Source organism: Mustela nivalis (assembly GCF_964662115.1).
Source record: "Mustela nivalis genome assembly, chromosome: 3".
NCBI lineage: Eukaryota > Metazoa > Chordata > Mammalia > Carnivora > Mustelidae > Mustela > Mustela nivalis.
Window position 1 is genome coordinate 84892121 of NC_139022.1, and position 72089 is coordinate 84964209.

At 39.0% G+C, this 72089-nt stretch overlaps 2 protein-coding genes across 3 annotated transcripts; one reads left to right on the top strand and one right to left on the bottom strand.

The window, feature by feature from the left end:
* Positions 1 to 1090: 1090 nt before the first annotated feature.
* SLC30A5 (solute carrier family 30 member 5) lies at positions 1091 to 37027 on the bottom strand. 2 transcript variants are annotated; one of them, XM_082722932.1, is made up of 16 exons: positions 36614 to 37027; positions 28064 to 28186; positions 26820 to 26886; positions 25278 to 25363; positions 21564 to 21651; positions 17515 to 17602; positions 16227 to 16303; positions 15813 to 15983; positions 14845 to 15133; positions 14462 to 14670; positions 13276 to 13433; positions 12251 to 12380; positions 8628 to 8829; positions 7761 to 7987; positions 3371 to 3499; positions 1091 to 2745 (listed from the first exon to the last, which is right to left on the bottom strand). In XM_082722932.1, exons 1-16 carry the CDS (start codon positions 36715 to 36717, stop codon positions 2575 to 2577), a joined length of 2319 nt encoding a protein of 772 aa, XP_082579058.1. In that variant the 5' UTR covers positions 36718 to 37027; the 3' UTR covers positions 1091 to 2574. The 2 variants fall into 2 exon arrangements, with proteins under 2 accessions (XP_082579058.1, XP_082579059.1); XM_082722933.1 differs by lacking the exons at positions 12251 to 12380; positions 13276 to 13433 and having other exon boundaries at positions 36614 to 36742.
* Positions 36551 to 38170, top strand: LOC309860679 (uncharacterized protein). Its single transcript, XM_082722995.1, has 2 exons — positions 36551 to 37260; positions 38012 to 38170. The coding sequence occupies exon 1, from the start codon at positions 36815 to 36817 to the stop codon at positions 37202 to 37204; it is 390 nt and encodes a 129-aa protein (XP_082579121.1). The 5' UTR covers positions 36551 to 36814; the 3' UTR covers positions 37205 to 37260; positions 38012 to 38170.
* Positions 38171 to 72089: the final 33919 nt, after the last annotated feature.

Consider the following 72089-nt stretch of genomic DNA (forward strand, 5'->3'; position numbering starts at 1 on the left):
CATTATTGTAGTATAAGTTTTAGGGGAGAATCATCATCTAAATTTAACCAGAACCAGGGTTCTAACCAGAATGCTTAGAGATATAATTATAATTATAATTATAATTATAATTATAATTATAATTATAATTAGTTTCATTATTCTGTTAAAATTAGGAAATTTAAAATCTGACTGTATAAAAGGAATAATAAATCTTTATAACAGATGTATTAAGTTAATTCTTTTTTTAAGATTTTTTTTTATATATATTTGAGAGAGTGGAAGCAAGAGGGATGACAGAGGTAAAAGGAGAAGCGGCTTCGCCACTGAGAGGAGAGTCCAATGTGGGCCTCTGTCCCAGGACTCTGGGATCATGACCTGAGCCAAACGCAGCCGCTTAGCCGACTGAGCCACCTAGGCATCCCTAAAGTTAATTCTAAGTGGAAATCATGAGCTCCCAAATTGATAATATACGAAAAACAATGGCTGGAGAGTAAAGGAAGAGGAGACAAATTAATAGGTGTGGTAAACCACCACCACCACCCTTGGGGCAAATGAACTGTTAAACAGGCTGCTGCTTCCAGTATTATTTTGAACTTATTTATACAATTTAAATACAGTTTATCTCTTGGGATACTGATTTTAATAGGAAAAAATAGACAAATTGAATGCAGGTTTAGAATAATAACAACTCCTCAATTTTACTGAGCCCTTTTCAACTTTAAGAAATTTTTTTTTCCAATTCATCTCACATACATCATTCCTTTTGCTCCTCATAATCCTATGAATGTGAGCAAATTTTATTCTGGTTTTATGTACCAGGGGAAAAAAAAGATACCCAGAGAAGGATTTGCCTGAAGTCACAATGTTTGTAAGAGTTAGAACCCGCACCCTGCTGCTCTTAATACTGGTTTCCCTACTTCCAATCTGCATCCCCTTCAGCCCATGCCCTATGTCTCGCCTTATCTCTCATCACAGTAACTTAACTTTTCTGCTGTTATATGCCTCCTAGGACATGGCAATTTTAATAACGATGCAATATGTATTGTACCTATCTACTTAAAAATTTTTTAACATACCAAAATTGCATTAAAACATCAATATGCAATTATTTTCCCACCACTCAAAAAGTTTAATTATGTATTGAAGATTCTGGACCAGAAAATGTGTAAGGATAAGACAAAGAATATCAAAATAACTTGTAACAAATTTCTAGAACCTCTCACATATTAAAATTGTTAAGATAAAAATATGATTTACAATACATGTTTGCCATTATGGTATAGTTAAAAAAATAACACCCATACTAAAATTAATTCATCCTACTTATCAAAATTCCTATTATATGAATGAAAATATTCAAATGCTTATAAATAGGTATTCAAAGTTTCTTTTGAACATTCTTTGGTGTTCATAAAACTGCATATATTATTATAGATCTCTTTATCATACATTTTTTCAGACTATACATTCAGTTTAAATTGGAAATGAAAAAATATAAATTAGATATTGTTATAGAAAGTAGTTACAGGGTAGATATTTTGATTTCATGATGCAAAAGTACTTACGGACAAGATTTACTTACTAAATTTAAAATAACTACCTATTCTTTGATACTTCTTATAGATCCACATGTCCCAGAAATTAAAAAAAGAAGCTGTGTTTAAGGCAGAAAATTCAAATGTGAGTTGACATTATTTATGATTCTCTCAGCTGGTTGTTTCACAAAATATGGAGCTAAATGAAAAATGAGAACCCTCGCATTGCTTGGATCCCAGCTTGACAAGCAACTTGGAATGGCAGATGCATAACAAGAAATGGAATATTCTACTTCAGAGGAAGAAGACAAGTGATCGAATAACATGCACACAACTTAGTATAAGTTCTTTAACCTAATAAAGTAATTATTCATTTGCAAATATTACCAAAAGTAAAAAAATTTATTTTACAGAGTGGTTGGTTTTTGTAATACATCAATAATGTTATATACTTCCCTATTCTCAATGTTTGTCTCATTTCAGTGGTTGGTTTCTCCCAAATAATTTAGTTTACATTTAAAGTGGCAATACAGCTTTTACTTAATGGATTTAAGTTATAATTAGAAACCAGTTTTATATACAGAAAATCCATAAATATAGAACTTTTATTCCTATTTTATCCTAGGGCTATGCAAAAAATTGACTAAAAATTTTTCATTTGGGTCTTTGTAATAAACATGTAAATACATTATTTACAATGGAGATGCTTTCTGACAGAAAGTAAACACACAAGTAATTTTGGTCTTCATTAGAATCCATCATTATATGTTCATTTTTGAAGATGATGTGATACATCATGTTCACTCAAATTTTAAGATTCCTGTTATACACATAATTCAAGTAATTATTTTACTTGTACAATTAATGCTTCGTTCTGTATTTAAATTTCCTTTAAGAAAGATTCCTTGATCCAATAGCAGGGAGCTTTAGAATTTTTTTCGAATACAGCAAATGTTTCTGTACAATTATGTGCAATTTTCTTCCTTCTGGCAATATTATAAATACCGAGTAAATTAATCTTCATTGTTCATATCCCACAGGTAATTCTTGAGTTATCTCACATGATGTAAGTACCATCTTTGTAGTATTTCATGGACTCCATTTGTTTTGTCATAGCTAGAACATCATGAAATCCAGTACTTAGGCCAGACATATGTTGAAAATATGCCTCTTTTTCCACTTGAATTGTTAAATTGTTTACTCCAGCATCTTTAAGTATTCCTGTAACCTGTTATCAAAACCCATACATTTTAAAGCATTTAGATTAATACATTTAGTGCATATCTTATAACTGAGATTACATTTTTTTCATAGCCACAGATAGTAAAAGATAATCCTCAAAGTAATATTTATTATTTATTTGGTCAAATGTTAGCTATATTTCTTTAGACGGCCAAATTACTGACCTGACATTCAAACTTGAAAAGGGAAATAGCTTTTGTTTCTAATATGGTAGGTTTAGAATAGGAATATAGGGAACTGCTTTGATCCTTACTTCCAATCACAGCGTTAAATGCTGCCAACTTGACTGTAATTACTGTTAATCTAAATCTGTATTTATAATAATTTATTTCTGGATAATCGATTGGGAGCCAATGTGGATCATAAGTAAATTTTTTTACATTCACTTAAGCCTGTCATTTAAGCACTAAAACTTAATTTTATTTTAACCATTTTGGGCTGGAAAACAAATCTAGACATAAAAAGTAAGTTATATTATCCTTGAACAGCTAAAAGATTGGTGTTTTTGAACAGTTAATTGATTACTCAACTGTGTAATTTATAATGTGTCCCAGTTTTTGCATGAATTAACTCAAATGAGATTACTTTAATTACAGACAAAAGATTATCACCTGCTGTACTATTCTTTGTTCCAGCACATCTGATGTCACCTGTATATGAATTGTTCCTGCCACAACACTGGCTGAATGACGCCAAAAATGAGGGTCTCGGTATGATATTAATCCTTCAATTTTCTGTATCTGTCAAATAAAAGAAGAGATGATGTAAATGGACTTAAAAAGCTGATTTACTTAACAGAAAGCAAACTTTTTGGTCCAAGAAACTACTATTAAGCTGATTTTAGTAAAAAGATAATAAGGAGAGCAAAGAAGTAAGAAAAGAAAGGGATAACTTGTTTGAAGTAAAGGTGCCTAAAATATTTTGAAATGGGAATGATGTCAGGGAAGACAGGTCTGAACAGGAAATGAATGGGGGTTACAGGTGTCTTTACACTCAACAGTTGCATACCCATTTTCACCTCTTTTTTTTTTTTTTAAATATTTTATTTATTTTATTTGACAGACAGAGATCACAAGTAGGCAGAGAGGCAGGCAGAGAGAGAGAGAGGAGGAAGCAGGCTCCCTGCTAAGCAGAGAGCCCGATGCGGGACTCGATCCCAGGACCCTGAGATCATGACCTGAGCCGAAGGCAGAGGCTTAACCCACTGAGCCACCCAGGCGCCCCCATTTTCACCTCTTTAAGAGGTACTGTGCCTTTTCTAAACACTGGATATTTTGAGTGGACTACCTGGTTTCCTCACATTTATACACACATTCATATATTAATGGTTACATAAACATGTTTAAAAGATATCCTCTATGTTTAAAAATGAAGTGATTAAGTAACAGATATTGCATACATTGTAACACTACATGCATTAAAAATGTATGACGGTATTTATCAACATGACATAACTAAATGGGGAAAATTTTGCAAAGCAGTACAAAACAGTTTTGCCATTTTTATTTTCAAAATAGCTTTAAAAATTTTTTTAAAGATTTTCTTTATTATTTATTTGAGAGAGAGAAGCAGGCTCTGTCCTCTGAGCAGGGAAGAAAATGTGCTTTTCCATATTAAGATATTTTGAAGATGGGGTGCCTGGTTGGCTCAGTCGGCAGAACACGTGAGTTCAAGCTCCACACTAGTGGCAGAGAGTCCTTAAATAAAAACAAGGCAAAATAAAACAAAAATATTTTGAAGTTGGGGCACCTGGTGGCTCAGTGGGTTAAGCCTCTGCCTTTGGCTCAGGTCATGATTTCAGGGTCCCGGGATTGAGCCCCGCATAGGGCTCTCTGCTCGGTGGGGAGCCTGCTTCCTCCTCTCTCTCTGCCTGCCTCTCTGCCTACTTGTGATCTCTGTCTGTCAAATAAATTAAAAAAAAAAAAAAAAAATTTTTTTTTTTTGAAGTTTTCCAAAATGGGCCTAAAGTATTTTTTTTTTTTTTTAAAGATTTTATTTATTTATTTGACAGAGAGAGATCACAAGTAGGCAGAGAGGCAGGCAGAGAGAGAGAGGAGGAAGCAGGCTCCCTGCTGAGCAGAGAGCCCGATGTGGGACTCGATCCCAGGACCCTGAGATCATGACCTGAGCCGAAGGCAGTGGCTTAACCCACTGAGCCACCCAGGCGCCCAAGCCTAAAGTATTTTTGAAATAAATTTTTTTTTTTTTTTCGGGCGCCTGGGTGGCTCAGTGGGTTAAGCCGCTGCCTTCAGCTCAGGTCGTGATCTCAGGGTCCTGGGATCAAGTCCCACATTGGGCTCTCTGCTCAGCAGGGAGCCTGCTTCCCTTCGTCTCTCTCTGCCTGCCTCTCTACCTACTTGTGATCTCTCTCTGTCAAATAAATAAATAAATAAATATCTTAAAACAAACAAAACAAAGCAAAACTTTTTTTTTCCTTTTAGTAGGATGTAGGTGAGAAAACTTCACAAATTTATGAAAACAGTGGGTTAAGATGTTATTTCTTAAACATTCAAGATATTAACTTCTCATCAGCAGATCTTAATTTAACATGATATGGCAAGGGTGCCTGTGTGGCTCAGTTGGTTAAGCATCTGCCTTTGGCTCAGGTCATGATCCTGTGGTTCTAGGATTGAGTGCTATGTGGGCTCCTTGCTCAGCGGGAGCCTGCTTGTCCTTCTCCCTCTGCCTGCTGCTACCCCTGCTTCTATTCTCTCTTTCAAATAAATAAGTAAAAATATACCCCCCCCAAGGTTTTTATTATTTGACAGAGAGAGAAAGAAAGCAGGAGAGGGAGAGGGAGAAGTGGACTCCCTGTTAAGCAAGGAGACCAATGCAGGACCTGATCCCAGGACCATGAGACCACAACCTGAGCTGAAGGCAGACGCTCAACCAACTAAGCCACCCAGGCACCCTAAGTAAATAAAAATCTTTAAAAAAAAATTAGGGGCACCTGGGTGGCTCAGTGGGTTAAAGCCTCTGCCTTCGGCTCAGGTCATGATCCCAGAGTCCTGGGATCGAGCCCCGCATCGGGCTCTCTGCTCTGCAGGGAGCCTGCTTCCCCCTCTCTCTCTGCCTGCCTCTGCCTACTTGTGATCTGTCAAATAAATAAACAAAACCTTAAAAAAAAATTAAAAGAAGAAAAGAAAAAGAACATGCAAGTCTTTATTTTGGGGTTGTGAGTTTGAGGCCCATGTTGAGTGTAGAGATTACCTTAAAAAAAAAGAAAAAGTATCAAATTCTCTTTCTCAGGGTCATGAATTCAAGCCCCATGTTGGTTGTAAAGCTTACTTGGAAAAAAAAAAATGAGGGGCGCCTGCCTGGCTCAGTCAGTAGAACCTGTGATCTCAGGATTGTGGGTTTGAGCCCCACGATGGGCGCAGAGATCACTTAAAAACATTTTATTTATTTTAGAGAGTAAGAGAGTGAGAGAGCGCACACACTAGTGGGGGGAGGGGCAGAGGGAGAGGGGAGAGAGAATCTCAAGCAGATTCCCCAAGGAGTGCAGAGACTGATGCAGTGCTCAATCCCAGGACCCTGAGATCATGACCTGAGCCGAAGGCAGCGGTTTAACCCACTGAGCCACCCAGGCGCCCTAAAATGCCATTGCTACAAACTGAATTCCATAAATTCCTGGGTCTGTTTCTGGACAACCAATTTTTAAAAAATTGATTTATGTGTTTATTGCTGTGCAAGAATAAAACTGTTATTGGTGTTAGTTAATTCTGTAACTTTATACTCACAGAATGGGATCCTATTAGTTAATTCTGTAGTTTTTACATCTTTGTTGTTTTTATTCTCAAGCATTAACACTTCCAAATAAGTCTCTAAGTAATACTGGATTACCTATTCTCCCCCAAAACAAAAACAAACAAAAGAAAAGAATCCCAGGAAAGGCAACTGCACTGAGATTTAAATGCAAGAAATAGGACAACTTCATAATAGTTTCCCATCCAAGAAAAATCTCTCCATTTATTCACTCCCTATTTTCTTTTCTTTATTTCTTTTTTTAAAAAAGATTTTGTTTATTTATTTAACAGAGTGAGAGAGAGAGATCACAAGTAGGCAGAGAAGCAGGCAGAGAGGGGGAAGCAGGCTCCCCACTTAGCAGAGAGCCCAATGCGGGGCTCGATCCCAGGACCCTGGGATCATGACCTGAGCTGAAGGCAGAGGCTTAACCCACTGAGCCACCCAGGCACCCCTCTTTTCTCTTCTTTCAAAGATTTCATTTATTTATTTGACAGAGATCACAAGTAGGCAGAGAGGCAAGCAGAGAGAGAGGAGGAAGCAGGCTCCCTGCTTAGCAGAGAGTCGGATGCGGACCTCGATCCCAGGACCTCAGGATTAGAACCTGAGCCAAAGACAGAGGCTTAACCCACTGAGCGACCCAGGCACCCCTCACTCCCTATTTTATATGTATGTTAGTTATGTATGTATGTATGTATGCATATATGTATGTATTTACTTTTGAAAGAGAGAAAGAGAGTGTGTGTGTGCACACACAAATGGGGGGCGGAAGGGACTAAGAATATTAAGTAGCCTCCATGTGGAGCCTGATGCAGGGCTCAATCTCACGAGTCTGAGACGATGACCTGAGCCAAAATCAAGAGTCAGATGCTTAACCAACTAAACCTTTTTATGTCTTTTAAATAAAACTGTATTTTAATTCATATTTTGCACATTTCTAGTTGAGTCAACTTACTCAATTTCAAATGCTATTTTATTTATTATTATTACTACTTTTTCAAATGCTATTTTATTTTTTTTAAAGATTTTATTTATTTATTTGACAGAGAGAGATCACAGGTAGGAAGAGAGGCAGGTAGAGAGAGAGAGGAGGAAGCAGGCTCCCTGCTGAGCAGAGAGCCCGATGCGGGACTCGATCCCAGGACCCTGAGATCATGACCTGAGCCGAAGGCAGTGGCTTAACCCACTGAGCCACCCAGGTGCCCTCAAATGCTATTTTAAAAGGAAAAAATATAGTGAATAAATTACACACAGTACCTTTTCTAAAGCAAGATGTAGCTCTTTTTCATATTCTGGTGGCAGTCTCAAAAGTAGAACCTGACAGGCATCTTTAATCAGTGGAACAACACTGAGAAATATTAATATAGCAATAAAGAGAGAACACAGGGGATCAGCGATGAACCATCCAAACTGCTCTATAAGAACTGTGGATACAATTACACCAATACTGCCAAGTGTGTCTGCCAAAACATGTAGAAATACACCTACAAATAAAATATGAAAACATTAAAAATTAAAACACATCTCGATCTTTTATCCTTTTTATAAATATTACTGGGTACCTACTATGCACCTGATTTTGTTGGGGATAGTACTTAAAAAAAAAAAACTCAAAAAACACGGTCACTGCTCTCAAAGAATTCACGGCACAGTTGTAAAAAGAGAAAGATATAGGGAACTACAGCTCAGACTGGTGAATTTTATGATGGTGTGGTTTTCCTAGAAATCACATAGAAGCCAAGTTCTGACAATACCCAAATTAAATAGTCACAATAAATAATTCAACACAGTAAATAATACTTCCCCTATACATTTTATAGTAAAATAAAAATTTCCTGGTTCTTTTGTAGTGAAAGTTCATAATGACATAGTATTTCCCTTCCAAATAATTTTTATGCAAAAGTCACTATGAAAAGGACTCTATAATACAATTATCTGATTAAAATTGACATTTATGAAGAAATGTGAGCATTTTCTAAAGCAGATGGCTTCAGACATTTTTTTAAGCCACAGAGTGTTTCTCTAAAATAAAACTGTAACCAGAAACCCAATATTTACTAAAAATAAGACAGTGTCAATTCAGAACACAGTTGAAAAATAGGACAGTATTTGGCAAGGACTCACCCCTCATGTTAGCATTCATGCCTCTGCCTGCAGATCCGTGGCTGTGACCATGCCCATGGTCACTGTGTCCATGCATATGGTGGGAATGGCTGTGATCAGATAAATGACAGCTTCCCTGAGAAGCTCCATGGTTATGGTTATGGGCATGGCTAAAGGCACAGATACCAATGAGGTTTACTATCAGCCCTCCAACTGAGACTGGCTAGTAAAAGGAGAAAAGAAAGCCTTTAAATTTGTAATTTAAAAAATATATTTGTTATTTAAAAGCTACTGTACATCTAAATATGTTTTTCTATTTACAGTTTTCCAAAGTATTTTTGGTAAAATTTAAGTTCAATAAGGATATCCAAAAAAATTATTTTTTAATCTTTTTTTAAAAAATTAACATATATTATTAGCCCCAGGGGTACAGGTCTGTCAATACCAGGTTTACACACTTCACAGCACTCACCATAGCACATACCTTCCCCCAATGTCCATAACCCCACCACCCTCTCCTTACCCTACTCCCTGAGGCAACCCTCAGTTTGTTTTGTGAGATTAAGAGTCTCTAATGGTTTGTCTCCCTCAAGGATATCCAAAATTTTTAAAAAGGAGATTTTAGAATATTTTAGAAGAAACATTTTAACTTTCAAATAGCAAAGTTTTGACAAGTAGAGGAATTTGGACTTGTTTTAATCAATAAAGAACATGTATCTGGTTCATGATTTATGAATAAGTTATGCTAGAGTTTTGTTTCATTTAAATAGATCTTGAAAGTACTGCTTACTAGAGCAAGTATGCACTCTAGCTAAAATCTTGTTTATATTACCAGATGAATTTCAGTCTGTAAGGCAATGATTATAATTTACTAACTAGTAGATTCCAAATATATATAATCTTATTGTGTTTCTTAAAACATAGTAAAATTTCCCAAAGTAAAAAAAAGGTATAATGGAAAAACAAACATGTAATAGTAATCTTTCACTTTTTTTTTTTTTTAAAAGAAGTGAATGGAATTATCTTGATTTAATAATGCCATATAACACCCTAAAGGATAAACTAAGTTACCCTTTACTATCCTCTTATAAAATGATTTTGGATGTTCAGGGTGTTACTTAATTTACCATATATTATAATTTCTCCTTTAGAGAAATCCACTTGATTTATAAAAAGAATATATAAAAATAATGGGGACAGATAATTCAAATTAATTTCCAAAGATTATAAGGCAAGAGATTCACTTTAGTAAACATGAATGGAAATTATACACTTCTTAATGAGGCTCAGACCATTTATCTGTCTGATTTTAAAATTTTAGTTAGCTTTATGAACTTGAAAATGGTTCCTAAATTTTGAATAAAATCAAATATTATATACAGAGACTCCATCATCTCAAATATTTCTCCTCTAATGATAAATGTTTCATTTGTATAGATTTCATCAGAAAAAAATAATGTAGAAAGTGTAAGCATGTAACCCCCCAAAATCAGTCAATGAGAGAATGGTGTACTTTATATGCACACACTAAAATACATACATAAACACCTTTTAAAACCAGCAATAATATCACATTATAATGCTGCTTTGGAATTTTTTTAACTTAGTACAGTTTATAAGTATTTCTCATGCCAGTGTATATAAATATGCCTCATTCCTTTTTTTTTTTAAAATAAAGATTTTATTTATTTGTTTGACAGACAGAGATCACAAGTAGGCAGAGAGGCAGGCAGAGAGAGAAGGAAGCAGGCTCCCTGCTGAGCAGAGAGCCCGATGCAGGGCTCAATCCCAGGACCCTGGAATCATAACCCGAGCCGAAGGCAGAGGCTTAACCCACTGAGCCACCCAGGCGCCCCTGCCTCATTCTTTTTATTGGCTATACAGTATCCTATGAATGACAGCTTTATTTCTTTATTTAACTAGTCTTTTCCTTGGTGGACATTTTTTTTGTCACCATTATGAGCAAAGGCACAAGGAATCATGCACCTTTACACATCTGTGCAAATATGTTTTGCAAAAATTTCTATAACAAACATTAAAGGTAAAAGATATAAGCATTTAAAATTCAAAATATATTTCTAAACTGTAATTAAAGCATCTTATTAATATATGCTTCCAGCAACCAGATTCATAACTGCTTATAGTCATCCAACAATTAATTGCTAATTTCCTACTGCAAGCCAGGTGCTAGTTTAAGTGTTAATGAGAGAAAATTCAGGTCCTAAAGATACTTCACTTATATCTTTAGTTGTGGAAGAAAGACAAAGGGTTATAAGTCAATGTTGCTTTAAAAAAAAAAAAAGATATAACAGGAATACTGAGAAAGGGAAATATACAAAAAAGTCTTTGAAGAGGGATATATTTTTTAAAGATTTTATTGATTTGACAGAGACACAGCGAGAGAGGGAACACAAGCAGGGGGAGTGGAAGAGGGAAAAGCAGGATTCCTGTGGAGCAGGGAGCCTGTTGCAGGGCTCGATCCTAGGACTCTGGGATCATGACCTGAGCCAAAGGTAGACGCTTAATGACTGAGCCATCCAGGCGCCCTGAAAAGAGGGATTAATGGAAAATATCTCACTGGAAGAGACATATCAACAAAGTCCTGACAAAGGCTGGAAGGCAGATGTGAGGGAAGGGCATGCCAACTACAAGAAATAGCATATGCAAAGGTTTGAAGGTCCAGGGAGAACATTATAAACTACTACAATCAACAAAGTAAAGCCTTTAATAGTATTTTCCTGATTCTATCTCTAATATTTTGCAAATTTCCTCAGGTATCTATAAAGCACCTCTTTTTAAAAATGAATTTACTTTTATTTATTTTTAGATTTTTAATTTCCTTTTGACAGAGAGAGATATAGCCAGAGAAAACACAAACAAGTAGAATGGCAGAGGGAGAAGGAGGCTTCCTGCAAAGGAGGGAGCCCCACGCAGGGCTCAATCCCTGACCCAACCCAAAGGCAGATGCTCAACAACTGAGCCAGCCAGGTACCCCTATAAAGCACATCTTCATAGAAAAAAATTTAATAAGAAATCTTAGGTTTTAGATTGTCCTATAATATTCTAACTAAAATACCAGCAAAAAGGATTAATTTCTAAGAGTCAGCGGCATAAATACAAAGACAAGATAAGAAATTATGTTAACTTAGAGGTGCCTGGGTGGCTCAGTGGGTTAAGCCTCTGCCTTCAGCTCGGATCATGATCTCAGGGTCCTGGGATCCAGCCCCATGTCGGGCTCTTTGTTCAGAGGGGAGCCTCCTTCCCCTCTCTCTGCCTGCCTTTCTGCCTACTTGTGATCTCTCTCTCTGTCAAATAAATAAATAAAATCTTGGGCGCCTGGGTGGCTCAGTGGGTTAAAGTCTCTGCCTTCGGCTCAGGTCATGATTCCAGGGTCCTGGGATTGAGCCCCACATCGGGCTCTCTGCCTGCTTCTCTGCCTACCTGTGATCTGTCAAATAAATAAATAAAATCTTAAAAAAAAAGAAAAAAGAAAAAAAGAAAATCCTAAAAAAAAAGAAATTATGTTAATTTAAATTAAAAAATAAAATAAAAGCTTCCTAGATCAGTAACTACAAATAAACTTCAGCATAGAAAAGACTGTATGGGGTATGAATAGAAATTCAAACAGGAGAATAAAGACTTACTGTTAACATATGTGTGTCTAATTCCGGAGGATCAATTAATCTAGCCACTGACTCCATAAACACAAAAAAGGCTATTACCATTAGAAAAAGTCCATTAATAAATCCAGAGAGAATTTCTATTCGGCCATACCTAAAAATGTAGAATATATTTTTAGAAAAGAAAAATGACAAATATTTTTAAAGTATAAATATTATTTTAAAAAAGAGTATATAAGTCCAAATTTTCAACTATATACATAAATAATATGATCACAAAATTACCAAGATTTTAAATATCATACTAATGCTGGAAGAGTCTCTCTGTACTTTAGTTTGTTGCAATTATAAATATATATTTTTTTATAAATACAAATATTTATCAAAGTCCTTCAAAGTTTCCTCTTACATAAAGCCTTTCTTAGCAAGAAGTTCCTTCTCTCCTTTTAATGGGCTCTCCCTTGATGGGTTCTGTACCTGTCATAATATACAGACTGCTTTGTACCAAAATTATTTGTATTTTTGGCTCACCTATCTTTCACAATGTTAACAGTTGAAAGAGCTGAATTTATCAATCTATTCAGGGTAGGTCTTACCAAAATTCTTTGTACAAATCAAGGATTCTAGTATTTGTTGAACTGAATTGTTGATGAAAGGGAATTTCATGCATAGCCTCTTCAAATTTTGAATACTCTTTCTAATGGCAAAGATACAAATGACCATGCACATTCCACTGTCTCAAATAAACTGTTAGGCAAAGAGCTCAAAATCTAACTGATTTTCTGTTCTCTCCATACAAGAGGAATTAGTCAGAGAATATAATCTGGAGCTTACTGCCATTTACTTGTTGATGATATGCTTGGTTTATTTCCTTGTATCTACTCCAATTTAAAGAAAACTAAAGCTCTGAAAAATTACTTTTATTAAAGTAATTAAAAATTAATTATATTTAATTACTTGTATGAGTAATAAAATTTTATTCCCTAAGATGGAATTTGCCCTTAGATTTTTCCATTGTATTATATCACCTTGATGGTCAGTGTACCTACCCATAGGAAAAAATCCGAGTTGCTTTCCATCTACTCATCAAGGCCGCAAAAAGACCCATGACCAAAGCAGAGCAGTCAAAGAGCATGTGAAATCCATCTGAGATCAGACCCAGACTATTGGTCAACACGCCATAGAATAATTCAACAAAGGTAAAAAGCTAAAAAATAAATTTAAAGAAAAACAGGAGAGGATGTTAGGAAATACTGTCTCAAGAGATTTAACAGAACTTAATCATGAGAATTTTAACCCTTTAGTTAAACAAACTTCTTCTTAAAGATTTTTTTATTTGACAGAGAGAGAGACAGAGAGGGAGAGGGAGCAAGTGAGTACAAGCAGGGAAGCAACAGGCAGAGAGAGAGGGAGAATCAGACTCCCCTCGGTGCAAGGAGCCCAGGTGGGTAGCTCAATCCCAGGACTCTGAGATCCTGACCTGAGTGGTAGGCAGGGGCTTAACCAACTGAGCCACCTTTTATTATGCAAACCTTTCTTAAAGATATAACTGCCACTTCATTTCATTTCATATAAACTGTAAAACAGGGACACTTGGGTGGCTCAGTTGGTTAAGCATCTGCCTTTGGCTCAGATCATGATCCTAGGGTCCTGGGATCAAGTCCTTCATTCAGCTCCTTGCTCAGTGGGGAGCCTGCTTCTTTCCTGCCTGCTCTGCCTGCCACTACCCCAGTTTGTGCACGCTCTCTGTCAGACAAATAAACAAATCTTAAAACAAACAAACAAACAACTGTAAGATACTATACTATATCAGATATGTTCATCTTATAAATTATTGAAATAGAGATAGTTTCATTCATGTATGTAGAACTTAATACACTAGGCTATAAAATGTTAGCAATCTCAGGGGTAGGGGGATGCCTGGGTGGCTCAGTGGGTTAAGTCTCTGCCTTCAGCTCAGGTCATGATCCCAGGGTCCTGGGATCAAGTCCCAAATCGGGCTCCTTGTGCAGCAGGAAGCCTGCTTTTCTCTCTGCCACTCTGCCTGCTAGTGCTCTTTGACAAATAAATAAATAAAATCTTAAAAAAATAAAATAAAATAGTACACTAAACTAATGCATCTAAAATGCCTCAGAAATGGTTTGCTTAAGTAGTCTGAATATGATCCTGTAATCTTCCTATTACTGAAAGAAAATGTAGTTTTTAGGAAATGTCACAAATATATAAAAATCTTACCAGATTCAAACACAAGAAGTAAAAGATCTGCCTAGAGTCATTCTCCTCAAGAATTTGTTTTAGTGATTCCTTAATAAACCTGGGGATCGATTGGGAGCTATGCTGGAAAGCATCACCCATGAAATTATAAAGAGGTGTTCCTTCAGGAGAATATCCAATTAGGGTGCCTTTCTGTCCTCTCTTGGAAGGAGATGATAAGATGTTGGCAGCTTTTAAAAAAGGGGAAAAAATAACATTAAAAATGTTTTGAAAGTTTAAGCTACCAAAACCAAGATGGCATCTGTTGGCACTAAATGCAAGCCCTGAACAAATTCCCAAACTAAGTAAATGATTTCAACATCAGAATCCATGAGATGAAATTTCCTAAGGGGAAAAATGCTCACACAAAATGAAGAATATAGCGCTCACTACCACTCCTCCAGACAGGACATGTTCAGTGCTTTCCTGGTGTGCTGCTTTGTTCAAAGCTCGAAGCTGGTCTGTTATTGGATGTGTCCAAAAATTTCCAAAAAGTAGAGCACTAATAAAAATGGGAAAGGATCCATAGCGGGCATATTTGGAAACTTCCATTTTGACTGAACAAATGGAATCGACATAGAAATCCAGGATCATGACAAAAAAGATAACTGTTGTGAAAGGCATTATGAGAGAAAACCAAGACTCGACTTTACTCTAGAAATTAAAAAAGAAAAAAAAATAAATTGTTAGTACTGCACTGGAATAAAGTTCATGTCTTATGCTTTAGTTAATCCCTTTATATTTAAACAAATATTCTAACTCAATATGATTCATAAAATGCTAAGAGCTGTAAAATATTAGTATATTTCCCAGTAACCCCCAAAGTATTAAAAATAAAAGTGCTATGGTTTAATGATTATATAAATTCTAGGTGACCCACAATCCTTGTCTGTAACACACAGTAACTATTAAACAGGTTCTTCAGCGTCTCGGTGGCTCAGTTGGTTAGGCGTCCGACTTTTGATTTCTGCTCAGGTCATGATCTCAGGGTTGTGGGATCAAGCCCTGCAACAGGCTCAGTGTGGAGTCTGCTTGTCCCTTTCCCTCTGCTCCTCCCCCAGGTCACCCATTCTCTCTAACATAAATACATATTCTTAAATTGATTCCTTTGGGCCACAGGAATGGGATGAATATATAAATGGAATAGTACCTGATTTGTATTTTCTATAAACAGTAAAATTTACCCCCAAATTTTTCCAAAAATTGTCATAAAAAGCAATGATAATTTAAGATACTTGCAAGCTCAAAGTGAAATAAAATACAATGTACTGAACTAAAATTTTTAAGTAAGAGCAAATCATTTTACTTATTACCAATAAATTCCTACTCTTACCTCAGTTGTCACAGAAAGAACAATGACCCATGGGCACAAGAGAAGCACAGAAACAAGATGGGATAAAGCTTGAAGACGTTTGGCTCCACCAACATCTACAGAGAGTTTTCTGGAAGCTGTATGAAAACCAACTTTACAACACAAAGCCAGTACTAGCAACAATACTCCACCCTATGAGTAAAATTAGATAAGTTTCATTAGAAACACACAGCCAATGCTCAATCCTTAAATACATAATATTTGAAGAAATGGAGCTATTAATGTCTCTCTTCCATACCCCACATTACTGAACTACTTAAATGTCAGGCAGTACTGTAAATTACTGCAACTTATTTCAAGTGCACTTTTAAAGCTACAGTTGCTCTACTTTTTTACAATCTCTTGATCACATTAGGAACAAAGAAAAGAACATACCTTGTGATCTGCCACACCTAAGAAGGCAATGGCTGTGTAAAGCATGTGAGTTAGAGCACTGTCATGATGTCCTTCAGCTAAGTGAGTTGCAGTAAAGGAAAAAAAATAACCCCAAATATTAACTCCTTGAATCCTGAAGTCCTCCTATAATTTTAGCTACATTATTTTAGGCTGACAATAGACTAGTTTGGGGGCCCCAAACCTGACTACTTGCCAACAGTTTATTGCCCTTAAAAACAAAAAATTAAAAATTTAATTTGGGGAAATGATTTACAAATTGGGACGGCCTGTATTTCTTTTGTTGTCTCCAAAACAATTAGAATAGCCCTTGAGAAATAGTTGTTAAATTTTAGAAGTCAACCTCCAAAAGTACATGCATGTATACTGTAAGTATGACAAAGGGACAAGAGCAAGGAACTTCTTGGACCACTACTGTCATGAAATTAAGGTTGTTCTTTCAGAGAATGTCAAATCAGTCCTAAATCTGTTTCTAAATCACTAAACACATAAACCTCAGTTAAAGCAAGTAGCAAGCAGAAAAGGGCATGGGTGGCATATCACAAGCAACCTGTTCTGCAAAGTCACACCACTCTCTTTCATTGTAACAAAGTAAACTGTTACTTAGTTAAATGACGGGCTTTATGACAGTATCAGTAACCAGAAGAATCAAAACTGGTATTCTAAGGTCAGCTGAATGGAGTGGGCAAAGGTGTATAGACAGGGAAGAACAAGGCAAGTCTGTTTGTAGAGGAAAATGAGTATACATATTTGACTGGAAAGCTGAGGTTACAGAGTAGTGGAAGCTCGACTAGACGTAACAGTTTAGAGCAAGAGAGTGATTACTAGGTGAAGGAACTCAGCTTTTTCTCTCAGGCAAGAAGATGTCAAAGATTTTTCAATAAATTTCAAAGAAGTTTATATTTAATAATTGCAACTGACTTCTAAATTGAGCATTTAAATCATTAAATTTGTTACAAGGTAGCCAACAGAGTGATTTTGTTGACAAGCAAGTAAAAAAAAAATTTTTTTTTAAGCACTAGGATATTCTAAAATAGTCTTTCATTGTCCCTGTAGAAGATATTGATGGAAATGCTATAAAATACTTAATTTGTTCTAAATTTACTCATTATTTGAATACCTACATTAACCCATGGAAGTTTCATTCATGACTGATTTTATTTTTATTTTTTCATGACTGAATTTAATTCAATCTTCCTTCTTGTCCCATTCTGCCAGTCTTCTATTTTTCCGCAAGACTAAAGTATTTCAATCTATTGTAAAAGGATACGGTGTTCAGCCATTTTAGCCATGAGATCATCATTGTCGAAAAGCAATAGGCAGATTACAGCAATAATGAAAAAAGCAGCCCCTCTTGTCTGAAAATGAAGAAAATATTAGCAAGGATGGCTATTTTAAGAGTTGATATTCAAGACCATGATTATATAAATGCTAAAGAAAAATTATTTTCTAAATAAATATTTAAAGAAAAAATAACATCTCACATTAAAGCCCTTCTACTATACAATATAAATTTGCAGTATTTTTTTTTAAAGATTTTATTTGTTAAAAAAAAAGATTTATTTATTTGACACAGAGAAAGAGAGAGAGAGCGTGAGCGCACAAGCAAGGGGAGCAGCAGAGGGAGAGAGAGAGGCTGGCTCTCCACTGAGCAGGGAGTCCGATGTGGGGCTTGATCCCGGGACCCTGGATCACGACCTGAGCTGAACGCAGACACTTAACAGACTGAACCACCCAGGCGCCCCTAAATTTGCAGTATTAACAGTAACATAAACAAGTAAAGAGCTCCAACAAATTCTGCAGGATATTTTGAAGGCATTTAAGACACATAGGAATGATAACCTGAACTGTCTCCTTGCTAAGAGGGCTAGCCGGATTACTGTGCACAAACTATTAGTGTTTGCAGAATTAATTTTCCTAAATGTTACTTTGCTTCTGGTTGAAAAGCCCAAGCAGCTACAGAATAATTAGTAGGAACTTATTTTATTCTACAACATGTAAGTGATAGAGAAGACAGTTAATTTACAATAATATCAATATTCTAGTTGCCATTCTTCTAGGGAAAAAGAGTAAGAGGCACATTAGGAAAATTAGCAAGTCATTTCTCATATTCAGCAAAAGTGTAGAGCATTTAAAAGCTGATGATTCTTTTTTTATAAGTTTATGTTCTCATCTCAGAAAAGGATTTTGACAAAAGAAAATTAGGAAGAACATACTGCCTAGTTTATGCAAATACTTCAGAATGCTTGGTATAAAAGCCATCTGAATAGCAATATGATACATTCTGTATTTATAAATTTACAAGTATAAAACAAAACAAAACAAATTTACAAGTATACTGCCACACATTTTCATTAAATAAAAGTTAAAATTTTTTTTAAAGATTTTATTTATAAAGTTCAAATTTAAATGATTTTTTTTTTTTTAAAGATTTTATTTGACAGAGAGAGAGAAATCACAAGTAGACAGAGAAGCAAGCAGAGAGAGAGAGGGGAGGAAGCAGGCTCCCCGCAGAGCAGAGAGCCCGATGCGGAGCTTGATCCCAGGACCCTGGGACCATGACCCGAGCTGAAGGCAGAGGCTTTAACTCACTGAGCCACCCAGGGGCCCCAAATAAAAGTTAAAATTTAAAGTGAGAATCCTATTTTATTCATGAGCATGATTACCACTACACTTGATAAATTCTTTGTTAGTGTGGTAGATGGATATCTTGACAAATGTCAGTATACATAAACCACACAATTTAAAATTTCATAATTTTCATTAAATTAGAATATGACAATATCAACAACAGCCAGAATATAATTTAATTTTTTGTTAAAGAGGACAACTGAGAATTTTGTAGGGCTTCAGTCATAACAAAGAAAAAAACACATGCTATGTTCCTGGATAGATGCCCAGATTCATTATAGACACTAATGGCATGATGTGTACGATTCATATTCTCATTTCTGAGTATTAGGGCAGCAAAATTTTTATTTATTTTTAATTATATTTTTAAAAGATTTATTTATTTGAGAGAAAGGTGGGAGGGGCAGAGGGAGAGGGAGAGAGTGTCAAGCAGACTCCACACTGAATGAACAAGGCGCCTACACAGGGCTCAGTCTCACAACCTTGGTATCATGACCTAAGCTGAAACCAATAGTTGATGCCTAACCGACTGTGCCAGCCAGGGGCTACCCAGTTGTTTTTTTTTTTTTTAATGTTTTAAAGTCATTTGTATTTCTTTTATGAGTTGTCTTTCCCTGCCCTTGGCTCATTTTTATTGAGAATCTTATGCATTTTTCTTAACTGACTTTACTAATTTATATTTTGAAAGAAACATAAAACTTTTACTTGTGGTAGTTTTCTGTTGTTGTTTGCACGATTTCTGTTACACAGAAACTTAAAATTGCTATGAAGTCAAATGTACTGAGTTTTCCCATTGTGATTTTTCCCCACTGCTTTATTTTTATTAGAAAAAAAATTTTTTTAAAGATTTTATTAATTTATTTGACAGATCAGAAGTGGGCTAGAAGCAGGCAGAGAGATAGGGGGAAGCAGGCTCCCCGCTGAGCAGACAGCCCGATGTGGGGCTTGATCCCAGGACCCTGAGATCATGACCTGAGGCGAAGGCAGAGGCTTTAACCCACTGAGCCACTAGGCACCCCTATTTTTAAAAAAGATTTTATTTATTTATATGACAGAGAGAGAGAGATCATAAGTAGGCAGAGAAGCAGGTAGAGAGAGGGAAGCAGGCTCCCTGCTGAGCAGAGAGCCCGACGTGGGCCTCGATCCCAGGACCCTGAGATCATGACCTGAGCTGAAGGCAGAGGCTTAAGCCACTGAGCCACCCAGGCACCCCTTCCCCATGGCTTTTATGCTCAGAAAGTTCTTTGCTTGTAGTTTATTATCCATCTACATTTTATATTATATATGTATCGATATTTTATATATTATACACATTTATGGCTGTTTATATTTTACATACTATAGTATATCACATTTATGTATAGTGTTTTATACTATAGTTATGTATTTACATATTATTATATTAATATCTCTGTATATTATACATTTTTATTGACAAAATACTTCAATCTACTTGATATTTATTTTAGAGTATTCTATGAGTGAGATTAAATAGTGGCATCTGCTTTAATATTAATGATCCCATTTGAAATCTATGGGTTAGGTGGTCTCTCTGCTCTACCTGGTATGTTACTTTGTTCACTTAATTTTATTCATCTGCCTCATTACATAGCCTCAACAGCTCCTTTTAGAACAGGGACTACTAGGGGCACCTGGGTGGCTCAGTGGGTTAAAGCCTCTGCCTTCGGCTCAGGTCATGGTCTCAGGGTCCTGGGATCGAGCCCCACATCACATCACATCAGGCTCTCTGCTCAGCGGGGAACCTGCTTCCTCCTCTCTCTCTGCCTGCCTCTGCCTACTTGTGATCTCTGTCTGTCAAATAAATAAATAAAATCTTAAAAAAAAAAAAAAAAGAACAGGGACTACTACATATTATTTGTCTTTATTTCTCCTTTCCCCTATAACTGGGACAATGCACCATGCACAGCAAACTATCTAGTAAAAAAGAAATACTGGGGCACCTGGGTGGCTCAGTTGGTTAAGCAACTGCCTTCAGCTCAGGTCATGATCCTGGAGTCCGGCATTGGGCTCCTAGCTCCATGGGGAGTCTGCTTCTCCCTCTGACCTTCTCACCTCTCATGCTCTCTCTCACTGTCTCTCTCTCAAATAAATAAATAAAATCTTAAAAAAAATAAAACAAAAAACTGCAGATACAAAAATTTGGAATTGCAGATTCTTGACTCCTTGACCAAAAAAGGATAGTACTTAAATTACTTAAGATAAATAAGGCCTAGTTGGCAAAATGTTGGGCAAATATCCATCAGACTTTATAACAAGTGTTCATAAGTGTTTTCTAAAGATTATGGATAAGGGTTAAAAACGAGGTGGGCAAGAGACTTGGGTACAGCATGACGGAAATCTTTGTGGTGATCAATCTGTTCAGTGTCCTGATAAGGTCTATGAATTGTACCAATGTTAATTTCTTGGTTTTGATAGTGTAATTGAGTTGGGTAAGAAATTACCACTGAAATTGAGTGAAGGGCACTCTTGGTGCTATTTTTGCAACTTCCCTGGATATATGATGATTTCAGAATAAAAAGTAAAAAAAAGTTTGTAAGAAAAAGTTAAAATTAGCAGAAAAAGCCCCTGCATTCTTTTAAATGGTGAAACATTTTATTTAATTGGTTTGGATAATATTTCACATGTATAACTTTCAATTTTCAAGTAACTAATAACAGAAAATTTTACCTTTGCTGGTCCTCCTCCAGAACTAGTGAACAAAACACTGAGTAGTGAGATGACAACAATATCACTGTGTTCAAATAGCAGCAAAGTCCTATAAAAATACAACATTATCATTCACAAAATATATCTGATTTTCACCAAGAAGCATGAATTCAACTGCAGTAAGAGAAAATAAATATTTCTCCTTGATTTCACAAAACACTGAGAAAAATAAATAGGGACAATTGCTTTGGAATAATCTATCTTCTGGCCTTATCTACCCTAGAAAGGGTGAAACTAGGGTAACTTGGTTAGTTCAGCTGGTAGAGCACCTCACTCCTGATCTTGGTGGTCAGTTCAAGTACCATGGTTGGGCGTAGAGCCTACTTAATTTTAATTAAAAAAAAAAAAAAAAAAAAAGGAGAAAAAAAGCTGAAATGGTATAACTTATAGGATTATATCACATCAATTTCTTGTATATGTGTACCAGGAAACAGTTAGAGGGTGCTCCTATCAGCTTTATTTGCAGTAGCCCCAACCTAAATGTCACTCATAAGAGAATAAATAATAAGGAATATGCCCATTCAACAGACTATTACACAACAATAAAAATGAATGAAATTCTATGAATATATTAAGAAATGCTGAATTGTATGCCATATTTTTTTATTAAGAGAATTTTTTTTTTTTAAAGATTTATTTATTTGACAGAGAGAGACAGTAAGTGAGTACAAGCCGGGGGTATAGCAGGCTCCTTGCTAATCAAGGAGCTTGATGAGGGGCTCAATCCCAGGACCTGGGATCATGACCTGAGCTGAAGGCAGATGCTTAACCCACTGAGCCACCCAGGTGCACCTGAACTGTACACTTCAAATGTGGTACAGACTGCATATTTGAGTCCCCCTTAAATTCATGTTAAACCCAACCTCCAGTGTCATGGTGTTTGGAAGTGGGACCTTTGGGGTACATAGGTCACGAGGGTGGAACCCTCCCTCATGAATGAGATTAGAGTCCTCATCAAAAAGACCATAAGAGTATTCTCCTTGCCTGTTCTGCCATGTGAGGTTACTGAGAAAAGATAGCTGTCTATGAACCAGGAAGTAGTCCCTCACCAGACAATCTGCCTCACCTTGATATTAGAATTCCCAGTCTCCAGAACTAAGAAATAAATCTATGTTGTTTAAAAGCCACCCAGTCTATGGGGCACCTGGGTTGCTCAGTTGGTTAAGCTTCCAATTCCTGATTTCATCTCAGATCATGATCTCAGGGTCATGGGATCGAGCCTCACATCAGGCTCTGCACTCAGTGGGGAGTCTGCTTCTCTCTCCCCCTTTGTTCCTCACCCCACTCAATCATGCTCCTTATAAAATAAGTTAATAAATCTTAAAAAAGAAAAAAAAATGTGCCACCCAGTCGACAAAGTATTTCTGTTATAACAGCCCAAATGGACTGAAATAAAAAGAATGAATGTTACAGTATATATATATTTCAAAAAACTGCCATCAAATGAATGAACTACATATATACATCATATGCATCAATATGGGCAAGTCTCAAATATAACATTAAAGGAAAAAGTAGGGCACCGGGGTGCCTCAGGGGGCTAAGCCTCTGCCTTCAGCTTGGGTCATGATCTCAGGGTCCTGGGATCGAGCCCCACATCGGGCTCTCTGCTCGGCCTCTCTGCCTCTTGTGATCCCCCTCTCTCTCTGTCTGCCTCTCTGCCTACTTGTGATCTCTCTGTCAAAAAAAAAAAATCTTAAAAATAAATAAATAAGTAGGAAAAGTACGCTGTAGAACATGCATGCAATGGAATTCTACTCATACAAAGTAAACAACTTGCAAAGTTAAACGTGAAAAAAGATACATATGTGAAAAACTATATAGAAAACGAAGAAAATGAAAAGCAAAACTTAAGGGGTGCCTGGGGGGGCTCAGTCATGAAGCATCTGCCTTCAGCTCAGGTCATGATGCTGGGGGTCCTGGGATCGAGCTACAAAGAGTTGGGTCTTCTGCTCAGCAGGAAGCCTGCTTCTCCCTCTCCCACTCTCCCCTGCTTGTGTTCCCTCTCTGGTTGTTCCTCTCTCTGTCAAATAAATAAAATCTTAAAAAATAAAGAAAAACAAAACTTAAGATGCTGATTGCACCCAAGGGTAGGGGGAGATGGGGACACAGTCAGGAGTGGCACATAGGGTTTCAAAGGTATTGGGGGCTTATTTTGGGGGCTGGGTGCTAGATACATGAAGGTTCCCTTTATTATTTTTTGAAGATTTATTTATTTATTTGAGAGAGAGAGAGAGGAGTGACCAAAAGGAGTGCTACAGGGAGGGACAGAGGGAAACTCAAGAAGACATCCTGACTTTTTTTTGTCTTTTGTTTTTTTAGAGAAAGAGGGAGGGACAGAGGAAGTCCAATGTGGGGCTCAATCCTACTACCCATGAGATCATGACCAGCCCCAAAACAGAGTTAGATGTTTAACTGGTTGAGGGCTGATAAGGGCTCAATCTCATGACCTGAGCCAAAATCAAGAGTTGGACACTTAACTGACTGAGCCACCTAAGGACCCCAGCATGATGGCTGCTTTTGCTTATTAAATTAAATTTAATTAATTAATTTAAGAGAGAGAGAGTGCAAAAGCAGGGGAAGGAACAGAGGGAGAGGGACAAGCAGACTCCATGTTAAGCACAGAGCCCAGTGCAGTGCTTAATCTCAGGAGCCTGAGATCATGGCTTGAGCTGAAAACCCACGGGCCCCTGATGGTTTTCATAAAAGAACAAGAGGGGCAGTGTCGGCAGAGAAGCTGGTGGTAGTGACAGGTCGTAAGCAGGAAATATAAGTATAAATGAGAAGTCAAATAAAAATTTAACAATATTCCACCTTTCTTCCCTACCTAACACACAGGGATAGTCAGTGATTTAATAACATACAGAACAAAATATAATTTAATGGAAAAGAAATTTTTTAAGAAAGGATTTTATTTATTTGAGAGAGAGAGAGAGAAAAAGAAAGAGTGAGATCACAAGCAAGGGGGAAGGGTAGAGTGAGAAGCAGACTACCTGCTGAGCCAGTAGCCCAATGTGGGACTTGATCTCAGGACCCTGAGATCATGACCTGAGCTGAAGGAAGACACTTAACCAACTGAGCCACCCAGGCATCCCCAGATTTTTTAAAGATTTTATTTATTTATTTTAGAGAAAGCATACGCACAAGCATGCAGAGCAGCAGGCATAGGGAGTTGGAGAAGCAGGCTCCCAAGTAAGCAGAGAGCCTGACGCGGGGCTTGATCCTAGGACCCTGGCATCATGATCTGACCCAAAGGCAGACACATAACTGACTGAGCCACCCAGGTGCCCCAAAGATTTTCCTACTGATTGATTTCATTTACCATTTCAGACCTTTAAGTTTCTAAAATCATGTGCTAGAAGGGATCACCAATGGATGATAAAAAATCACCTATGTTAAAAATTTTCTGAAACTGTTTGGACTCTTAACTAGTATAATATCACAACAGAACATGAACAGTACATTTACAGTGTTCACCAAAAGATAGTCCACATATTAAACAGGTTCTGTCAGCAACGCCCCATGTATAAATATTGAGTTGTAACCAATGCTATAGGAGTAAGAGAAGCATTTATATATAACTTAAAATACCTGACATAAAATATAATGGAATAAAACTAATATTAAAAATTAAGAAAAACCAATAAACATTCAAAATATGCATTTTTTATTTACCTTAGTGGTCCACAAAGAGTGAGGCCAAAAAACCACAAGAGTGAAATGATACACCCAGCAACTGCATGTTTAAATATTTTGATCCACTATGAATGGAAATAAAAAGTTAAAAATTTTAGTCATATATATTTTGCTAGTATCTCAAAATCTTAAATAAAATATACAAGGAAAGAAAATAATGGTAGCACTTAAATATTTTAAAGGCTAAATAATTACATTTTTATTTTTATTTTTTAATTTTTTTTAATGAAGATTTTTATTTATTTGACAGAGAGAGACAGAGCAAGAGAGGGAACACAAGCAGGGGGAATGGAAGAGGGAGAAGCAGGCTTCCTGCTGCGCAGGGAGCCCAATGAGGGGCTTGAGCCCAGGACCCTGGGATCATAACCTGAGCTGAAGGCAGATGGTTAACAACTAAGCCACCCAGGCACCCCAATAATTACATTTTTAAAAATAATCACATATTTTGAACTGAAACAGAAAATGTTAAGATCCCTTGACTAAATCTAGATTTGTAAGACAGCACTGTGTTTTCCATTTTCTATGTTCTTGTCTGTTCTTAGATCTTGAGATCTTTTTCTATAAAATACAAATTTGTGGGTTTTTTTCATTAGTTTCTCACTAGTTTGCTAGAACATGTAATGTTTTAGTCTTTAAATTCTTTTCCACCAGATATTCGGAGGTTGAATTACTTGAAAAGAGGGAAAAAAGTTATGATGGGCATTAAAATATTAATCCTGTTTTTCAAAACATGCATGGTCTCTAAAACAGAGGTACATAAATTTGTCATTCTAATAAAAAGTCATGGCACAGGACTCTAAGTTGTTGCACAAAGTAAACATGTAGTAGGGTCTAACTATTGTCCAAAGAGGTAATAATATGAGATGACAATACAGAATGCAGGAGATTTCTGGTATGCATCCTGAACCTCAGGTGCCTAAAGAAAATAATGATGATGATAAGGGTGACAGCTAATACGTATTATTTGCTGACTATATGCCAGGCACTATTTCAAGAACTTTATATGTATTAATTAATTTATTCCTCACAGTTCCATTAAAAGGTATTATTAACTCCATTTTACAGGTAAGAAAATTGAGGTAGAGAAAAATTAAGAAACTTGCTCCAAGTAAGAGTTCGAAAAGAGGACAAACACAACATGAAATCTGGCTGACTCCAGAGGCTTCATTCTTAACCTCTATGGTTTATCTGCCTCCTAATGACATATGTCCTAGGCTTTGGGCCATGTCTCCACATCTCATTCAGAAATCTTTAGAATAAAGTCTTGCATTTAAAAAAAAATTACTTTATACCTTAAAATTTTTCTACTCTCTTCTCCATTTTTAAACATTCTGTTATCTTAATACTTTACAGTTTACTCTTGAAGACTTGATACTAAAAGGCAAGTCAAGAGCAACTTAACTCTGGAAATGTTCTGCTGTGTACTTAAATCATTTAAGTAATCTGATCAACGAAAGAGCATTTCTCCTGGCCCAATGTCTAGGAAGGTGCTAGGAAAAAAGGACTGTGGCAAAAACTCACCTGGTGTTTGGTAATACTTTTTCCAGAAGAAAATGGCTTTTGACACAAAACCATAAAAAATGCAGTCCTGTGAATAAGGAAACATTATATAATATAAATATTAGTATATTAATATTTATCTTATATATAAAGTATGATGTTAAGTAAAGATTCTCACTTTAAATAAATATACTACAACTTGAAAGATATGTTACCCTCTAAAAAATTATACTGGAGAACAATATTTCTAATAATAAGGCTTAATAATACTAAGGCTTTCACTGCAATATCTGGAGAACTCTTATTTTGTAATTGCCTTCAGAATCAGTTCACTAGCCACAAAAGAAAGGAGTCTCAATATTTTTTCATATTTTGAAATACGAAAAAACAAAACAAAACAAAACAAAAAAACCCAACCTATCTTCTCCAAAACTTAGTAACAGTCTAGAAATAACAGAAATGAAGAATGCCCTCACCTTTCAAATGCCCAAAATGGTCACTTAATTTTAGTAATTAAATTAACTTCCTGTAGTCTTAATGGATTTTTATTTACAGAGAGTGGTCACCATCAAGCTCAAGGTCCAAAGAAACTTTATTCAGAAAGAATTTCTTACTATGTGCATAATAATGTAAAACTTATTTTATATGAGGAGCCTGTACTGTGAAGGGAGCATACTGTGAACAAAGCCCAGCATAGTTAAACTTAGAAAATAAGGAACATCTGTGCCAGAACAAGTCTCAGGTTACATTCTATGCCTGCTGGAAGGCTGACCTACACCAGTGGTATGGTCTGGGAATCCCTAGGGCCTGGAGACTCTTCAGAAGCCTGTGGGGTCAAAACCATTTTTATGAAAATACTAAGAAATTATCTGCCTTCTTCACTCTTATTCTCCCAGGGGTGTACAGTGGAGCTCTTCAGAGGATAAATGATGTGAAATCCTGAATGCTGAAACAGACATGAAAATTCAGCAAACCTCTATTAAGCTGAACATTGAAAGAAACGTGCAAAAACCTCTTTAACACAAACTATAGCACAAGTCGAGTTTTGGGAAGCTATTATAGTATAACAGTCTTCAAAAAAAAACAGTCATTCTCTTTGTACCTCTAACCTTAGGTATTTTATTTTTTTGAAAACTTAATCATAACTGTGTAAAGAGGAATAAAAAGCACAAAATACTTTATCTAAAATTTCCTAGAGATAATCAGTTAAAACAAGAGTTTCAAATAAATAAAACATTAAGGAAAAAAGAACTATAGACACTCACCCAAGTTTTAATATAAAAATGAATTGAACTATGTGAACTGTTTTTAGGAGATCGTATGATTCAAAAAGTCCCACAGCCTTCAAAAATTTAGTGAAACATAGTAACACAATATATTTTGTTAATCTGAAAAGTAAAAGCAGAAACAAGTTTCAGTATCATTAAAATCACAACTCTGTAATTTTTTTTCCTCATTATACACTAGGGATTATTATAAAAACCACAAATACTCATTAAAATAAATGAAACAAACAAAAAAAACCAAACAACTCCCCATCCACATAACAACTAATAATATCTTGGTACATATACTTCCAGATTCTTTTTTAACAGACACAATCTGCTAAAAAAAGGGGGGGGGGCCCAAACTAAAAATAAATATGTTCTTGGCTAATTGTGTTGCCCAGATTACTTTCTAATCTGCCTTTTAAAACTTAACAGTTACTTCAAACAAAGAGAATAAAAAGAGACATCAAACTCTTTCTGCGATGAAACTAGAAGAGCACAATGTAAGAAGTAAGAGAGGAAAGGTAAATGCCTTAGGTTTGCCCCTCCTCTGCTTTGCTATATGAGTGCAGTGAGAGTCATGGTTGAAAAGTTAAGCAACCTGCCCTACAGAGCCGTGTAAAAGCTCAGGAATCTGAAGCACCTCAGAAAGGCCTGGGGAGCTGAAAAGAGAAGCAGCTTCAACAAGTCCTCCAGGTAGCTGGATCCCCACATTCCTACCCATCATAGCCAGGCAACTAGCTCTCCTCAATCATGACAGGACACATGAGGCTTAGTCTCTGGAGAGGTCTAGACATAAGGCAAAGCAGAGATGAGGGGTGAGGTGCTAGAATAAAATCATGGAAATTAAAAGTTCCTTTCCTTCTTAACTCCACCCGACCTCTTTTTCGTCTTTTACCTCTAATATCCTAACAGCCAGGCTGCAATCTCTCAGCAGAACCCTCTTAGGGATCCACTAGGGACAAGCCCCACCAGGTGTTCTAATTAGTTTTTTAGGGCTCCCTCAAATATGAATGGCAAACATAGATAATCAATCTTTTAAGCCCCTTTTAAGATAAGCTTAGGAGGGACCAATCAAAGTCAACAACAAACCCAAAAGATAAAGGGATCATAGGTAACAGCAGCAGAAAACAAAAAGAACTATAAATAACATTCTCTCAGACATAAGAATACTGAATGCATGAAAAAATTACGCTGCCATAAAAAGGAAGAAAAAAAGAGCTCCTGAAAGAAAACCTGAAATTAGGGAAGAAATTACTTCAGTCTTCTAGCCTAGTAGTAGCAGTAATCTTTGATCATCTACTCTCAAGCAGTAAAAAAAAAAATTTTGCACATGAAACCCACTACTAATCTCTATGTTGTAAAAGTGTATTACTGTACTGATGTTATATACATTATAAAACATACACAAATTAGAAATTAAAAAGAATGAGATAAAAAGTGGTGAAATCCTTAGTATTTTTTCCCTCACCCTAATAGGACATCTTGTGCAAGCCACTCAAGTACATGACTTCTTAAGTTTACATCAAACAGGTGTTACTATACTAAAAAGGAGGTGTAAGGGAAAACAAAACAAAACACGATGTGTGAAGGATATCCACGTCTGGCATACTGACTGGGATAAGAAGTCTCTATCAGTGGAAGAAAAAATACAAAAACAAACCCAGAAGTTTAAAAGAAACCGAAGTCGTTCAAAGTTAAAATAATTTGGCATACAATGGGGATATCAAGGTATAATATAAAAACTGATGAGTATGTATAACCCAGTAAGATGGCACTGAATTAACAAGAGCTAACCTATATTACTGTAAACATACAGTAATTTGATTAATAAGGCACAAAAAACACATTTTAGGAAGATTTTGATGCAATTATTAAAATAAATTTCAGTTCTTCAAAGAATGAATCTCAGTATCTTTACCATCCAAGATGGCTCATTTTCTGTTTTAGTCCAGATAATATTATAGTAAATTAAAAAAAAGAAGATTTGACCAAAGTGCTTTTTCTTATTATGAACACCATCTGGGGGGCGTTTTACAGTGTAGTCTGGAGATTTTAACTATGTGATAATTAATCACCCAAAAGCTAATAAAAATGTTATTGTGGAATAACGTGTACGTCACATCCTAAAGCACCTTAAAGAAATTCCTATTAAACTCATTTGTTGAACATTCAAATATGTTTCAAAGATCAAGCATATTTTCTGGGATGACAAAAAAGTTTTATAGCTTGGGGCACCTGAGTGGGTCAGTTGTTTAAGTGCCTGACTCGATTTTGGCTGGGGTCATGATATTAGGGTCATGGGATCAAGCCTATGTTAGGCGTCAGGCTCCGTGCTCAGCAGGCAGTCGGTGCAAGATTCTTTCTCTCCCTCTATGTCCCACCCCCTGAGCATGCTCGCTCTCTCTAAATACATAAATCTTTAAAAAAAATTGTTCTATAGCTTGACTATGCTGAAAGTTACATAGGTATACACATTTGTGAAAAATGCAAACTTGTACCTTTAAAATCTATGCATTTTATTATAGGTAAATTTTATCTCAATGAAAAAAGGAATATGGCAAAAAATAATAAATTTAAAGTTATGGCTATAATAGCAACAAAAAATCAGGTGTATTTTGTTTTTGGACTCTCTGCAGACTGGCTAAAAACACAGTAAAACAAGGGAAATCTGGGGTGCCTGGGTGACTCAGTGGGTTAAAGCCTCTGCCTTCGGCTCAGGTCATGATCCCGAGGTCCTGGGATAGAGCCCCGCATCGGGCTCTCTGCCCGGCGGGGAGCCTGCTTCCTCCTCTCTCTCTGCCTGCCTCTCTGCCTACTTGTGATCTCTGTCAAATAAATAAATAAAATCTTAAAAAAAAAAAAAAAAAGAACAAGGGAAATCTACCAAGTCTCTAGCAACTGTCCAGGTGTTCTGCGCTAACAGTAAAATCATCTTTAAATATGGAAGAAAAAAAGCATATTAAAACCTAAGATTTATTTATATTTTGGACCATTTAAGCTAGAGAAAAAAGTCACATAGACTTCGGTACACTGAGCATATTAACTATATTAATACTAATTAAATATTCTAGTCAGTGTAGCAATTCAAAATTAGCCAATGAAAATAAAAGTTGAGCTAGAAATCTGTTGTTTATTAGTTCCCAACACAGAGACCAGCATTATATGTACTCAGCAAATGTATATATATATAAAAAAAAGAATGTTAATTCTACAACTATACTTTGTGATATGGTGATATCTCATACAGTAACATATATAATGCAATAATACAGTACATTAAGTGGCAACCAAGCTTCTGTCAATCTGAATAATCAGCAACTGAGCTACAGACTCAGAATGAAAGAAAAGAAAGAAATCAAATAGCAACACTCAAAACCTCAGGGGCTTTACTCCTTAAGCTTTTAATTAGGTGTAATAATAAGGCAGGAGGATAGAAGCAAGGACACAAAGAACAATAAAGTCAAGACAGGGAGGGAAAAAACAAAGACCAGGAAAAACAGAAGTATATTAAAAAATCACAGCAGTCCAGGAATTCTCAATGTCAGCAAAGAGCCTTGTATATTCTCCATGGGGCTATACAGCCATTCTTCAAATATTCTTTGCACACTTACTGTATGACAAATGCTATACATGGCCAATGAGACCTAAGGGAAGACTGACACGGTGGCTTCTAGCATAGCCTTCCCTCTTCCTGATCAAAAGAGAAGATGCAGTTGGAAATACTTGTCTTCTTTCTGCCTTCAGGGGAGGACCTTTATCTAAAAAATGTTATCAAAATGTTAACATTATCTATAAGACTTATCCATCTTATAACAAGCCTGAATATGAAAGCCAATACGGGTAGGATGGCAGAGTAAAGACAAGGAATCTGGGTCCTAGATGGTATCACTTAGGTGCTGACCAAATATCTACAATGTCTGGTTTCTTTTCTGTGAGAATATCTCCTTATTTGTTTAAAGTTCTCTTCGTTAGGTTACTTACAACTATAAACATATTTCTAGGAGCTATCTGCGACACTTAATGTGTAATACAGACCCAGTCTGCAAGGAGTCTGAGGCCTAAGGAGGACAGGCAACCAAACAAGTATTTATGTGACCTAATATGTAATACAGTTTTAAAAGAATACTGGAAGCAACTAACTCTAACTTGGTAAGCAAAGGTCCATCTTTAGAGTTCGGGACGTCTCAGTGTATATTAAAGACTACGTAGGAATTTGGAGTACCTGGGTGGCCCAGTTGGTTAAGCATCTGACACTTGATCTCAGCTCAGGTCTCAACCTCAGGGTCATGAGTTCAAGTCACGCATTGGGCTCCATGCTGGGTGTGGAGCATACTTAAAAAAATAAAGACTAACAAGAAAGCGGAGCAGAGAGTAGCATATGCAAAATACTAGTACTAGGAACAAGCCTTTGAATGAATGACTGTATGTAAGGTCAGCTAACCAGATGATGGTCAGAATGACCAGAGAGCAAGGAAAAGGTAAATTTTATTTAATATATTTGTTTTAAAAAGATAGGACAACATGTGAAATTCTTCTTTTAAAAAAAGATTTTATTTATTTATTTGACAGAGAGAGAGCCTGGGTGCAAGTGCACAAGCAGAAGCAGGCTCCCTGCTGAGGGCGGAGGGAGGGCAGTGGGGGTTTGATCCCACCTGGGATCATGATCAGAGCCAAAGGCAGACGCTTAACTGACTGAGCCACCCAGGTGCCCAATTTCTAAGTAATTTCCGTTTGAAATATTAATTAAACTTTAAAAATTTGGCACTTCAAAGGCAAGATTTAGTAATAAGGAACATTAATTTGAGAGAGAACATGAGTGGGAGTGGCAGAGGGAGAGAGACTCTCAGAACCTGGAGCCCGAAATGCTGAGTGATCTCATGACCCTGAGATCACTATGTGATCTGAAACCAAGAGCTGGGCGCTCAACTGACTGTGCCATCCACGTGCCCCTAAGTAAAATACTTCTTGATAACATTACCATTATGATCTGACAGCAATTTTCTTTATTCCTTTTTTAATTTTTAAAATATAAAGATTATAAAAGTAATTTCTGAGTAGCTGCTTGTTATTAAAGTTGTAGATAAAATCATTCCTAATTTTCTCCTCACAGGTGACCAAGCAGTCATCCTTTCAAACCTTTTCCCTTGCATCTTCATGTATGAAATATGCATATTTCATATATTCACATATTTAAATCATATACATATGTTGATAGTTATATGACTTTTCATGTAATATATGTTCCAGATTTTTGCTACCATTATTAAATCAGGAAAATTTTTTTTTCAGGAAAATTATTTTAACATTTAGTTAAAAGTTGGACTCTGATTTTTATTTTTAATTTATTTATAAAACATTAATTTTTTTTTAATATTTTATTTATTGACAGAGAAAGAGAGATCACAAGTAGGCAGAGAGAGAGGAGAAAGCAGGAGGAGAGAGGAGGAAGCAGGCTCTCTGAGCAGAGAGCCTGATGCGGGGCTTGATCCCAGGATCCTGAGATCATGACCTGAGCCGAAGGCAGAGGCTTAACCCACTGAGCCACCCAGGCGCCCCTATAAAACATTAATTTTTTAAAAAGATTTTATTTATTTGACAGAGATCACAAGTAGGAAGAGAGGCAGGCAGAGAGAGAGGAGGAAGCAGGTTCCCTGCTGAGCAGAGAGCCCCATGTGGGGCTCGGATCCCAGGACCCAGGGATCATGACCTGGGCCGAAGGCAGAGGCTTTAACCCACTGAGCCACCCTGGTGGTCCTAAAACATTAATTTTTTAAAAAAAGATTTTACTTATTTATTTGAGAGAGAGACAGAAAGAGAGAAAGGACAAGCATGGGGAGCAATAGTGGGAGAGGGAGAAGCAGGCTCTCCGCTGGGAAGGGAGCCTGATTTGAGGCTCAATCCCAAGACCCTGAGAACAGGACCTAGCTGAAGGCAGACTTGCTTAATGGACTGAGCCACCCAGGAACCTCTGGACTCTCTGATTTTTAAAGCCTCATTAGTAAGGTCTTCCTCTTGGGCTACAGATCAAACACTAGATAAGGCTAAATAACCACATACTAGTAAGTAGATATCTGCAGTTCATATTGTGCAGGAAAACAGTGAACAGCTTCATTTACTAAGAGGGAAAGATGGGGGAGAGTGTTTAGGAGAGAAATGCTCTTCAACAGGGGCAGTGGCCCTTGAGTCACTCACTGACTCTGGGGGACTCAGGGAGATACATTCTACCTACCCAACTGATGAATCATTATTTGCCATCAACTAGTTTCATTAAACGTTATCATTGGTCTTTTATGTGAAAGAGTACAAAAATCTCTGGTTCTCTAAACCTGAAATTACTGAAATTTCGGTTTGGGTTTAAATGTGCTTCTTAGCTTTGCCCACTGCAGCAGATCATGGTTCTCCAGCAAATAATACACAGTGTGTGAAATGAATGGGGTTCAGGATAAGGGACTCCTACTTACTAGTTGGGAAAATAAACGTTTTTCTTTGTCTCAGTTTCTTGATCTGTGAAACAAGGGTGTGTTAGGTAGTCTACAGCACTGTTGTAAGTACTAAGTGAGATGCTACACTCAAAGCAAATCGAACACAGTTGTTCAACAAATGTTGACTGTAACCCTCTTTCCTGCAAAGAGGTCTTGGGACGCCTGGGTGGCTCAGTTGGTTAAGCAGCTGCCTTCGGCTCAGGTCATGATCCCAGCGTCCTGGGATCGAGTCCCATATCGGGCTCCTTGCTCTGCAGGGAGCCTGCTTCTCCGTCTGACTCTGCCTTCCACTCTGTCTGCCTGTGCTTGCTCTCGCTGGCTCTCTCTGACAAATAAATAAAATCTTAAAAAAAAAAAAAAAAGAAGTCTTACAGAAGCCAGATAGAAACATTTGAAACAATTCTTTATTAGTGAATTCAGGCACAAAAATAGCCACAATTAAAGGATTTTTAAACTAGTTTTTGTTGCAGATTTTAACTAGTATTTGATTAGTCTACACAAAGGAAAATTCGTGCAATTTGTAATCTACTAAAAATTCACCACTCCTGAGTTGAATTCGATTCTGCAATGAGCTACAATAGAAGGGCAGTTCTGCTAAGCAATACAACAGGATAGCAAAAGACTCTTTGCCCCATCTACCTAAGACAATAATCTCTTGAATAAACAGTAACTTTAAACTGTTTGTTTAAACATAATTTCCAGTTTACAGAAAAGTGGCAAGAATAGTATGCCCTTTACCTGGATTCCCTCATTGTTACATGTCTCATTTGCCGTATTATCTCTCTAAATACAGGCTTTTTCTTCCTCAACTAAAAATAAGTTACTTATATTGTACTTCTAAATACTTGATTTCCTAAGAATATGTACATTTTCTTATAAAATCAGAAAAGTTATCAACTTCAGAAAATTTAACATGGTTATGATACTTTACCACCCTAGTCCAGTTTTGTTAACAGACCTATTATTGTCCTTTACAGCATTTGTCCCCCTCTGCTACCAAAATCTAGATGAGTCGCCTACTGCATTTACTTGTCATACCTCAGTAAACAGTATCTGATATGCTGTTATTTATAAGAGATTAGAAAACTAAACTTAAACTACAAAAATGCAGTTGACCTAAGTTCTGTCCCAGCATTTTAAATGTTATTTTCCACTAAAAAAATTATATTGCAATGCTATTTCTACAGTTCCAAAGAATTTATCAAAGCAAACTTTAAATCTGAAAAAAAGTACTGAAGAACGAAAAAAAACTGAACCTCATTAAAAATGAAGACAATGAATACCAAATTCCAACAACACCGTTGGACAGTATTTTATGCCTCTTTGACACTACCTCACAACTTAAGACAGCTCAAGGACACGCTCGAAAGTGGTTACTGTACTCACCTCTGGGAGGTTTGTGGGAACATACGAAGGAGGCAGTGTAAAGAGGAATTTTCGCTTTTTATTCTACGAATTTTTGTAGCGTTTGCGTTTGTTTTTAACAATGAGCACACATTTCTCATTTAATAATAAAATAAAATAAGCCAAGGAAAAAAAAGTTAGATGACGGGCTGCATTTTTGATGCGCGGGGTTAACCTGAATGTCGAAGTTCATCCGTTTGTACTTTGCTTTCTTCGCCTGAAGCTGGTGACACCTTCCCCTCACTTACGCAGGGAGACGTCAGAAAGGTTAACTAGTCACTAAACTACTATTTCAGGGAGAAAGAGCCAACGGAAAGGGTTGTCACAGACCAGAAAAACCCCTCCCGTGAACCGGCCGGCAGAGGGAAGATTAACGGTGTGCCTCGGAAACCAGAAACTCAAGCGGAACCTCCCGGGGCTTTAGAGCTTTCATTCTGCAGCGGGCAACGGGGGAGCCAATGAAAGCCGCAGGCGCGGGCAGCGCCGGGACGGGACGGACCCCTGTGGGACGCGTGCTGGGCTGAGGGCGTTCCGCGCTGTCAGCGGGACGGGAGCGACGCGGGTGCCCGCGCGCGTCCGGGTGCGCGAGTGAGCGAGCCAGCGAACGCAGGCGCGGGAGAGAGGCGCTCCGGAGGCGCGAGCCGCGTCCGTCTCTTACCGAGCGCTGGGCACGTCCACGGGCCCAAGGCCGCCGCCGCCGCCGCCGCCACCGCCGCCGCCGCCGGGGCCGGCTAGCACCTCCCCTCCGAATTTCTCCTCCATTCCGGGGCTCAGGAGCCGCCGCCGCTGCCCCCGCCGCGGGGTTTCCTCATGTCTCGCCGCTGCCGCGGAACAGCGGGCGCAGGCGCGTCACTCCCCCATGGCAGCGGCCCCGTCGTGTCCCCGCAGGCCCGACCGCCGCCGCCGCCGCTGTACCCGGCTCTGGCTCACAAGCACACGCGCGTCGGGACTAGGCCGCGGGCAGTTCCAGCGGCGCCGGGTTCCCTGGAGGCGCACCGGAGCGGACGTTGCCAGGCCACGTCATCAGGCCCAGCAGCCCTCACTCCTGGGGGGTGTGTCCAGCCTTGCGCCTGCGCACAACCGAACACTCGCTTTCTTTTGCCCTTCTTTAGGTTCCGCCTACCGCCGGGTGACGGATCAGCCCCTCCCATCCACTCTGCCTCTGCGCTTACCTGTCCCTGCAGCGCCACCTCTGGGCCGTCAGGAAAACAGCGGAAGAGGGCAGGGAAAATGGACAACGTGTGATTGAGTGGACAAGAGTATCTTTTATGAAATCCTGCTGCTAAACTATGCTACTTAACTCTGGTATGTCAGTAAAACTTGTCCAGGTAGGACCAGGCCGTATTAGGGTTATTTTTCTGTTGGTAAAAATTTAGGAACGTGGGCTCTTTTTACTGTATTTGTGTGAATCCCAACTCTGCCACTTAATAATTGTTCACTGGCCTTTCTGTACCTCAATTTTTAAATTTGTAAAATAGGAATTGAAATATTTATATTACAGAGTTGTTGGGAGGATTATTTGTGTTACGTGGAAAATGTCTAGAATAGTGAATTGTACATAGTAATCAATGAATGTTAGTTATTATTACTCATAGAGAAATTGAGGACTAGGAGATAGAAATGGAGTTTGGAGCAGTTTACAATATTCTACTTAATTTGAATATACATAAAACGTCTTAGTAACATATAAAAGATTGAGAAATCACTGCCTGTGCCTGCTGAGGTTTCATAATCTATTGTGAAAATATTTATTAATTTGAGAGCAAGGCCTGGTTGGCAAAATTACAGGTTAAAGGCACAAATGCTAAGGTTTTCCAAGTAAGGTGTGGTATGACTCTCTGACAGGCTGTGATCTGAAGTTTGGATAAGGTTTTGGATATGGGAGAAAAGTATTGTGGGACAACACATCTTATGTGTCAAACACAGAGCAAGGCATGACCTTTGAAGGCTAAAGGACTCTGAGTGACTTTTTTGTACTAATTTTTTTTTGTAGAATTCTTATTTTTCAATCAGAATGGCAGGGTAATGAGTAACTATTGTATATTGTGTTTTCTAGAGCATGTTTCATTTTTTTGGAGCCCAGAAGACTAAGTATCATGACACCTATGGATTGAAATTAACTTCATTCCAAGTGGAGCTTGAACTCACTTGATATTTCTGATTTGGTTAGAATTATTTCATTTTCTTTTAGGCCAATATAAGTACATTTCCTACAGTGTTTTGTTGTTGTTGTTGTTGTTTTTTGTAGTGGGAGGAGAAGAGCCTCTATTTTTTTTCTGCCTACTTGCTTCTCAGCCCATGCCAGCCTTGGCTTTTCCATCTATCAGTCCTCTGAAGCAGTTCCCTCATGGATATTTTTCAGCCATATACAACTACCTCACTCTCTAAAGCTTTCAACATAGTTGAACTTCATTCTTCTTCTCCTTCTTCTTCTGCTTCTTCCTCTTCTCCTCCTCCTCCTTATTCTTCCTCTTCGAGACAGTGCAAAAAGGGCTGAGGGAGAGGGAGAATCTCAGGCCGACTCCCCACTCAGTGCAAAACCCAACACGACTTCATCCCATGACCCCAAGGTTATGACCTGAGCAGAAGTCAAGAGTTGGACACCTAACCAACTGAGCCATCCAGGAGCCCCTCTCTCTCCTTCCCTTTCCTTGGTTTCCAGAAATCCACATTCTGTTGTCTCAAAGGAAGCTCAAATTCTTTGTGTTTAAAAGTCAGTTAAGCCTAATTCTCTTCTAATGATTCCTACCTCATTGGATGGTGCTATTTGTTCAGCTTAGCAAACTAAAAGCTTAGCTATCATCTTATACATTTCCCTACCACCAAGTCATGTCATTTTCTATCTTTTCAATATTTCTTCAATCAATCCAAATTTTACCATCTCTATTACCACCATCAAGTTCAACTTTTGCTTTAGCCACTTTGGTAAACCGTTACTGCTTTTGCAATTTTGCTCTTTTCCTTCTTCAGTCAGTTTTCCACATTTTGCCACAATAATCATAACATTTTCCAAATGCAATTTTTTTTCAGTAGGCTCCATGCCCAGTGTGGAGTCCAATGTAGGGCTTAAATATATGACCCGAGCAGAAGATCAAGTCAAGACCTGAGCTGAGATCAAGAGTTGGAACTTCACCAACTGAGCCACCCAGGTGCCTCTAAATGTACATCTTACAATGAACTGCTTATCCCAGTGTACTTCACCCTGTAGTCCCGCAGTGGCTTTCCATTACTCTTAAGACAAACTTGAATCAACCAGGAATTCACATTGATACATCCAATTACAATTCAACCTTAGATGTTTTATCTAAGACTTTTTCCCTTCTATATTTGTACCGCTCTTCCCTGGGACTGAGGAACATGATTCACATTATTCTCAATATATTGACTTATTTTCTCAGTCTTTTTTTATGTAACCAATCCCCTGACCATGTGGGCCATCTGCTCTTTGGCAGGAAGGCTCATGCTAGCCTGGGCTGGCTGAGACTTCTCCTCCATCCCTGTTTTTTTTTTTTAAGATTTAATTTTATTTATTCATTTATTTAGAGGGTGTGAGCAGCTGGGAGGGACAGAGAGAGAGGGAGAGAGAGAGAGAATTCAAGCAGATTCCAGGCTGAGCACAGAACCCAAGATGGGGCTCAATCCCATAACCTTGAGATCAGGATCTGAGCCAAAATCAAGAGTTGAATGCTCAGTTTACTGAACCAAACAGGTGTCCCTCCATCCCAGCTTTTATTTTTTAATCTGGATTTGACTCACTTGCAGAGGGTGACGAATATGGAAATGAATCATTTTCTCGCAATTTAACTTTCAGTCAGCTGGAAGGAGCAACAACGGGAAATATCTTCAGAGAGGCTCTACTAAGCACTAGGACATTTCTTTCTTTCTTTTTTGTTTTTTTTTTTAAGATTTTATTTATTTATTTGACAGACAAATCACAAGTAGGCTGAGAGGTAGGCAAAGAGAGAGAAGGGAAATCCGGCTCTCTGCAAGCAGAGAACCTGATGCGGGGCTTGATCCCAGGACCCTGAGATCATGACCTGAACTGAAGGCAGAGGCTTAACCCACTGAGCCACCCAGGTGCCCCTCTTTTTTTTTTTTAAATGAACATATAATGTATTATTTGCTTCAGGGATACAGGTCTGTGAATCATCAGGCTTACACATTTCACAGCACTCATCATAGCACATAACCTTCCCAATATCTATCCCCCAGCCACCCTATTCCCCACACCCACCAGCAACCTTAAGTTTGTTTCCTGAGATTAAGCATCTCTTATGGTTTGTCTCCCTCTCTGGCCCCATCTTGTTTCATTTTTTTCCTCCCTTCCCCCCATGACCCTCCACCCTGCCTTTCAAATTCCTCATATCAAAGAGATCATATGATAATTGTCTTTCTCTGATTGATTTACTTCACTTAGCATAATAATCTCTAGTTCCATCCATGTTGTTGCAAATGGCAGGATTTTGGTTTTTTTGGTGGCTGCATAGTAGTCCATTATGTGTATGTATATATATATACATACACACACACACACACACATATATATATGTATATATGTATATATATATACATACTCACCACATCTTCTTTATCCATTCATCTGTCGATGGACATCTAGGTTCTTTCCATAGTTTGGTTATTGTGGACATCGCTGCTATAAATATTCAGGTGCACATCCCCCTTCAGATCCTCACATTTGTATCATTATGGTGAATACCCAGTAGTGTGATTACTATGTTATAGGGTACCTCTATTTTCAACTTAAAAAAAAAAAGATTTTATTTATTTATTTGATAGAGAGAGAATGAGAGAAAGAGAGAGCATGAGACAGGAGAGGTCAGTAGGAGAAGCAGCTTCCTTGCTGAGCAGGGAACCCAATGTGGGACTTGATCCCAGGACTCCAGGATCATGACCTGAGCTGAAGGCAACTGCCCAACCAACTGAGCCACCCAGGATCCCCTCTATTCTCAACTTTTTGAGGAACCTCCATACTGTTTTCCAGAGTGGCTGCACTAGCTTGCATTCCCACCAACAGTGGGAGGGTTCCCCTTTCTCTGAATCCTCAGCAATATCTGTTGTTTCCTGACTGGCTAATTTTAGCCATTCTGACTGGTGTGAGGTGGTATCTCGCTGTGGTTTTGATTTGAATTTCCCTGATGCCAAGTGATGTTGAGCACTTTTTCATGTGTCTGTGGCCATTTGGATGTCATCTTTGTCAAAATGTCTGTTCATGTCTTCTGCCTGTTTCTTGATTGGATTATTTATTCTTCGGGTGTTGAGTTTGATAAGTTCTTTATAGATTTTGGATACTAGTCCTTTATCTGATATGGCATTTGCGAATATCTTCTCCTATTCTTTGGGTTGTCTTTTGATTTTGTTGACTGTTTCCTTTGCTTAGCAAAAGCTTTGGATCTTGATGAAGTCCCAGTACTTCATTTTTGCCCTTGTTTCCCTTGCCTTTGGTGATGTTTCTAGGAAGAAGTTGCGGCTGAGGTCGAAGAGGTTGCTGCCTGTATTCTCCTCAAGGATCTTGATGGATTCCTGTCTCACATTGAGGTCTTTCATCCATTTTGAGTCTATTTTCATGTGTGGTGTAAGAAAATGGTCCAGTTTCATTCTTCTGCATGTGGCTGTCCAATTTTCCCAACACCATTCGTTGAAGTGACTGTCTTTTTTCCACTGGATATTTTTGCCTCTTTGATTAGATTCATTCTTAGGTATCTTACGGTTTGGGCTGCAATTGTAAATGGGATGAACTTCTTAATTTCTCTTTCTTCTGTCTTGCTGTTTGTATATAGAAATGCAACTGATTTCTGAGCATTGATTTTATATCCTGATACTTTTCTGAGTTCCTGTATTGAGTTCTAGCAGTTTTGGGGTGGAATCTTTTGGGTTTTCTTTTCTTTTCTTTCTTTCTTTTTTTTTTTTTAAGATTATTTATTTATTCATTTGACAGATGGAGATCACAAGTAGGCAGAGAGGCAGGCAGAGAGAGAGAAGCAGGATCCCTGCTGAGCAGAGAGCCCAATGAAGGGCTCGATCCCAGGGCCCTGGGATCATGATCTGAGCCGAAGCCAGAGGTTTTAACCCATTGAGCCACCCAGGTGCCCCATCTTTGGGGGGTTTTCTACCGAATGCATCATATCATCTACAAAGATGGAGAGTTTGACTTCTTCTTTGCCGATTTGGATGGCTTTATTTATTTATTTTTTTGTTGTCTGATTGCTAAGGCTAGCACTTTTAGTATTATGTTGAATAGCAGTGGTGAAAGGGGACAGCCCTGCCATGTTCCTGATATTAGGGGAGAAGCTGTCAGGTTTTGGCCATTGAGAATGATACTCACTGTGGGTTTTTCATAGATGGCTTTGATCATATTGAGGTATGTACCTTCTGTGCCTACATTGTGAAGAGTTTTGATCAGGAAAGGATGCTTCACTTTGTCAGATGCTTTTTCAGCATCTATTGAGAGTATCATATGGTTCTTGTTGTTTCTTTTATTAATGTATTGTATCACACTGATTGATTTGTGGATGGTGAACCAACCTTGCAGCCCAGGATTAAATCCCACTTAGTTGTGGTAAATAATCCTTTTAATGTACTGTTGGATCCTACTGGCTAATATTTTGGTGAGAATTTTTGTACTGTGTTCATCAAGGATATTGGTCTATAATTCTTTTTGATGGGGTCTTTGTCTGGTTTTGGGATCAAGGTAATGCTGGCCTCATAAAATGAGTTTGGAAGTTTTCCTTCCATTTCTATTTTTTGAAACAGTTTCAGGAGAATAGGTACTAATTCTTCTTTGAATGTTTGGTATGATTCCCCTGGGAGGTCATCTGGCCTGAGGTTTTGTTTGTTGGGGGACTTTTGATGCCTGCTTCAAACTCCTTACTGGTTGTGGGTCTGTTGAGGATTTCTATTTCTTCCTGGCTCAGTTTTGATAGTTTATGTGTCTCTAGGAATGCATCTATTTCTTCCAGATTGTCAAATTTGCTCGTGTATAGTTGCTCATAATATGTTCTTATAATTGTTTGTATTTCTTTGGTATTGGTTGTGATCTCTCCTCTTTCATTCATGAGACTTTATTAATTTGGGTCCTTTTTCTTTTGGTTTTTATAAGTCTGGCCAGGGGTTTATCAATCTTACTAATTCTTTCAAAGAACCAGCTCCCAGTTTTGTTCTACTGTTCTTTTGGTTTCTTTTTCATTGATTTGTGCTCTGATGTTTATTATTTCTCTTTTACTGCTGGGATTAGGCTTCATTTGCTCTTCTGTCTCCCACTCCTTTAGGTGTAGAGTTAGATTGTGTACTTGAGACCTTTCTTGTTTCTTGAGAAAGGCTTGTGTTGCTATAAACTTTACTCTTATGACCACCTTTGCTATATCCTAAAAGATTTTGAGCAGTTGTGTTTTCATTTTCATTTGTTTCCATAAATTTTAAAAATTCTTTAATTTCCTGGTTGACCCATTCATTCTTTAGTAGGATGCTCTTTAGACTTCACATATTTGAGTTCTTCCCAACTTTCCTCTCGTGATTGAGTTTTAACTTCAAAGCACTGTGGTCTGAAAATATACATGGAATGATCCCAGTCTTTTGGTACCGGTTGAGACCTGGTTTGTGACCCAGGTTGTAATCTATTCTGAAAAATGTTCCAGGTGCACTAGAGATGAATGTGTGTTCTGTTGCTTTGGGATGGAATGTTCTGGATATATTTGTGATATCCATCTGGTCCAATGTGCCATTTAAAGCCTTTATTTCCTTGTTGATCTTTTGCTTAGATGATCTATCCATTTCAGTGAGGGGGGTGTTAAAGTCCCCTGCTATTATTGTATTATTGGCAATGTCTTTCTTTGATTTTGTTATTAATTGGTTTATATAATTGGTTGCTCCCGTGTTAGGGGCATAGATATTTACAATTGTTAGATCTGCTTATTGGACAGACCCTTTAAGTTTGATATAGTGTCCTTCCTCATCTTTTATGATAGTCTTTGGCTTAAAATATAATTGATCTGCTATAATGATTGCCACCCTAGCTTTGTTTTGATGTCCATTAACATGGTAGATTGTTTTCCACCCCTTCACTTTAAATCTGAAGGTGTCTTTGTGTCTAAAATGAGTTTCTTTTTTTAAAAACTATTTTTATTTATTTATTTATTTATTTATTAAGATTTTTAAAAAATTTATTTATTTGACAGAGAGAGATCACAAGTAGGTAGAGAGGCAAGCAGAGAGAGAGAGGAGGAAGCAGGCTCCCTGCTGAGCAGAGAGCCCAATGTGGGACTCGATCCCAGGACCCTGAGATCATGACCCGAGTCGAAGGCAGCGGCTTAACCCACTGAGCCACCCAGGTGCCCTAAAATGAGTTTCTTGAAGACAGCTTATTGATGAGTCTTTTTTAAAAAATCTATTCTGATACCTTGTGTCTTTTGATTGGGCCATTTAGCCCATTTACATTCAGAGTAACTATTGAAAGGTATGAATTTAGTGCCATTGTATTGCCTGTAAGGTGACTATTACCATATATTGTCTCTGTTCCTTTCTGGTCTGTTACTTTTAGGGTTTCTCTTTGCTTAGAGGACCACTTTCAATATTTCTTATAGGCCTAGTTTGGTGTTTGCAAATTCTTTTAATTCTTGTTTGTCCAGGAAGCTTTTTATCTCTCCTTCTATTTTCAGTGACAGCCTAGCTGGATATAGTATTCTTGGCTGCATATTTTTCTTGTTTGTGTTCTGATTATATCATGTGAGTCCTTTCTGGCCAGCCATGTCTCTGTGGATAGGTCTCCTGCCAATCTAATATTTCTACCATTGTGTATTACAGACCTCTTGTCCTGAGCTGCTTTCAGGATTTTCTCCTCATTACTGAGTCTTATAATTACATTTTACTATTAGATGATGGGGGTGTGGATCTATTTTTATTGATTTTTGAGGGGGATTCTCTCTGTTTCCTGGGTTTTTTTTTTTTTTTTTAAAGATTTTATTTATTTATTCGACAGACAGAGATCACAAGTAGGCAGAGAGGCAGGTAGAGAGAGAGGAGGAAGCGGGCTCCCCGCTGAGCAGAGAGCCCGATGTGGGGCTCGATCCCAGGACCCTGGGATCATGACCTGAACTGAAGGCAGAGGCCTTAATCCACTGAGCCACCCAGGCGCCCCTGTTTCCTGGGTTTTGATGCTTGTTCCTTTCATCGAATTAGGGAAATTCTCTGTTGTGATTTGCTCCGATATACCTTCTGTCCCCCTCTCTCTTTCTTCTTCTGGGATCCCAAATATTCTAATATTGTTTTGATTATGGTATCACTTATCTCTGGAATTCTTCCCTTGTGGTCCAGTAGTTGTTTGTTCCTCTTTTGCTCAGCTTCTTTATTCTCTGTCATTTGGTCTTCTAATTCTGTCTTCTGCCTCATTTATCCTAGCAGTAAGAGGCTCCATTTTTAATTGCACCTCATTAATAGCTTTTTTGATTCCAACTTGGTTACATTATAGTTCTTTTATTTCTCCAGAAAGGGATTTTATTTCTTTTTTTTTTTAAGATTTTATTTATTAATTTGACAGAGAGAAATCACAAGTAGACAGAGAGGCAGCCAGAGAGAGAGAGAGAGGGAAGCAGGCTCTCCGCTGAGCAGAGAGCCCGATGCGGGACTCGATCCCAGGACTCTGAGATCATGACCGGAGCCCAAGGCAGCAGCTTAACTCACTGAGCCATCCAGGCGCCCCAAGGGATTTTATTTCTTTAGAAAGGATTTCTCTAGTACCTTCCATTTTTTTTTTTTTTAGCCCAGCTAGAACCTTGATAATCGTCATTCTGAACTCTAGAGCTGACATATTACTAATGTCCATAATGATTAGCTCCCTAGCCATCAGTATTCTCATCCAGATGAGAATAGAAGAATGAGAGGACAAAAAACTAAAAGGGTAGCAATGATCCCAGAAAAACATACACTAACCAAATCAGAAGAGGCCCGAAACCGGGAGAAGAAAGGAGGAAAAAAATTATATATAGATATAGTTATAGATAGAGATAGAGATAGAGATAGAGAGACTGGTGAATAGAACAGAGCCATGCAATTAATTTTGGGTGTATTTTCATCTTAGAAGAGACAGTCTCCCAAAATTTTAAGGAAGGAAAAACTTATATATATACAAAAACAAGGATAAACATGATGAAGGGATGGAATATGACTGTATAGATGAAAATTTAAAAGGATTCTAAAAAAGCAATTAATAAGAAGTTGGCTGAAAAAAGAATAAAGAAAAAGAGGCACCGGGGGTCCTGGGTGGCTCAGTGGGTTAAAGCCTCTGCTTTCAGCTCATGTCCTGATCCCAGAGTTCTGGGATCGAGCCCCGCATCCGGTTCTCTGTCAGCGGAAAGACTGCTTCCTCCTATCTCTCTTTCCCTGCCTCTCTGCCTACTTGATTTACAGGTTCAGTGAAATCCCTATAAAAATCCTAGCTGGATTTTTGCAGAAATTGACAAGCCAATCTTAAAATTTACATGGAAATTCAAGGGACCTCAAATAGCCAAAATAATATGGAAAAAGAACAATGTTGGAGAACTCACAATTCCCAATTTCCAAGCTTATTACAAAGGTACAGTAATCAGAATTATGTGGCACTGGCGTAAGAATAGATATACAAATCGATGAAGTACAATTGAGAGTCTAGGAGGAAACCCTCATACTTACACTCAATTGATTGATGTCAAGATAATTCAGTGGAGAATGAATAATCTATACAACAAATGGTGTTGGGACAACTAGATATTCATATACAAAAGAATAAATTTGAATCCCTACCTCACCCCACAGGTAAAAATTAACTCCAAATATTTAAAGATCTAAATTCGAGAGCTAACACTATAAAGTCAGACTAAAATATGGGTGCAGATCTTTGTGACCTTGGGTTAGGTAATGATTTCTTAGCCCTTACATCAAAAGCACAACCCACAAAAGAAAAAGATCAATTATATTTCACCAGAATTAAGAACTCCGTGCTTCACTTTGGAGAACAGTGTGGAGATTCCTCAAGAAATTAAAAATAGACCTTCCCTATGACCCTACAATTGCACTACTGGGTATTTACCCCAAAGATACAGATGTAGTGAAAAGAAGGGCCATCTGTACCCCAATGTTTATAGTGGCAATGGCCATGGTCGCCAAACTGTGGAAACAACCAAGATGCCCTTCAGCAGACGAATGGATAAGGAAGATGTGGTCCATATATGCTATGGAATATTATGCCTTCATCAGAAAGGATGAATACCCAACTTTTGTAGCAACATGGACGGGACTCGAAGAGATTATGCTGAGTGAAATAAGTCAAGCAGAGAGAGTCAAGTATCATATGGTTTCATTTACTTGTGGAGCATAACAAATAACATGGAGGACATGGGGAGACAGAGAGGAGAAGGGAGTTGAGGGAAATTGGAAGGGGAGGTGAACCATTAGAGACTATGGACTCTGAAAAACAACCAGAGGGTTTTGAAGGGGCGGGGGGGGGGTGGTTGAAGGTTGGGGGAGCCAGGAGGTGGTATTAAGGAGGGTACTTATTGCATGGAGCACTGGGTGTGGTGCAAAAACAATGAATACTGTTATGCTGAAAAGAAATTAAAAAAGAAGAATAATTAATGTTAAACAATAAAAAAAAGAAATAAAAAAATAAAAACACTTTGAGGGAGAAAAAGAACTCTGTGCTTCAAAGGACATCATCAAGAATGTGAAAAGATGGCGCGCCTGGGTGGCTCAGTTGGTTAAGCAGCTGCCTTCAGGTCATGATCCCAGCGTCCTGGGATCGAGTCCCACATCGGGCTCCTTGCTCAGCAGGGAGCCTGCTTCTCCCTCTGCCTCTGCCTGCCATTCTGTCTGCCTGTGATTGCTCTCTCCCCCTCTCTCTCTGATAAATAAATAAAATCTTAAAAAAAAAAAGAATGTGAAAAGATAATTCACAGACTAGGAGGAGAAAATATTCGCAATATATCTTTTACCATATATCTGGTAAGAGTCTTGTGTTGATGCTACATGGATGAACCTTGAAAATGTGTTAAGTGAAAGAAGTCAATCACAGAAGAGCACATATGGTGTGATTCCATTTATATGTAATGCCCATAATAGGCAAATCTATATATAAGGTACGTTAATGATTGCCTAAGGCTGAGTGGCGAGTGATGGCTGATGAGTAGTGTTTCTTTTGGGTGCAATAAAAATGTTCTAAAATTGGTTGTGGTGATGGCTGTACAACTCTGTGAATATACTGAAAACCATTTAATTGTATGCTTTCAATAGAAGAATTGGATGGTATGTGAATTACATCTTTATAAAGGTTTTATTTATAAATTAGGATTATCAGGGTGCCTGAGTGGCTCAGTGGGTTAAAGCCTCTGCCTTCGGCTTAGGTCATGATCCTAGGGTCTTGGGATTGAGCCCTGCATTGGGCTCTTTGCTAAGCGGGGAGCCTGCTTCCCCCTCTCTCTCTACTGCCTGCCTCTCTGCCTACTTGTGATCTCTGTCTGTCAAATAAATAAAATAAAAATCTTTAAAAAAATATAAAAATTAGGAATATATATTTTGATACCCTCAAGGTAAAAAAAAAAGAGAGAGAGAAGGGCAAAGATTTGGGCAATTTTATGGTTAAAAAAATTGTATATCATTGCCATTTTATTTTTTTTTAAAGATTTTATTTATTTATTTGACAGACAGAGATCACAAGTAGGCAGATAGGCAGGCAAAGGGGGCGGGTGGGGACCTGAGGACCCTGAGATCATGACCTGAGCCGAAGGCAGAGGCTTTAACCCACTGAGCCACCCAGGTGCCCCTTCATTGCCATTTTAATTAAAACTTTTTTTTTTTAAACTGTGAAGTTTTAACATCTGCTGACATGTTTGTTGGTGTTTCTCATTCTTAAGAATATGGGAATTGTTTTCTGATCTTCTAGTTTTTCTTTTAAGAGAATTACCGTTTCTCTTACTGTTAGATAGGCACTTTGGTTCTAACAGGATACCTGGAGGTCAAGAATGAGGAAGTCCTGGCTAGCTCTCTGGAAGGTCAGAGCCTGTCTTGCAGCATGCTGCAAGAAGCCAGGTCAAACCAGTCAGGCCCTGGATAGCTGTTGCCATGACTGGAACCCCCTGACCACGTTAGGAAGGAAAAGCCCCAAATCCTGCTTCCCACCTCAAGTAATGAATATTCCATCCCCTTGTTAACAACTCTCAGTAAAAGAAATCCAACCCCCAAGGCACTAAGCTGTCTCTCTGGACCTTGTTTGCTTTCCTATCTCCAGTGTGTACTTTTCACATTAATAAACTTACACACATGTGTCGCTTATCTGCTCTGTTGCATGTCTGTCCTTGAATTCATTCTTGTGGCAAACCAAAAACCTTTGGAGACTGCTTTGGGTCTGGTTGGGTCCAGGGCCCAGGGCCCAGGGTGTCCCTAGTTCACCTGGCAATATTACTGGTACATATATTTGTTTTTAAAGGTTGCTCAACTGGGGGGAGGTACAGAGAGAGAGGGAGAGAGAGAAACTTAAGCAGGCTCCACACCAGCATGGAGCCCCACACCGGGCTCAGTCTCACGACCCTGACATCATGACCTGAGCCGAAATCAGAGTCCAACTCTCACCTGACTGAGCCACCCAGGTGGTCCATTCCTTTTCATTTTTTGATGCATTTCCAAGTCAACTGCAGACCTTATACGCTTCCCCTAAATATACATCAGCATGTATATTATTCTTATAGTTCAGCATTTGTTTGCGGATTTTTTCTTTCAATTTAAAATTTATGTACGATGAAAAACATACATTTTAAGTATACATTACCTGTGCTTTGACAAATACATCTAATTTCATAACCCAAACCCCTGTCAAAATGTGGAATATTACCATTACCCCACAGAATTCCTTCATATCCTTCTCAATCTATCTCCACCTCCACCCAACAGAGGAAACATCTATTTTTATTTTTCTTCCTGATCTGCCTGTCCTAGAACTTCATATAAATGGAATCCTACAATGAGTTCTTCTATGAGCAAGACTTCTTCTGCTCAACAGAATATTTTTGAGATACATCCATGTTCCTGTATATATCAATAGTTTATTATTTTTTGTGGCTATGTGTTTTGTTACTACATGTGTAACAGTTCATTCATTTTTTTTAGCTGATGGATACCTAGGTTGTTCCAGTTTTGGGGTATTATGAATTAAGCTGCTATAAATATTTTTGTGCAAGTATTTGTGTAGAGAGGTATTTTTTTTTTCAGGTAAATATCTAGAAGTAGATATATGTTTTAAGTTTATAAAAACATGCCAAACTTTGTTTCAAAGTAGTTATTTTACTTTCTAAGCTTACCAACCTTGTATGAGAATTGTGATTGCTCCCTCTCTACCATCTTTAGTGCTGGGCAGCTCTGATAGGTGTTTGGTGATATTTCATTTAATTTACATTTCTCTGATGACTTATAAATTGATCACTTTCCCCCCACATGCTTATCAGCTATTCTCTTCTTTTGAGAAGTGTCTGAGAATTTCACTCAATTTTTGATTGAATGATTTGTATTTTTTAAAAGATTATTTATTTATTTATTTATTTGACAGATACAGAGAGAGAGGGAACACAAGCAGGGGGAGTGGGAGAGGGAGAAGCAGGCTTCCCACTGGGCCAGGAGCCCGATGCAGGCCCTGGGATCATGACCTGAGCTGAAGGCAGACAGCTAACAACTGAGCCACCCAGGCGCCCCTGGATAATTTGTATTTTTAAACAGGATTGTAGGAGTTCTTTAATTTTGCAAATACCACTCCTTTGTCAACAAATATTTTGCAATATTTTCTTCCAGCAAAAACAAAACAAACAAAAAAACAAAAAAAACCAAAAAACAAAAAAACCCTTAAAAAATCCCATAAACCCAGTACTAACTTCCAGATATTTATAAATTATTTTAATAAAACTTCAAAAAATAGCTCAGCTTAAATTAGAGGGTTGTTTACAAGATCTCAGTTCTGGTACACTGCATGATTGCTAATTTTAAGCAACTTTCCCCTGCTATATATTAGATTCTTTCTGGTCAGGGCAATATCTTTCTTTCTTTCTTTCTTTTCTATACCTGGTAAAGTATCTTAAAGCCAATATTTACTGAGTGAATATTTTTTTCTGAGTTGAAACCCAGTAGTATTTTTATCATATGAAGAACAAGAGGGGGACATTTTTTCCTTAGGTATCGTTTCCTTATAGATAGATGACATCAGCTCTCTCACTCATTGTTAATTCTCTGTGGTTCTTTGGCTGTTGAATTGTCTTCAGTCAGGAATGACAGGTGCAATACATTCAAAGAAGATTATTTCAGAGGGGACATTTTCCTTCTTTGAACTCCTTATAACTACCTTTCTTTCACTTTCTGGGAAAATTTTTTTTTTTTAAGATTTTATTTATTTTCAGGCAGTCTTTACACCTAATGTGGGACCCAAGCTCACAACCCCAAGACCAAGAGTTGCATGGTCCACCAACTGAACCAGCCAGGCGCCCCTCTCTTGGGGCACTTTGAAACACTGCTTGTATAGAAACTCTGTGAATTCTGGCTTCTCTCCACACTTTGAAGGCAAAGGTAGGTCCCATTGACACTTCTACCCCTACTGCATCCCCCAGAATGATCATCAGGGTGCCTTACACATAGCAGAAGCAATAAACACCTGTTCAATGGCTACATAAAAGAAAAACAAAAAACCCAGAACCCAAACATACAATATACTGAGCCAAGACAAAAGAAAGTTTGATGAGCCTTAGGCGTACCTAGTTTCCTTATTTAGTAAGTGAGCTGCTCACATTTCGGACAAGACTGAGATGTGAATGCTTGCTTGAAATGCCTTGCCGTCCCAGTGTTCTGCAGCAGAGACCAACGTCAACACTTCAACTGTCCGTATTTGTTCTTATCAACAGAGAACTTGCAGTTATCATTTTTGGAATTTTTGCTTTCCTAGGCTATACTACCCAAAAAGATGACATTGGACTTCCCGGAGCTTGTGCAAGAGGCAAAAGGTAAACTACAGGGTGCCTGGGTGGCTCAGTGGTTTAAGCCTCTGCCTTTGTCTCAGGTCATGGTCCCGGGGCCCTGGGATTGAGTCCTACATCGGGTTCTCTGCTAAGCAGGGAGCCTGCTTCCTCTCCCTCTCTGCCTGCCTCTCTGCCTACTTGTGATCTCTGTCTGTCAAATTAAAAAAAAAAAAAAAAAAAAGGTAAACTACATTGCATTATCCTCTTTCAAGGGAAGTCGAAGATGGCATAAATTATCTGAGCCTCAAATACCCGAGAGAACCCATTCTCTCATGGCCTCTGAAATAGGTTTTCTAGTCATGGTCGTTGTAGGGTCTCTGCCATTCACTCCAGTCCATTTAACAGACATTTGTTAAACACTGTATGTGTTTGAAGCCACTAGGGGACAGTGTAATACAACAGAATCCTCCAAGAATTTAGGGAGTACTTGCTGCAGAAAGCCAGAAGAGGGAAAGAAGAGTGCAGCAATCTAGATTGACTAGGGAAGAAAGCAGGATTGTAGCCTGATCTGTTAAGATTGTACACTGTCCAGAAGAAAATTGTGCATACTGGAACGCATAAAATATTATATAAAATTACACTTCATATGCTATAATTGTATAGAAGCCTAGTCAAAGTCGTCACTGAAGGGGAGCTGAGTATGCCACCTCAAAATGTGCCACATTGGCAGGTGGATTATTTTGAGCTGAAGGTGATCAAGACCTAAGATACTCAGGAAAAGCTTTTTATGTCTCCCTTATCTGCCTAAAGGGATTTGGGCACGGAGATTGTACCAGGAAGAGAGCTATAACCAGAGATAACTTTTTACATCATGGAGACTTATCTGAATGGCCTGGGAAACATTTGTTGACCAAACATTTGCTCTTTTGTATTCCTGTTACTCGTCTTCTTCCCTTTGAAGTTCCAGGCCCATACCCTGCTTCCCTCCTCCTCCCCCAACTCATGATGGTTCAGAAGACTCTGACTGTCTGACTGCCCTTTAGTCTTGCATCATTGTGGGGCTCCAGTATGGATGCAATTAAATTTGTTTTTATCCTGTGTATCTCTTTTATGTCTATTTAATTATTAGGCCAGCCAAAGAACCTAGAAAGGGAGAAGGGAAATTTTTTCCTCCTCATGTTATCTTTGTAATCATGGTCTTAGTTTTACTGGCAACACCAGAAGGTGGACATCGTTATGGTCACAAGTTGGGGAAATCTTTAGAGGCCTTTTGAGTAGACATTTGCAGAGACCTAGCACCCCTGTATGTGCCCTAATTAGAAACTAATTCTGGAGAAACTGTTAAGTTGCTTTTGCTTAATGTTTGTTTTAAATCTCATTGCAAACAAACACTTTCATTCTTTTCTTGAGAAGTTCTATCATTGGCTGTTGAAGTGTTCCCTCATCCTGGTCTGATGCCAGTGTCTGGGAGCAAGAATCCCTGTTCTCTTCAAGGTTCTTCTAGTTGGGCTAAGAATCAAATTGACACAAGACAGGAACAAATTGAGTTTAATGGTGTATGTACGGGGGAGTCCACATAGACATGGGAATTCCCAAGACAGTCAGGCAAAATGAGGTCTATAGGTCATCCTGAACTAAAGAGAATGGGGTTAGGGTCTGGGACTTCAGAGGGAAGGAATGCAATTCACAGGACAAGAAGAAGAGCAGATGTTTGGTAATTAGACGCTCACCCTGCCAGAGAGATGGGTCACTCAGATGAAATTTCTCTCTGTTAAGAACCCTTATTCTGGAAATCAGTTAGATTCTTCTAAGTAGTTAAGGGAGAGGCAAAAGCTTGTCTTGGTCCTGTAGAGTCTCAGTTGCTTTCAGCTCAGAAAAATCTTCATGCCACAATCACCCATCTTGGGGCATTCTGCCTTGGTCCCTACACCAGCCAGACCTATATTCAAAATGCATGAAATGCAGACAGAGACCCTGGTTTGTTTCATTCTTAGGGTGTTCCATCAAAGCACCAGTAAATTTGGCTTGTATGGGGGCTTGAATGTTGAATGTTAATCTGAATTCACAAAGTTTAAATTCTTCCATTTTTTCTTAAGATTTTATTTATTTATTAGAGAGAGAGAGGGGGAGAGAGCGAGCACAGGCAGACAGTGGCAGCAGAGGCAGAGGGAGAAGCAGGCTCCCTGCTGAGCAAGGAGCCCAATGTGGGACTCGATCCCAGGACACTGGGATCACGACCTGAGCCGAAGGCAGCTGCTTAACCAACTGAGCCACCCAGGCGTCCCAAATTCTTCCATTTTTGACAAGCTTGGCAATTTGCTTGATGGCAGTAGATAACAAAGATTATTAGAGCACTCTCCTGTTTAATAAGCTGCTTAAGAACTTAAGCATGTGCTATGAACATGATAAAAAACAAAATAAACCTATCATAATCTGTATGTCCAAATGCATAGTATTCCTTCAAGAGTTTTCCATTTTGTGATATGAAGGTGGAATGAGTGTTCACTTACATAGGTAATGTTGGAAATGCTGAGAGAATTTTTGAAACCACAGAAATAATTAAGTTGGAGGACTATCTAACCAGGTGCCACCCTTCTTTCTGGGAGACAATTCAAGGGTGTTTCTGTAAATACCTATTAACGGCTCTAAATATAAAATAAATTATTTTTATTTTCTTCAGAGAAGGACAGAAAGACCAAGTCTAGAAAGTTGGTATATGAATTAGGACAGATGGCAGACATTGTGAGCTATGACAGCATATTCTTCAGATAAAGTTAGTAAAGAGGATCATACTGAAAAAAAAAAAAAAAACCCAAATAAAACAACCAGACTCAATCAGATATTGGTAGGCCTGTGCCTATAGCTGACCAAGGTAGTTAGGGCACTTACCTGAAATAAGGTACAAGGTTGCCATTTCTTCTCTTTCTTTCTTTTTTTAAGTGATCTCTACACCCCCAACATGGGGCTCAAGTTTACAAACTTGCTCTAACTGAGCTAGTTAGGTGCCCCAAAGGTACCATTCCTACTGCAGATCTAATCACAGAAAGAATCAATGTGGAATTTTTTTTTTACTCCTCAACTCCTAATTTTTTGCCAGGTACATTAGACCCAACTTAAAAAAAGGCAGTCTATGTTTTGGGGTTTACTAATGGTATTCAGGGGGGAAAAATCCATAATTTGAAAAATCCAGAGATAAGTAATGCCAAAAATGATTATATTTGACAGCTCTATAGATTCTTAATGTGGGTTGCCTGGATGGCTTAGTCAGTTAAGCTGTGACTCTTGGTTTTGGCTAGGACCCCAAGTCTGGCTCCACGCTCAGCATGGAGTCGGCTTGGGATTCTCTCTCTGCCCTTCCCACAACTCTTGCGTGCTGGCTCACTCTCTCTTTCAAACAAAGGTTCCTAACTTTTGGAATTTTTCTTGGAATTGAGACCTGAACATAGGAACAGAGTAATCTGAATCTATGGAACTGATGAAGACATTCCTTGAGGAGAAGCAGATGTTCTCCACGGATCTTGTAAATCTGAAACAGATAAGAGAAATAAAGAAACCAAATTTACAGCATTGATGAATAGCAAAATTTGTCAGGAAGAGCTAGATATTAAGTGATTAGTTTGTAAGAAGCAAAGCATAAATCTCCTTTAGCTGTGGAAAGGGAGGAGAGCCAGAGACAATCATATCTGGGGCACTGGTCTGAACTTGTGCTAGAAAAATAGTTTTTTGTTTTGTTGTTATTTATTATCACTGATGTAGGAAACAGAGACAAAAGAAAAATTTCCTTACTGCCTACAGCCCGCTGCCAAGTCCTTGAAACAGGCAAAGTGATATTCCTCTAGGAACTCACCTGCTTCGAAGTTAATTCTCTGCTAAGGGCAAAAGGCAATCTTAACCCAACACCCAGGATCCTGTAAGTTTACTTGAACAAATAAAAAATTCTTTGGAAACTTCCTTTGTCTCAAAACCCCCAAGATACATGTTGGCAATCATCCCCCAGGCATATGACTCACTGATATGTATCTGAAGAGTCTCATGACTAAGGTTTTATTAGATGATAATAAATGACCTTTTCCCAACAATACCTACCCCCCTCAAGGTCCTGGAAACCTTGCTTCCGAAATTCCTTAAGGGACTTACGCTATCCCTAACCCCCTCCCAACTTGAAAGTATATAATGAGCCACTCCTCATGACCCCATTGCAGCTCTTTCTGCCGATGGTTTCTGTCCTAGTGCTTTAATAAAACCACCTTTTTGCACCAAAGACATCTCAAGAATTCTTTCTTGGCCAGAGGCTCAGATCCAGCATCTCTCCTACATCATCATTATTTTAATCAATGGGATAAAGCTTGTAGGGCCCCACACTCCTAGCAGCTCTGAGGTAAAAGGTGCACTTAATGAAGCAGGACGCTTGGGATGTGAAGGAATAGTTACTTTGCATTATCACTTATTTTGCTGTCCAAGAGTGACAAGTAGATTGAAGAGATATGTCACAGCTGAGATATGAAAGAAGGCAGATGGCCAGAGCTGAGAAGGATGACAAACTAATACACTCAAAGGCTAATGAGTCACTAGAACTTTTGTGCTTAGGTTTTCTGAATCTATAGGTTCAGGCTTCTGATTTTTCAAAATTGAGAAACATCCTGTGTATTATATATTGCCCTGAATACTCTACCATAGCCTGGAGAATCCGGTAGTAGTTGCTGTTTGCTGTTTTATCTTATGCCACAGTGCCACCTATAGGAAACACATGTGAACTACATGAAGAAGTTAATTGGAGGCCTGTCTACACAATGATTAAGGATTTCAGGGGTGATGGGACTTGAAAGGTCATTGGAGCCAAATTTCTACCAAGAGCTTAAATCACTTTTATAACATATTTGATTAGTGGTTGCCCAACATCTGCTTAAACTTCCTCAGCACTTTTCCTGCTGAACAAGGAGCCCGATGTGGAACTCAGTCCCAGGATCTTGGGATCAGGACCTGAGCCAAAGGCAGACAACACTTCATGGACTGAGCCACCCAGGCACCCCTTAAGCAGCTCATTCTATTCATATTTTCACATACTACTTCTTTTTTTATTTATTTTTATTTCTTTTTTAAAGATTTTATTTATTTATTTGACAGACAGAGATCACAAGTAGGCAGAGAGGCAGGCAGAGAGAGAGGAAGGGAAGCAGGCTCCCTGCTGAGCAGAGAGCCCGATGCGGAGCTCGATCCCAGGACCCTGGGATCACGACCTGAGCCAAAGGCAGAGGCTTTAACCCACTGAGCCACCCAGGCGCCCCCATACTACTTCTTTTTTTAAAAAATATTTTTATTTATTTGACAGAGATAACAAATATGCAGAGAGGCAGGCAAAGAGAAAGAGAGAGAGGAGGAGGCAGGCCTCCTGCTGAGCAGAGAGCCCGATGAGGGGCTTGATCCCAGGACCCTGAGATCATAACCCAAGCCAAAGGCAGAGGCTTAACCCACTGAGCCACCCAGGATCCCCTCACATACTTCTTCTTTTGACTCTGTGCTTCACCACTCCCTCCTGCAGTAGCTGGGCCTCCTAGTTCTAGGCCTTTCCAGGGTTCTTCGAGGTGAATTTGCTTCATTCTTAGAGGTATCCCTGTTTGCAAATACTTCAGTGGTGGGTTTTGCCAACTCAGTTACTACTGCTTTCCATCTATCAAACTATCACCTACACCTCCTGTCCTCTTTTCCTCCTCTCTCCTTCTTTTTGTCCCTGTGGATTTATGCTTTTATTAGGAAACATTCATCTACTGTAGTGTTGGTTGGTTTCCGAAGAGGGAAGAAATAAAAACAAGAAGTAAAACCCTTCTTGTTTAGTTTGAAAGAAAGTTGTGTTTTTCTGATTCTGTTCGTACACATTAAAGAATATAAATGTAGTGTTTTATATTTATCTCAATTAATTTTTTTTAAAGATTTATCTATTTATTTGAGAGAGAGGCAGTGAGAGAGAGCATGAGTGAGGAGAAGGTCAGAGGGAGAAGCAGACTCCCCATAGAGCTGGGAGCCCAATGTGGGACTTGATCCTGGAACTCCAGGATCATGACCTGAGCCGAAAGCAGTCGTCCAACCAACTGAGCCACCTAGGTGTCCCAATTGATTTTTTTTTTTTTTTTTTTTTTTGTGTGTGAAATCTAGCTCGTTATTTTGGCCTTTGAATCTTCACTCTGCCATTCAATATATTGGCTACCTCTCCCAGTCCTCAAGGAAGAGGAAAAGCAAGTTGGCTGTACGCTTAGCTATCTACTTGAAAACAGGACAAGCTGAAGACAGAATGCCATGGCACTAGAGACTCTCGGTTGACCTGGATTCGTAACTAGCATCTTTTTTTGTGATTATTTGGACCAACTCCTCCATCTTGCTCACAAGTTGTGCATCTCTATCAAACACCAAGCTAAATTGCTGAAGCACAGTGTTGATCGCTTTCTCTAATTTACCAGTCTGGCAGAGTTAAAAAGGGGGGGGGGATGCTATTAATTAATTAAATTACAACTTGTCCTTCCTGGCTCCTAGGCATGTTTAAGTGCTTCCCATCCTTCTCTCTGTGTTAAAAGTGATGTTTGATAGCCTGCCTGAGAATTGGACTGTCCATCCCTGCCCCATTACCCAAGATTCTTCAGAGAGAATGAGTAGCAGCTCCTTTCATCACTACATTCTTCCAGTAGTAGGCTGGGATGTAGTTCGTCGGGGTCAGGAGGTTTTACTGATGTGAAACCAGGTGCTCTCTTAAAATCCCTTCACCAGTTTGGATTTTTAGGTCTCTTTATGAATGCTTGTTCTACTATTTCCTGTCTGATACTCCTTTTCCTTGTTGGAGATGAAAGATGGAAAACAGGAGACAAAGCATTCCACAAACTATGTATCTGGCCCTACAGTTGATCTGTCACTTGCCTTATTCTAATTACTCCAATATAGTCTCAATAAGTCATCCTTAACATCTAAAACACCCTTAACATTTAAAAGTTTATAGTAGAGGGGCGCCTGGGTGGCTCAGTGGATTAAGCCGCTGCCTTTGGCCCAGGTCATGATCTCAGGGTCCTGGGATCGAGTCCCACATCGGGCTCTCTGCTTGGCAGGGAGCCTGCTTCCTCCTCTCTCTCTGCCTGCCTCTCTGCCTACTTGTGATCTCTCTCTGTCAAATAAATAAATAAAAATCTTAAAAAAAAAAGTTTATAGTAGACCTTTTGGGTTTACAAGGAATTGTGAGTTCTTCAACATTTCTGATCTTCAATAGATTTCTTTATACAGGGATGGTGTATGCTTTGTATACATTGTAGGATACAATGTAGTATACTTTGTATCCTATAATGTATACAAAGTATATGCTTTGTATATGCTACACAAAGTATATGCTTTGTATGCTACACGAAGTATATGCTTTGTATACTACAAAGTATTCTAATTACTCCAATACTTTGTATACTACAAAGTATACAAAGCATATACTTCGTGTAGTTTGCAGTGAAGCTCTTGCCTTAGCAACTCATGATTTAACTCATGATTCAGAAAGAAAGAAAAATGTTTCAAAATTCTTTATAACTTCATTAAGTTATCTGCCTTTCCTACACATGGGATAGAACCTGAAATGATGTGGCCACACAAGGGTGTTGAATTTCTTCAGTATGCCTCCCTAGATTCATTCTCTGCCTTTCCCCATACTATTCTCCAACCTGCCAGGCGGTCTTGCACAGATTACATTAAAGGGACTCATGTTCTCCGCTTTCTGCAGGAGATGAAATGGAGGGAGAGAGGAATATGAGGTCAGGGCATTTATTTCCCTGGCTCCTTCCTGTGAGGTGGCCACAGGCAGCTGTGTCCCTCAGCAGAAGGTCAATCCTCTTGTCTAGACTACCACGATCTCTCATGGTTCCCCTACACCCACTCACCCTTTTGGAATTAATTCCTCTATTGCTAGAACCTCTTCAAATTTTCCTAATTTGGGTATATCATCTGTTTCCATTTTGGGGAACAGGAGGGACCTTGACTGATACCGAAAGTTTAAAACAAGTCTGAGGGAAGGTGCTTCCTTTGTGTCTATTTTTTGGACCATATATTGTAATATTCTTGGACACCCTAGGAACTGGTCATTTGTTGAAGTTTTAGTGCATCAGAGTCAAAGATAGAAATATTTTAGGACTTATTTATTTGTTTATTTATTAAAAAATGATTTTATTTATTTATTCATCAGAGAGAGAGAGCGCATGCACAAGCAGGGAAAGTGGCAGGCAGAGGCAGAGAGAAGCAGGCCTCCCGCTGAGCAAGGAGCTTGATGCAGGACTGGATCTCAGGACCCCGGGGTCATGACCTGAGCCGTAAGGCAGGGCTTAACCGACTGAACCACCCAGGGGTCTCTATTTATTTATTTTTAGAGAAAGAGGGAGAGGGGAGGGAAGAGGAAGAGGGAAAGAATCTTTTATTTTTTTTTTTTAAATCAGACAAAATAGATTTTATATTTATTTATTTATGTATGTAAGTATGTATGTGTTTATTATGTTATATTAGTCATCATACAGTATGTATACATTTTAGTTTTTGATAATTCATTGTTTGCATGTAACACCCAGTGCTCCATGCAATACATGCCCTCCTTAATACCCATCACTGGGCTCACCCATCCCCTCACCTCCTCCCCTCTGAAACCCTCAGTTTGTTTCTTGAAGTCCATAGTGAGAGAGAATCTTAAGCCGACTCCACATGTAGCATGGAGCCCGACACCAGGCTTGCTCTCAAGACCCTGAGACCATGACCTGAGCTGAAATCTAGAGTCAAACACTTAACTGAGTCACCCAGGTGCCCCAGGAATTTTTTAGATCAGAAAATCAAGTGAGGGGCGCCTGGGTGGCTCAGTGGGTTAAGCCGCTGCCTTCGGCTCAGGTCATGATCTCAGGGTCCTGGGATGGAGTCCCGCATCGGGCTCTCTGCTTAGCAGGGAGCCTGCTTCCTCCTCTATCTCTCTCTCTGCCTGCCTCTCTGCCTACTTGTGATCTCTCTCTGTCAAATAAATAAATAAAATTAAAAAAAATCTTAAAAAAAAAAAAAGAAAATCAAGTGAGAATTTTTTTTTCTTGTAAGAATACCTTTGTTCAACCTGTAGTTGAATTTTAAACTACAGAATGGACTACTGATACTTTGGTTTCCAACCTGCTAGATAAAAAATTAAAAAATCAGCTCAGATATATCAAAGACATTAGTGGTTTTTGGAATGTATAAGAAACTTCTACAGATCCACATGAAACAGACAGAATTAGAGAAAAATGATCTAAGTTACAGATTGGAAATGCATATGAAAAGACGCTCAATCTCACTACTAGTCTGGAAAACTCAAACTAAAACAAGAAAGCACTTCACATGCATTAAAATATCAAAAGTGAAAAAAAAATCATATAATGTCCTCTGGGAAGTGGGTTTGAGTGTAAGTTGTAATTATTTATAACCACTTTAGAAATAATTTAGTACTACTTTGTAAAGTTTAAAAGAAGCATATGACGAGATCAACAGTTCCGTCTGTACATATACATTAGTTGAAATAAATTTTTGCATGGAAAACAGGAGACAACCATATATTGGTTTCTGCCCCTGGTTGCTGGACCACAGCTCCTAAAACCATCATAATTTCCTAAATGATAAGAGTGTTAGGAACATCTCTTATTCTAGTATTTGTCTTTGACCTCAGTTCCTGAAACAGGGTACTAAATCCCTTGGAATTTCCAGGGTGAGAGGATTATCTTTTGTTCTAATGAGGATCCTGGATGGATGCTGGGTGGAGCTGGTCACCAGAAAGACCAGCCCATGATTAGAACCTTGGAATTTTCAACCCTACCCCCTACCCCTGAGGTGGGAAAGGGACTAGAACTGGAGTTAATAATTGATCATACCTATGTGTGGAAGCCTCCATAAAATCCCACTATTAAATGGTTTGGGGAGCTTCCACATGAGAGAACACATCCACAATGGGAGGGTGACACACCGCAGTTCCATGGAGACAGAAGCTCTTGTGCTTGGGACCCTCCTATAGACCTTCCCCTAAGTATCTCATCTGGGTGTTCATCTGTATCCTTCCATCATACTCTTGAACAAACTGGTAAACTGTATATCTGAGTTCTGTGAGCTGTTCTACAAGTAATCAGATCCAAGGGGGAGAAGTTTATAGGAATATCCAATCTGTAGTCAAGTGAGACAGGACCTACTATTCCCTACTGGGAACCTACTATTTGCTGTTGGCATCTGAAGTAGGGGACAGTCTTGTGGGACTGAGTCCTTCCTCTGTGGGATCTGATGCAATTTTCAGGTAGGTAGGTCATAACTGAGTTAAATTGTAGGACACCCTTGGGTTCTGGTCATTCCAAATGTTCTTTCTCAGACCCCTCCCCCATCAGGGTTTGCCTGTTCTTCTCTAGCACAAAGTGCCCCATCATGAGATTGATCCTTATTAGGCAACTCCCAAAGAGCATACACAGCAAATTCTTCTTTTAAAAAAATTTTCGTTTTTGAAATATGGTTGCCATACAATGTTATGTTAGTTCCAGGTGTACAACATAGGGATTCAACAACTCTCTGTGTTACGTAATGTTCACTACAGTTAAGTATAGTCCCTATCACTCACCACACAGTTATTTTCATCCCTGTGACTTTTTCATACCTGGAATGTTTTGGTTTATTTTTGTTTTATTTTTATTAATATTTAAATTTATTATTTTTTTTAAAAGGTTCTATTTATTTATTTGAGAGAGAGAGTGTGAGTCCGGAAGCGGGGTGGGGAAGGGACAGAGTGAGACCAGAATCCCTGCTAAGCACAGAGCACAGAGCCTGACACGGGGCTCGGGGTTCGATCCCAGGACCCTAAGATCATGACCTGAGCTGAAGTAAGACACTTAACCGCCTGGGCCACACAGGCTCCCCCATACCTGGAAGTTTGTACCTCTTAATCCTCTTCACCGGTCCTGCCAACAGCTTGTTTCCTGTGTTTGTGAGTCTTTCTGGTTTGTTTTGTTTTTCAGATTCCACAAATAAATGCAATCATACAGTTTTTGTCTTTCTCAGAGCAAATTCTTGTCCTGAATTCGCTTTCTTTTTCTTTCTTTTCTTTCTTTTCTATCCTCTTTTTAGTTGTCCCATAATCCACCAAAATTTACACAAATTTTGTATGTCCTGTGACTTATATTTAATGACTATTTCCTCCCATTTCTCAAAGAGAAAGCGCAAATCTGTAATTCACATTTGAAATCTCACCTTCCTTTTCTTCTCCTGCCTTAAGGCCACCCATTCCCTTCACCCTCTCCCAGCCTGTCATTTTTGGGGATATGTCTCCACTGTACTCTCTGCATTTCCAGGGAGAGTTTGTGATTTGTTAAAATCTCTTAGATTTGACTGGTTGCTTTGGTTCTAAGGTTGGGAAGCCAAAATGGTTTATTCAAGAATAAAAAGTTTCTTTGAAGTTAGGGACATGAAGAATCTCTGCAACATGCTTTTCAAAGCATCTGGGTTTATACTTCTGAGCTCATGGAAATGAGGAAATGAGGAAGGAAAAGAGAGAGACTTCCACCAGCTGAGATGGTCTTAAGAGTTCTGCTCCTTATCACATCAGCACACTCTCCCTTAGCAGGACTTTTTCTGAAAAAGCATTTCACAACATTTGCCACCTTATAACTCAACAAGTATGTTATTTCCTGTCAGTTTAACTTCTCCAAACTGCTTAACAATAGCCATAAATTCTCAGAAACAAGAGGATAGTGCAACCCTGCTCTTCCTCATCACCATCCTGTTACCTCCCTAAAGTTCCTGAAACAAATCAAATGGTGAGCTCTTAACAGAGGCCAGAAGCGGGGACAAGGCCCGGCTTTTCCTACATGGCCCTGCCGAATGGCATCCCTCCATTTCTTTGTCCTGCCAGGACTCATGAGTCTATTCTTTGACACTATTAGTGTATTTCTCTTTGTGGCTGACATTTCCTAAATTTTTTTCAACAGGCTGTGCTCTCTATCGAGTGGCTTCTGGAGGAAAAAAAAAAAATGGTGCCGGGCTCTGACAACTGCTGGGTCAACCAGGCCAAGGAAAGGGAGATAATGTCCCCGGAAGAAGGCAGACCTCTCCCACTCCCAGGTTGGACTGGGTCTCTTAAGTGCAAACAGATATCTTATTTTCTGTTTTGGATTTGGAGTCATCTCTTGAGATAAGCAAGATGAGATCCTTCCTAGCTTGCCAACTTGGTGATTCTGCCTGAATTCTTGTAAAAGACAACTTTGTTTATTAATGGAATCATGCGTCTGAGAGTGAAAAGCCTCATTTTGTCCAACTTTCTGACTTGAAGACGAAGAAAGAGGCCCAGAGACATTAAAAGATATCCCCAATAACAGTAATATTATATAAATTACATAGCTCAAAAGTGCTATGGCCTGCACTGTACAGAAGAGAAAATGGACAATCAGAGTGATGAGGTTGCCTGGCCCAGGACAGCACAGAGTCAGTAACGGAGGCTGCACTTGAGGCCAGGTCTCCTGATTCCCATTATGATGCTCTTTGACAGACACGGCAGTCTCTGGGCGTGGGAATGGACTTTGGAAATAGTGAAGTCTGCTGCCCAGAGTCCCACTTTACTTTTTTTGTCTATACTTGGTGATCCAGAACAGTACTAGAAGTACACATGCAATTAACAAATTCAACTGTATTTATTTGCTCTACATCGGTGAAGCACCTGGTATGCTATTCAGAGGACACAAAGGGGCAGACAGTGAAAAAAGTCTCCCTCATGTTCCTGTCCCCCATCTGATTTTCCTCCCCAACTTCTTATGTGTCCTTTCAGATATGTTCATGCTTAGATACATACACATGTACGCATTTTAAAAAATGTTATGTATTTATTTGACAGACAAATCACAAGCAGGCCGAGAGGCAGGCAGAGAGAGGTGGGAGGAAGCAGGCTCCCTGCTGAATAGAGACCCTGAGGCGGGGCTCAATTCCAGGACCCCAAGATCATGACCTGAGCCAAAGGCAGAGGCTCAACCCACTGAGCCATCCAGGAGCCCACATTTTACATTAAAAAAAAAATGGAAGCATACTGTACTCAGTTCTCCACCTTGCATTTTAAAAAATTTGACATATTTTGGCTATCACCCTTATCAGTGCAGATAGAGCTGCTTCCTTTTTACTCACTGCAAGTATTCCACCGAAAGGAGATACCCTAATTTGCTTATCCAGTCCACTCTTGATGGACATCAGGTGGTTTCCATTTTTAGGCTGTTGGTACGAAGATTATACTATTATCCATGTCTTTGTGTATGTTTCCTAGAACACTCAGAAGAGACTGGCAATCTACACCTGTGGGCCAATTTCAAACTGCCATTTATTCTTGTAAATAAAGTTTTATTGGGGGTAGCCACTCCTGTTTGTTTACATATTATCTGTGGCTGCTTTCATGCTCTAACAGCAGACCTGCGTATTTGCAACAGAAATACGGGGCCTGAAAAGAAAATGGGATGCCTGGCTGGCTCAGCCAGTTAAGTGTCTGTCTTCGGGTTAGGGAATGGTCCCAGGGTCCTGGGATTGAATCCTACATCAGGGTCCCTGCTCAGCGGGGAGCCTGTTTCTCCCTCTGCCTGCAGCTCCCTCTCTCTTTGACAAACAAATAAATAAAATCTTAAAAAAAAAAAGTACATGGCCTGGAATCCCCAAATATTTACTATCTGGCACTTAAAAAAAAAAGATTTTATTTATTTGAGAGAGAGAGAGAGAGAGAGAGCGCGCGCACACAGGAGCACGAGCTGCAGCCCTCCATCCAAGGACTCTGAGATCAGGATCTGAGCCAAAGGCAGATGCTTAGCTGATTGAGCCCCCCAGGCGTCCCTACCTGGCCCTTTAAAAAAAGTTTTGGTGGACTCCCATCTATAGGACAAATTCCTATTAGTGAAATTGCTGGGTTAAGAGTTTCACATTTCACACTTGACAGTTAGTGGCCCCATTCTCTTCACAGAGGTTGGACTTGTTTATTCTCCCACCGACTGCGTGTTTTTCCATGTTCACACCAGTGTACTTCACTGGACATTTTCACTTTTGCCGGTCTGATAGGTAGAAAAAAAATATTTCTCTGTATTTGTTTTGCATTTGTCTGATTTTGAGTGAAACCAAGCATCTTTTTCTGGTTGGAGAAGGGTGATGCTGAGGGAAAGAGAAGTAAATGCGAAGTAAATCATGGGTCTCAATTCTTTGATGGAACGGAACTCACATCACTGAACAAACCCAGCAGAGACCCTACTGCCACTATCCCCAGACCCCACAGCCCGTCTCTTCTCTCCTGCCCAGAAAATGGATTCTGAGCAGCACCTGCTTCCTCACGCTGCTCTGCCCTGGGTTTACTCACCATGCACGCTGTGAGCAGCTGTTAGATGGGAAAATGAGTTCTGGTTTCAATCTTGGGAAAGTGGAACTGAGACCGTGGGAAATTCCTGCACCCAGGAGGCTCTTCAGAAGGTGCAGGTCAGCCTCAAAGAAGTGCCACAACAAGCACTACCTAAGGTGGGAGTGGGGAATCCCGCAAATGCACCTTCCTCTCTCCCTCCTGCTTCCTTCCTTCCTTTCTTTCTTTCCTTCTCTTTCTTTCCTTCTTTCTTTCTCCATGCCCAACGTGGGGCTTGAACTCATGATCCTGAGATTATGAGTCATGTACTCTACTGACCAAGCTAGCCAGGTGCCCAGATCCCTTTTTCAGTTGGGGATGCAGAAAGGGAAGTGCTTCTTGCCCCCTTGTGGGTTTAGACTGTGCTGTTGGGAATGGGTGTTGGCTGCCAGGAGCCATGTGTCAGACACAGCAAGGGGCTGGGCATTCCTACCAGACTCAGGAGGCATCAGTTTCTCTCACTGGCAGGGAGGAAGGCAGTGAGGCCCAGTGTTTGAGGGTCCAAGTTTATTTGGACACATGTTCATTAGGTGAGCATTTGTAGCTCCTACAAATGCTGTTGCTGTTTAACATGGAGAAGGGTCCTTGGTTGGGTGCTAAGGTGCTCTGGCTGAGGGGACTGACGGATGCAAGGGCTGGGGGCCAGCTGAGTCTTTACAGCTTGTCAAATTTAGAGTTAAGTTGCTTTGAGAATAAAGCTTTAATCCAAAAAGGTAGCAAAGGACTACCGTTTGACCGGTGGTGAAGATAAAGAAAGGGCTCCTCCGCAGCGAACTAGATCCTTAAACTACAGCAGGGCCGCAATCACATTTCAGTGTGGAAAAATGAGATTTTTAAGTTCCCGGAGAGGAACTTTGGGAAATGACTGTGCTGGAAATGGGCCAAATTAATGATGGTAAATCCATTTAATGGAATAGTATGTGGCTGTTAAAAGAGTGTGGTGGATCCCTGTGTACAGATAGGGAATCTTTTCCAAGAAATCAGTAAATGGAAACCTCAAGGGGAGGGGTGGTCATGAAGCGTTGGGCATTGGGACTTCTAGAAGCAAAGAGTGAGACAGGGATTCTTGTGCTTTGAGGAGACTCCTCAGGAGGAGGAGAAAGGGAGTGTTGGGGGGGGGCAGTGGGAGCAGGGCAGGGGGAAAAAAAGCTAAGCAAGGCCTCTGTAAGCATCACCTTTAGCCTGATCCGGGAGGGAGCATAGGGGCGTGAGTTGTACCGCATGGTTGTCCACTCTCTTACCGTGTCCTGGCTGCAGTGCATCCCAGGCTGGGGTTGGGGGGGGCGGGGATCCTCTGTGGAAGAGGGTAAGTGTGAAGCATTTCCTGACCTCGCTTACAGCAGCCAGGTGATGGATTCTCCGGCTTTCCGGGACATCTGGGCAGAGCTCCATGGTACCGGCTGCAACAAGTCGCCACCATTTGTGGGAGAGAGTAGAGATGCCTATGAATGGGCTTGTACGTATGGAGACTAAGAGTGGAGGCTCTTACCTGGAGCCCGTGGAACCCCAACCGCTTCAGAGACAGAACCATATTTCACATATTTCAATAGAATTGGCTTCTTTTTTTTCCTCTGTATTTTATTTTACATGTTTTCTGACCTTATCCATAGGCTCCATCAGACCTCGAATGAGTGCGTGGTGCGCGCCCAAGAATCAAGAGATGCGAGAAGGCAGTACAGCACTTGCTTTGCTGGGCGAGGCGAGAGGTGGATATGTAGGCGGGGCTCAGAGTGGCCTAGAGACTTCACATTCTTTGCATACCCTTTTGTACTGTTGGAGTTTTTGCTCTGTGCATTAATTATATTTTAAAAAGATAGGAGAAAAATGACAGAAAATGTATTTTAGAAAGTTACCTCCTTCTCCAAAGAACTAGGAGGGAAAAAGGAGGAAGAGCGGATATGGGGGAAGTACCCCCAAATGAACTTGATTGTTCCTGGGTTTTCTTTTTACTCTCATTTCCTGGGGTGCCTTTTCTGTTTTATACCACTTCTCCGACTGCTTGCTTTCCTCTTCAAAAAATCCTGTCTCTCTAATGCTTGTATGCGATTTTGAAGCTGTTTTGGCACACTGGGATGGAACCTGCATAATTATCTTTTATTAATTTTTGCCCAAGTCATAATCGAACGATAACTAAAGTGTAACGTCATTTCTTAGCATATATACCTCTACTTGCCAAATAGACCACTTTAGTCTGCATGATTTTTGTGGGTCAAAAGCATGCCTTTAGATGGGGAATGTATTTCTGTGATGAGAATAAATTTGGGAGGGTATTTCATGCTCAAGATGGAGGTTTTTAATCAGAGCACATTTGAGGACATTAGATGTCTCCTTTATTCACAATATACTTCTAAAGAGTCAAGATTTACTAAATCCTACCTCTCAGGATTTTAAAATGAATGTGCACTCTCCACCACTTTTGTTGCCAAGGGAGCTCACATCTGCCCTGGAAAATCTTCCTGTGGAGCGATGTCAGCAGAGATAAATGAATGAGAGTACATGCGGTTCTATAATAATAGTGCAATTTGGCTAAGGGGTGACATCATCTTTTCACTGTTGTATCTGCCAGTCTAAGTAGCAATAAGTCCAGCTGAGCTAGAGAATGGATTACAGGGAAAGTAAATGGGCAAGGTGAGATGAAACATAAAAAATGGAGTAGAAAATTAAATTTAAAAAGAAGGTAGCTTGGAATAGATTCAGTCCACAATATATTTCTTCTTATGTATGGCTCTGATTTAATTACATGTCATAATCTGCCATCATTCTGGATTATGTGGAAAGATGCAAGTCTTCTTTCCTAATGGATGTTTTGCTGTATATACACATGGGTATCGCCAGAGTATAAATAGGGATTTGGAATTGATTTTAGTCTTTAAAGGGCACATTTAAATGCTGAAAGATAAAATGCCTTTATCAGTTCAGTCCACTCACTGTGATTCCACATGCCTCTCTGGTAACACTTGAAGGAGGGTTTGCTGGGTTTTATTTGGATATCGAGAGAAGAATATCACCATCCTTTATGCTGATGAGCCCCGGTCATGGTTTGTTTCTGGCAAGGAGCAGTATATGACTCTCTATTGGTTCTTGGAGTGCTGGATTAGTATTTACTCATTGCCTTATTTTTTTCCTTCTTAAGTAACAGCTTTATTGAGATAGAATTCATATAGTAAAATGTTGCTCCTGTTTGTTAATTTTTTTATATTTCTGTCCTCTAATACCCACAGGCATTGGATGATGAATTTCTGCAAAGGCATTGATGGTGGTTATGAGGAATAAATCCTGCAGATGGATCAAATCAAAACATCAGATCTCAAGGCTGTATAAAAGAGTCCTGAAAAGGAGGGAGAAACAGAAATGAAGGACAGGAAAGAGCAGTTGGGTTATTGAAAGAAAATCTTTTGCTATTTAAATAAAGAGCGAAGAGCTTTCATTGTTGGCTCCCCACGTGGCTGAATCTTTTTTGAGCAGCAAGTTCCAAGATCAAGAAAGTAGAAGGAACTTTAGACTTGAACTAATTAGTATTAATGAAAATGTACGAGACATCAACAACGAATTTCCTAGGCAATTTCATTTCCAAAGCACATTCACATGTATCACAGGTAAAATGTTTCCCACAAACACCATTTTTAAGATAGGATTTTATTTGCAAAAGCGATTTTTGTGGCCTAAGGAAGAAACGGCTCATTGAAACAGAACTTTGCTGATTTGGTTTCAAAGAATTCTATGATTTGAAGAATTCTGTGGAACATAGGGGTTCAGAAGTCCCTGAACACAGAACAAGCATATCTGGTAGTGAAAATGTTCTTTTGGTCCAGCATTATGTTTATGCTTTAAAAGTGTTATTATGCTAGGAATAGGCAGAATCTGTAAAGAGGAAGTAAGTAGGACAATACTTTGTGTTTGAATAGGCTTGATACTTTCCAAAATATTCAGACCCCATCAAAACCTGGTAGCAAATATTATCATTTTACTGATGAGAAGCACGCTTCTAAGAAAGTTCTTTTACAGTGAACAGAAAATTCAACTCAAAGTGGCCTAAGCAATAAAAGGTATGTGTCTTTCCATGTGGGTGTGTCTCTCTGTGTGTGTTTTTGGCTTGCAGAATTGAAAAGTCCAGAGAAGGAACCAACTTTGATTCCATCAGGGGCCAATTTCTCTAGATGGCTCCCAGTTCTGTTTTCCTAAAATAGTTTTCTTCTAAGACAGGCTTTCCTCCTGAGGTTGTCAGATAGCTCTGAATTGAGTTGAAAAAGAAAAAAAAAAAAAAAAAAAAAAAAAAAAGAGTACCTCTGTCTCACAGTGCCAACATAGTCTAGTGATTGTGTCTCATTGGCTGTGATTGGGTCACATGTTCATCCTTGAACCTATCACTGTGGCCAGAAGGATGCTGTCTGTCCTCTGATTCGCCAGGCTATAGATGATAACTTCCCACCTGAATGCATAAGGTGGGGGCCAGACGGCTTTCCACGGGTGAAGAGAGGCATTCACTCAGTTTTATTGAGATATTATTGATAACATTGTATAAATTAAAATGACCTAATTTCGTATCTCCAGTGTAGGCTGATTGAATGTTAATCCGATATTGACATGATATAACTTTTTTTTGGGCAACTGGATTCTAAACTTTTGAGGGTAAAGGTTATATTTTGATAGTTTCTGTGTCTTTGTGCACAGTGTTTAGCATGCTCATTTTCCTTTAGTCAAAATTCAGGAGATACTTAATTGAGTTATTGAAATAGTTTTCCTAGTGAGATTATTAAATTAACTTGACTGCCATGGGAACAGCTGTATACTGATTCCTTATCCATCATGCTGAAAGAGGGGAGGGGAGGATGGAGAATCCATTTTTATAAAGATTTCCAGGTGATTCTTTTCAGGGCATTTAAAAAATTTGCTTCAAGATTTCAACATACAAATATCAGAAAGCCGGTTGACCGACATAGAACTCTTCAGCATATCACAAATAGCCAAGAAAGTGGTGTTGAAGTCAACACCCTTTAGAAATCTCTTGCAAGGGCGCCTGGATGGCTCAGTCGTTAAGTATTTGCCTTGGGCTCAGCTTGTGATCCCAAGGTCATGGGATGGGGGCCCACGTCTGGCTCCTTGCACAGCGGGATGCCTGCTTCTCCCACTCCCACTCCCCTGCTTGTGTTCCCTCTCTCTCTCTGTCTCTGTCAAATAAATAAAATCTTAAAAATAAAAACCACCAAAGAAATCTCTTGCAAGAGAAAACCTACAACTTTAAAAACTGAAAAAGAATGAAATCAACAAGAATTAAAATGGGAGAGAAAGACTTTGGTTAAATTGTTATGTTTGGGTTGCCTATTGCTACATAACGAATTGCTCCAAAACAGAGTGGCTTAAAACAACAGTCATTTATTATTTCTCATTCTGTGGGTTGCCTGGGTGAAACTGGCTGGTTTCCTCAGCTCCATTTGGTATAACTGCAGTCACTCATGGGCTGCGTTCACCTGGGAGCTTAGCCAGGGCCACAACACCTGAGAAAGCCTCTTACAGTTGAAAGCTTCTTTCCTTGTGACATCTCATCATCTAGTAGTCTGGCCCTCACTCCTTTGCAGGATGATTGCTGTTTTCCAAGAGGAGAAGCAGAAACCAGTTCCCTTAAGTGGACTCAGAAGTGTCAGGACATCACTATGGCTACCTCTATTGGTCAAGTCAAGGGATAGGGCCATTCCAGATTCTAGAGTGAAGCAAGGAACGTAGACTCCACCTCTCAGTGTCAGGAGTGTGCAGAGGAAGGGGAA

Bases quoted from the DNA above. Each gene is read 5' to 3' on its own strand.
- SLC30A5 (XM_082722932.1), bottom strand. From the start codon at position 36,717: ATGGAGGAGAAATTCGGAGGGGAGGTGCTAGCCGGCCCCGGCGGCGGC. The intron at 16,304-17,514 runs GTATCCTTTTAC...CAACTCACTTAG, and splicing joins GGCTAAAATGGCTGAACACC to CTGAAGGACATCATGACAGT. The intron at 8,830-12,250 runs GTAAGTCTTTAT...TCCTTTTACTAG, and splicing joins TAGACACACATATGTTAACA to CCAGTCTCAGTTGGAGGGCT.
- LOC309860679 (XM_082722995.1), top strand. From the start codon at position 36,815: ATGGCAGCGGCCCCGTCGTGTCCCCGCAGGCCCGACCGCCGCCGCCGC.